The 72089-nt window shown below is 36.8% G+C and overlaps 1 protein-coding gene and 2 long non-coding RNA genes across 5 annotated transcripts; all 3 read right to left on the bottom strand.

Annotated features, from left to right (window-relative positions):
- Positions 1 to 50524: 50524 nt before the first annotated feature.
- LOC113229388 lies at positions 50525 to 52522 on the bottom strand. The gene is made up of 3 exons (XR_003310411.1): positions 52483 to 52522; positions 50706 to 50821; positions 50525 to 50617 (listed from the first exon to the last, which is right to left on the bottom strand). It is a non-coding gene; the product is annotated as an uncharacterized LOC113229388 (long non-coding RNA).
- Positions 52523 to 61366: 8844 nt separating this feature from the next.
- Positions 61367 to 63515, bottom strand: LOC113229664 (protein D2-like). 2 transcript variants are annotated; one of them, XM_026463335.1, is made up of 5 exons: positions 63181 to 63515; positions 63002 to 63094; positions 62592 to 62646; positions 62064 to 62069; positions 61367 to 61870 (listed from the first exon to the last, which is right to left on the bottom strand). In XM_026463335.1, the coding sequence occupies exons 1-5, from the start codon at positions 63418 to 63420 to the stop codon at positions 61680 to 61682; spliced, it is 585 nt and encodes a 194-aa protein (XP_026319120.1). In that variant the 5' UTR covers positions 63421 to 63515; the 3' UTR covers positions 61367 to 61679. The 2 variants fall into 2 exon arrangements, with proteins under 2 accessions (XP_026319120.1, XP_026319121.1); XM_026463336.1 differs by lacking the exon at positions 62064 to 62069 and having other exon boundaries at positions 61495 to 61870; positions 63181 to 63513.
- A 2802-nt stretch (positions 63516 to 66317) lies between these two features.
- On the bottom strand, positions 66318 to 71142 carry LOC113229834. 2 transcript variants are annotated; one of them, XR_003310439.1, is made up of 5 exons: positions 71088 to 71142; positions 67463 to 67659; positions 67254 to 67385; positions 66887 to 67025; positions 66318 to 66758 (listed from the first exon to the last, which is right to left on the bottom strand). It is a non-coding gene; the product is annotated as an uncharacterized LOC113229834 (long non-coding RNA). The 2 variants fall into 2 exon arrangements; XR_003310438.1 differs by lacking the exon at positions 71088 to 71142 and adding an exon at positions 67739 to 67912 and having other exon boundaries at positions 66319 to 66758.
- Positions 71143 to 72089: the final 947 nt, after the last annotated feature.

Raw genomic sequence — 72089 nt, 5'->3', positions numbered from 1 at the left:
CCCATACACTAAACAAGAATCAGCTTGGAAGCGCCTTTGCACTACGACATATCGAAATCCTGCCATGGACAGGCGTGTTGTCTACTACCAGGCGCAGGACTTGTTCGTTCCGTCACTTGGTAACATAAAAAACAAAACGAAAAAAATACAGTCGACTTAACCTTTATTATATTATATGTATGCTGCGTACCATTCTAATCCGAGAAAATAAGGACTGAATTCGAATGACAAATCTGACAATTATCACAATTAGGTTCTATGAATAATACACAGAAATTACACACAGAGGATCCATTCTCATGATTTTTTTTCATAACATCTTGAAAATTCGGTGTTTATTATGCTGGCCACGCTAAATGTATGAAAAAGCGCCGTTAAAGATGCGAATGGGCCCCAATAATTATAAATTATCTGCAGAGTTGCTTGTTGATTGTAACTGAATGTTCATTTGACATAGAAATTTTCTACACCCTATTTTCATGGATTGGACACAGCAATAAATTCAGATTATAAGGCATAACTATCAAATTAGATTAATTTTAATTAGACATTGAAATCATGCCGAAATCACATGTAAATGTTTACAAACATCTAACTGGTAATGTCATAAAGATAAGTCAAATGAGAATTTTGGATCCCCATGATAATAAAGAAACTATGTATATTTAAAGCTATATTTACACTAATGATCGTCGTAAAGATAACTTGGGTTATTAAAATGTTAGTAAATTGATATTTAACATAACAAATGCATTATTTACCTGTGGGTTATGCTTGGAGGTTAAGAAAAAGCCAGTGGACAGAGACACGTCGGGAGAAAGTGTCTCGCCCGAGGTTGAGTGGCCGCGTGTCGACATGAACACGGCATGATGGCTTATCTCCCAAACTCGAGGGCCATGTAAAGCACCTTCGTTTATCTGGTACGGACTCGCGACGGCCATACCGAAGCGCACCAAAACATCTTGTCCCTCGCGTAAACTCGCCATGTTTTATTCCCTCACATTCAGCGCCGATACCTTAATAAAATCCAACGAGATTGAGCAATAAAAAGTAATTTATTTGACTGTAATTTCAAAACACAAAGTGGGCCTCATTTTAAAATATACTTTGTCTTCGTGGTTTTGTTTTTCTCGGTGCTACCCGCACATATTTTTTTCATCGTACGCGTGATAGGTACGTGCGCTTCGTCATTAAATTCAATCCTATCACCGAAACAATTCAATTTCGACTTCGATTTCTAACTGTTACCTCGACGAAAATAAGTCATTAACCATTTCTAAACCACAAAAAGCTCTTAATATTATTGTTATCTTTGAAACTTCGTACTTGTTGCACGAGTATCGAATACAGTGAATCACAGCTATAAGATATATTTATCATTCCAGTTAAATATTCACAAAGATAAACACCTTCTTAAATGTATCCTTTGATAATCTTTGAACTTTTCTCCGTTACATTAAAATGTGCATATCTATTACTCGCTACTGGTTCTGACATCTTTAAATTACATCTCTAAAAGGTGTGAGAAGTAGTCCTACTTGCACGAAATCGATGGCAACGGAAGCCGCGGCGACGCGAGATTGCTGCCGTGCGCCCGCACCTTTCCATCGCGCCATTGCCCCGCCTTGTGTGTGAGTACAATACGCAACTGCGATATTATCATCAAACCAATCAATTTGATCCCTCGTAAAAAGTTCTCGGAGGCTGCTAGTCAGCATAATGCAGAGCTGTATCGCAGCGTCGATCCGAGCTTTACTGGTAGCTGGACTTTTCATATATTTTATGTGAAAAGGATATGGGCATTGTTGTTGGACGCCCTGCTGAGCGCTCGCCGGGTAAACACTTGAAATTACAAGTTAGCTCCGACATCCTTCTCCCTCCGCCACGTCTCAGAACATGCACCTGGAAAAAAGGGCTTCCAATGTTACGCTCTACGAAAATAAAAATATTGCTATGATATTTAAGACGGCCAACTAAAAACTCGGACTGAACGTGTTGGTTATTTGATACCTATGAATAGAAATATGGTAACATATGTATGTTATTATGTGAACCGTATAACTTTCCGTCATTTAAAAATTTGATTCATGCATGTTCTTTAATTCACAGCCATTGGTTGGTGCTGTTTTATAAATTCAGGACAGCACCTTGCAGTGTTAATGTTTCGCGAATGATCGTAAAGCAACAAAATATATTGAATAATTGTGTTTCAGAATTTGAACATTTCTTTATATAGCTACGTAAAATGATGTGAATGTCGCTGGTATCATAAAGTTATATCTTACTTTTGTAAAAGGTTTATATTAGGCTTATTCGTACATTGGTTGCATTATCATTCAGATTTGTACACCTGTCTCAAAAGCAAGGACTTTAAATATGTTGCAGAGGTGCATTATAATAAAGACGTGAAACACTATATTTCATAGCTTTGAAAGAAATAGAAATCACGTTGTTAAAACATCACAATTTAAAATTTGCAGTGATTGGCCTATGACATTTTATATATTTTATCCTATGGGATTTAATTGTGATTTTTATGCAGAGCATTTTTGTCCCGGGGCGGGGCGACTGGCCGGCGAGGTGTTACGGTGGATATAAATAAAAGCCGATTGTCCCCGAGTGCGTCCATAACACACGATGTGTTCCACTTGAATCTATTTGGTTTAAACTACAGTATATAGTCTCTGATTTTTCCTCTTAGAGACTTTGAAACAATGCTGATTACTATAAAATAAAAAAAATATCGTTTTTTATGGCTGTGGCGCAAATACTGTAAATGAAAGCAGAGTAAAATAAATTTTTGTTACTTGATTTCCATAATGTCTAGTTAACACTTAGATAGGAAATTACATTAGTAATATCAGGTTTAAGTAATAGTGAAAACGAAAGGATTAACTTTTACAAAAGGACACAAATACTATTGTAATATTTTGAAATAAACTGGTGAGGTTAATGAATAAATGGTACGTATAAATGAGCCAGGGAGTACTTAGATAGAGTCAAGTGACCTGTGTTGAATCTCGCACGATTAGGCTTACCCTGTTCCCCTTCTCGTCCCTTCGTGCCCCTCCTCGGCCGCACACGCGCGTCCTCAAAATAAAAGTGCTGCGTTGTCGCGCGCCAGAATTACGACGCGACCCTCTTTTATTATCTCTTTTTTTAATTCAATTTTACGATAACGTTTCATAGGCTGGCTGATGAATCTTGATCGCCGATGGAAATGGAACATCGATTTTAAATTTGAGTTGCGGACATATACGAACAGTACACTTTTAAAGATAATATACTTATTCGAGAACCGTAGTCTTACTCTAATGACATAAAATGTTATGTTCACGTCACATTTTCGAAAATGACATTTTAGGTATGTTTATCTAATATTTAATTTGTCTATTAATATTCTGTACACCCGGTAAACAACTAAAAAAGTATCAATACATGTCGCACAAGGTATCTTTTATGGGAAATTCTTCTCCATGTGGACGTTTAGTTTGACATAATTCACTTTGTTGCTGTCTAAGTAAAAAACTTCTTTCCACACGACGTATAAATTCGAGACTCAACGATATTCAAAGCGAGTTTGCATACTCATTACCATACAAGCTACGATTTGTGTATTGTTAATTAGAGCAAACAGGTTCGCCAGCTTTCTGCCATTATTGTTTCATCTGTTATTTAAATAGCAATAGATTACACGACGTCCTCACTCGCACAATCGAATATAATTAACACTGTATGCTAATTTCTTCTATATTGATTTCTGGAACCAGTTTTGAGTTCAATGGGCACATTCTTGGGTAGTCTCGTATTGAAATAGCGTCTTAGTTTTTTACCCTTTTATGATATATATGTATATATTATTTTTATGATATGAATATCATTAAAGCCGTTTACTTTTCTTTCTCAAGAGCTCTTCTTTCTTCATTCCGTTCCGTCCATTATCATTTAGAAGTTAATATCTAACAAAGCCAAACAGATCGTAAAATGAAAACAGTGCTTATAGAAAAGACTTCAACGCAATCCGCTCTATACTTTCCATGCGTCACTATTATTTTTAGTTGAAAGTTCGACTCAAAGGTTGTTGCTGTCGTTATCGAATGCAATAAATTGCAATTGATGAGCTTTAACGCTATGAACGGCCAGTTTATGATCATTTCAGAGAAGGCTATAGGAGATGAGGCGAGTGTCGCCGAGATAGCACAGAGCCGGAGCGCGTGATGCAACGGACACACACACACACACACACAAGTAAGTATGTCCACATCCACGTAGACCATAAATTCGTCCCCTAAAACCTACCGCTAAGCGCGCGGCAGGTCGCGCGCACTCCACGACGCATTTTATTGTCAAAACCCATATTGACCTGCCTTCTCTGATAACTTTATATTTATTTACATCACTGAATTATCATTCCCATACCCGTTGTTTTACATTCATATAATGGTCGTGTCTGTACTCGGTTCGTATCTAAATCGCTTAATTGGAAAGTCTCGGAGACAAACACAAAAATATACCAATAATACGTAGGGAACATCTTCTGACCTTACAATTAAGTCACCGCAACTTACGGCCTCGCATGGCTATTACACGATTTTATCTGTAATACGGAACAGTCAAATAAAATAATGTTGTTTATATTTTCTCCTTTGCATTGCAAAGTAAATCAACCGGTTGTAACTGATATGTTGGACATTAAATTTCCTCATTTCGGTCTAATACCTTCGATGTGACGACACGTAATAGCGTTTACGATTTCCTCAATATATTAAGGATGTGAATTGAGAAAGTTTACAAGAATCACGTACATTTTGCTTTTGGTTTTAAGTTGGACAATATAAAACGCAATGCCTTATAAAATTTATTAATTGCTGGGGGTGTAATTGCGACAGAGTAAATCAGCAGGCATGACTAATGAAATCCATACTCTCGTTAGTACATAATAAAGTCATTGCTGTGTCGTGCGTGGGTTGTAATACGCGCTTATATGATTAAATAAAATTATCTCAAGACTACGATGCACGTGCGACATATACGACCGGAGTATAAAAGTGTATCGAGGCGATACACCAATGGGTCAATATATTGACGTTATCAAAAAGCTATAAAACAGGGATCGATTACAAATACCCAGGAATGTGGCCTAATATGGCGATTTTAATTCTAGTGCATTTTCACACAGTGTCATATTCGTATGGTGGGCCACAACTAAAAATAGATACAGTTCATCAAAATTCTTTGTTAAAAATTGTGTCTTATGTCATTTAAATAGTGTTCAAATCTGCAGTTTAACAAAGTGAATGTGTATTTTAGCCTGTGGCTGTGTACCTAAGCGTCCGCGTCGCGTCCTTTAACACCGTATTTTATGTTACAATGATTGGATTCTGTCGTGGAAGAGAGATACGTTGCAACATGCACTTTTTGCAAACATTCTCATTTATGTCTCATTTCTGAGACGAGATCGACAGTAATTTTATCATTTTAGCACTCCGGAACTCGAGTGAGTGGGCCAAGATGCGCTGAATAAGTCTTTACGAATTTTTAAACGCAAAATAAAGTCTTAATAAACACTCCTTATGGTGGCCTTGTAATTTTATTTGCATGTGAAATAGGGTTCGCGGCGCGTGTTAGGCTAATAAGGAACGGATCGCCGCTCTTTAACGATCATACGCCGATAATATTCGCGTTCGTGTGGCAAAATGAAATCACGTTTTATTATGTTAAGCTCAAAACACGCGCATGTTCGCGACATCAACATATGTTGTCCATATCAGGCGTTTATGCGTCAATATGACTTTGGTGTTTATTGAATTTCTTGAAGTTAAAACCGATTTGGAATTTCTATATGCGCGATACCATGGGGGGAAATGCAGCTGTAAATTGTGGAATGACTCTATTCCGAGAGTTCGCGTACTGAGGTATAAACATGATATCGGGACATCAGGGCGTCCAATAAAAATCCTGAATGCATGGAGGCTTGCAAATGCGCTCTATTTAGACTTGAGTCGCGAGAATAATGTTATCCAGGCGCGCCTGAGCCATGTCGTCGGCAGGGGCGTGTCGCAGATAAGTTTACATATTCTGTATGCATTATTCAAATTGAAGTTTTATGTTAAGCTGGGACTTGAAGAGGGACACGTGTCACGCGACATTTCACTCTCGACTGGTGTGCGATTTGTTGGTTTTGCTCTTGAGTGACTCGGAATACAATGAAGCATAAGCTTTTGATTTATTTGACAAAAAATTGCATGACTTACGTTGAATTAGTTTTGTTTAATTTTATACGCACATATGAATCAGTCGTAATTAATAAATTATGTTAAGAAAACATTGCAATAACATCGACCAAGCCCCTTTATGGAATATGGTACGGTATGACTGGAAACTTGTATAGAAAGCGAGAAATTATGGTTAAGACAAAAAATAAAGTTTTTTATAGAGTTAAGTATCGTGTAGAAAAACCGAATTAAGGATAGACGATGTTAGTACTAGATGTGAAACAAACTCAGAATTTCCGGCGGAAATAAGAGCAATTTTTTTTTGCTTCGTTCCACGTTATAACAGTTAGTATGCACTGCCACTGATTGTTTTACATAACAGTTATGCAAATGTGCGTTAACGTAGAAATACAGCCGTTTGAAAATTTCGTTTACATTACTTTCGATATCTCGTACCCTTGATTTTGGTTTTTTTTATGTAAAGAATGAGGCAAATGAGCAGATGACCCACTTGATGGGAGGTGGTCTTCGTCGCCCATGGACATTTGCAACATCAGATGAGCTGCCCTTGCGTTGAAAGCCGTTAAGGGCCTCATAAACACGCTTTTTGAAGAACACCATGTCATAGCCCAAAGGAAATACTTCAGGAGGAAGATCATTCCCCAATTCGCAGGTTCGAGAAAGGAACGAACGAGATGCCCGCGTGGTCTTACAATGCCAGGCATTAAAGATGTGGACTCTACTCCTTTGGCGGGAAGTGCGATAGTAGTAACGAGACGGTGGTACCAGTTCGAAAAGTTCCTCAGAGCATTCCCCATTATAAATACGGTAGAAACAGCGAGCCAACGTCTCTCCGTAGGCTAAGGGGCTCCACACCGTCTGCGAGATCGTCGACAATACGAATAGTCCTACGTTGGATGGAATTAAGTGGATCAAGCGGGTATTTGAGAGCTCCTGCCCAGAGATGCGAGCAATACTCCATATGGGGCTGTACTTGTGTTTTATATAACAAAAGTCGGTGACATAACAAATAACTCCGGAACTGGACTTCGTTCGTGGTGTCGACTCCAAGTATCCCAATACTCTTTTCAAGGAATTTTGGCGAACAGGGTTGGTGATAGCACAAATCCTTGCGGAACGTCGGCGTTGGTAAGCATGGTGTCCGAGTACAATCCGTCGACAGCTTTTATGCTCCGCCTAAACTTACCGGCGATTCAAGTGCACAGCCTTTTTGGAAGCCCGTAAACTGGTAGCTTCAATAGAAGTGCCTTGTGCCAGACTCAATCAAAAGCCTGAGCGATGTCTAAGCTCATGACCATTGATTTCCCTTTGCTCTCGATGGCAGCTGCCCATTGGTGCGTGTGATATATAAAAAGATCACCAGTACCACGACCGCGGCGCAAGCCGTACAGGGGGTCGTTAATAAGCTGGCAATCCTAGAGGTGATCCAAGAGCTGGTTGTTTACTACACGTTCCATCACTTTGGAGAGCAAGGAGGTTATCGCTATAGGCCCATAGTTGGACGGGTTGGTACTGTCACCTTCTTGGGTTTGGGGTGAATGCAGGCTATCTTTCACGAAGACGGGACTTTACCTATGTGGTACGAAAGCGAGAAGAGGCACGTTAAGGCCTGAGTCAACTTGGGAGCGCACGTCCTGAGCACAATAGCGGGAATCCCATTGAGCCCTCTGGACTTCTTGACGTCCAGGGCAAAAAGAGCATGCCGTACGCATTTTGTGAGCGGATTTCGGGCATTGTGAACTTACACCGCGGAATAGTAGGTGGTGAGTTATCCTCGTCGTCACGAGTTGATTTCGACGCAAAAAGAGCGCACAGAAGATCATCTTTCTCTTTAGCGGAATGAGCCAGTGAACCATCAGTCTTGCGCAATGGTGATCACGATACTCGACAGAAGTTTTCCTAAACAGCCTTGGCAAGGGACCAGAAGGCACAGCTACCCGATGGGTGGCCAACTAGTTTTTCGCCAATTTTGCAAGCGTGCTCAAACTTTGTAGCGGCAATTACCCTTTTGCAGAACCTAGAGGCAGCGATAAATTTCTGCTCCAACTTGGAAGTTTGTGCGTTTTTGGCGCCTGACGCAACATTCCAAGCCCGGTAGGCCATGCACTTAGTGCTGCAAGCTTCAGCGCAAGACCTACCAAACCAAAACTGAAAGCGACCACTGACGCGCACTGCAGAATTTGGAATAAAACATTCCATGACAAACAGTATCACCTCTGGATGATACTGTTTGGACGCTGCGCATATGTCAGGATCGTCCGAATAGAAGCTCAATAGCTTCCATGGGAAGTAGATTTAGAACTCACGCCATCCATCCCAATCAGCTGACCTATAATGCCAAACACAACGTCTACCAGGTGGTCACGGGCGTCCGGCCCGGGTAACACTCGACCATTTGGTTGGACCATCGACTAATTGTGTGAGGTCATATGCAGCGGCAAAGTGGCGCACAGCTCTCCCTGTATAATTAGTATGTGCTGATCCTAACCACTCCATATGGTGGGCGTTAAAGTCGCCGAGAATCAACACCTCCACAGTTGCAGGATTCCGTCAAGTCCCTTTTGGACGCACCTTAGAAGTCGGTTAGTTTCCGAGTCTCCGCTAAAAGACCTGTAAAGGCACGCGTGGCCTTCGTAATCAACACGCACTCAAAGTCCTTATCTTCGAAACTGCCAAGACGGTGGCAGCAGATATCATCCCGAACATACATGACACCCCAGCCCGAGAAACAAACTTGTGTTCCAGACTATATCCAGGGTACATGAGTTACGATACGTAGGGCGGGGTAGATATCTGCGTCTCCGTCAGGAAAAATAAGGCCGGCTTCGACGTCTCGAGATAGTGATGTACAGCAGTCATAAATTAAAACATGCAAAGGGAGGGTGAAGCGGATTGACACAATCTCAACAATTAATTGGGTAAAGAATAGACCATATTCCACCCTGAAGCACCAAGTGCAGCGCCTCCCTCGCATGGGGGACAGAAGGGCCCCTGGTCAAACCTAAGTTTGGCCAACGGGTTCCACTCCGTTTTTTTCCTATTTAAATATTGATTATATTTTATATCTATGGTGCCACTCCCGGGTCTCGGACGAAGTCCAACGCATAGGCTTTTATCATTGGCAGCAGGACAGACTCCCTGGCTGGGACAAGCCCGGGTTCGGGTCCTCTACGTACCAGCGGGCGGCAAGCAGACAACCGTTTCACCGGGTCTCCCTGGCCCCTACGCCAAAGCGGCACGCTCAGCGCAACGCACAGCAGGGCTACAGGACCTGTGAGCTAAGAACTGGTGAGACTGTTACCATCGAGAGGGAGGAGCTGGTACTGGCGTGCACAGTCGGAACACACCCAAAGGTGCTATGCGACAGACTCCGACGCGAGGGTGGTCGCTAACACGTCGATTCCTATGAGGAGCTCCGCCACCACGATATTTGGATATTACGTGAGACCATAGTAAATCCTCACAACCTGAGATCTTAAGGAATCATCATTATGGTGTAATAAAGTCACATGTGATCTTACGTTCAAAATGCTTTATGATATGAAAGTCATAAAAATAATCCGAACGACGTCCTCGGAGGCCGGTTTACATTGTGGGTGCTGGATGCGGTTTCTCGGATTCGATTCCGGGTAGGATCAATTTAGGAAATGAGTCTTTCCGAATTGGTTCTGATGTAGGTGTGCTAGGAATTGTGCCCCAGAATTCCATTTCTCTGATACTCATAGTTCAGGAATTTGCCTAGTTTAGGACCAGGCAATTGGTGTGATTGTCCGGCTCTTAACAAAACTATATAACATAAATTATGCATATGTGCAATTTTATGACTCTCCCGCTAAAGCTTAAAAGAGGTGTCAAATAATTTATTTCGTAGAATCTTTACATTTCTCTTCAGAAAATTTGTCATTTTGAAGATGTGACTTTATGACACGAAGGGTGCGATCTGTGCCAGTAATTAGAAAAGAGATATATACCTATTACCAAGTAAATTTACTGTGCCATTTGAAGACTAACACGTTTCTTGGTAACGGGTCAGTGTTAGGGTTAGAACGCTAGGTGCGGTTAGGTTAACAAAAGGGCAGATTTTACGATCCACAATGACCTAACGGATAGGAAAATCCATTTACCATTCATTTTTACGGCTCGCTAGCTACATTGATAATAATTACTCATAAAAGTTTTAAAAGCATTTGTTAACTATCGAATGTCGTCTATCAAATTTGAAAAACTGATGATATTTTCGTAATGTCCTCATGCACAAGACATTTGTATACTTGGTTTGAAAAAATACGTTTGGTTTGAGGGTATAAGCGTTAGTGTGGAACAACTTTTAAGTAAAAGTGTCTGTCCATAACAGTTGCAATGGCACTACAACTGTTATGTATGTAGCTTACCATCAGGCGCACGACTTGTTCGTCCCGTCACATAATATTATAAAAAAATTAATATAATATACTTGAAAGTTTGTGGATGAGATTCGCACAGGACCAATTGGGCTGGCGTGCAGAAGAGAAGGCACCCAGCAGTGGATGTCAACTTGCTGAGATGATGATGATGAATATACTTGATACGCATGCTATACTTCAAACGTATATGTTGAATATGTGCATTATTATTATATTAAAAATAAAAAAATATGTTTTTTAAAGTTATTGAATGTCACGATGTTTGACCACCATGATATTCAATTATTTTTGTGAAATTACTGCACTATTTTGTTATAATTATTAATACGAAGATGCTTTGCTGAGTGAAGAAATATATTTTTCACAAATGGCGCCACGGCAAATAAAGTCGTTAAAAACCGAAAAAAAAATCCACAAGCACATAGAAAAATTTGTAACGTCCGCTAGTTCATTCCGTGGCTTAGTTGGCATAGCGTCTGACACGGTTTGCTGGAAGACGTTGGTTCGAATCCAGACTAATCGAATAATTTTTTTCTAAATGTTCGAACTTTGTATTAATAATTATAAAAAATGTAAATTTAATTAGAATAGAAACTCTTTATATATAAGTAATAAGGCGGCAACAAATAACATAAATAACAACATTTACAATTACTGCAATCGCTGCAAATAACAATCCGCTACGGGCGATGTAATTATTGCAAATTAATATCGTAATATACGCTAATATCGCATGAGTGCTAAGTAAATTTAAGTGTCTGTAGGGTATAATGTCTATGCCTTCCTAATAAGCAGTAGAAGAAAAAATAATGTAATTATAACTTTTTTATAAAAAAAAGACCGACCTCAAAAGTTTGTGGAATTACATATATTTGCCAAGTTTTACTGAAATCGGTTAATGGAAAGTGGGTGAAAAAAACCGGATTCGTTACCGAATTTGCCACCATTAGAGGTGGAATATATGCTTCAAATTTGAACGGGACTACTACTGAGGTACTTCCATTTCAACAAAAGAAGAATCATCGAAATCGGTTCATAAATGGTAATCGCGTAAAATGCACACGTAAAACAACAGTCCAATTGAGAACCTCCTCCTTTTTTTGTAGACGGTTTAAAAACATGAAGTCTTCTTCGCCACTCATTATTAAGAACTGGTTTTATTTTTAATTGTTGTAAAGTTTTTTGCGACTGACTGGACCGAAATATACGTGGACCCAAAGTGGACCTCGTATCATCTTCTTCATGTTCCGACACCCCGTTCTCTCTCGCTCAGTAATATTGCCATTGTCACAATAATCGCCAAAATAAAAACGTCTTTCGTGAGATTTTTACATCGTTATATTTCTATTTAAATATTAAATAATACTTAGCCTTTATAGGTGTCAAAGCTGGGTACAGTTGGGCTGTTTAGTTCCATGCAGGCTCAACTTCACACACATCGTTAAATTGCTTTGCAAATGTGTGCACGTTTCCTCACGTTGTTTTCAATCAACGAAAAACTCGAAGTAAATTTCGAATTAAATTTCGCACATAAATTCCGAAAAATTTAGAGGTGCAATCCCGAATTCGAGCTCACGACCTTTCGTTTGAAAGGCGATGGGTCAATCCATTAGACAACCAAGAGAATTTTTTAAAATTTAAAATTTAAATATTATTCTTGTATATTTTTGTGTTGACCATAACAACACGTTTAGGCTGATATTTATAAAACGATCTTTGCCTAAGTTTAAGCAAAACATTTTTTCCTCGCACCAGGCAAACCCTGTATCGCGGGTGCCATGGACACATACTTAGGTAGACAAATTACACCGAAACTTACGAGAGAAAATGTAGACCGTACAAGTATTTGAAACAATTATTAAAAACATTAAATTGAATTCTGAGTTTACATTGTAATGTTTAGCTTCAACTTGGGCAAAGTTCGTTTTATGAAAAGCTTGCTTATCTCGTCATTTTTGTTTAATCTAAATCATAGTTTCTTTTATAAATCACAGAATGAGTGTATTTTTTTATACAGGTAGATAGTTATTTCGGTTGGGTTTTACATTAGAGATGAAAAAAAATTGTTAGATTATTATTCTCAGAAAAAATATACATTTTTTTTTCCATAGTCTAAGAGTTTTGCAGTCAAGAGCATATGAAGTTTGAGACTTTTGATTCTTGTTATTAATAGGTGTAGGTTTGAAATGAAATCTTAGATATCATATTTGACGTGCTCGTCAAGAGCCTGTACTAAATTAACACTAGTCAATACGATTCTGTTTCAGTCTATGTGCCAAAAGGACGTTGCGGTTGTTAATAAAGTGAACGTCTTATGAAAATTTCAAACCTATAACAATCCAATCTATAACCGGTTGACAATTTTACCATCTCAGCCGTGACCATGAGACTGTGACCATGTTGGTTAATTTGAAAAAAAAAAAAGAAATGCACGCAGTTTAGATTCGAGAAAACGAGTTTAATTTCAATCAAGTGACGGGACAAACAAGTCATGTGCCTGATGGTAAAAACTACACGCCTGTCTTTAACAGTTGCAGTACCACTCAGTGCTTTAAATCATAACAATCTGAAAGGCATTGCCACTGCGCCCGTTACCTGATACATAAGCTGACAAGTCCTCGTGTGCCTGTAATTTCACCTTTAAGCCTTCACAACCGGAACACAGTAATACTGACATTACTGCTGGGCGGCAGAAATAGACAAGGTAGCGGTACTACCCTGGCCGAACACAAGGAGCTCTATTGCTGCTAAACTCCATACAACTCCTACATCAATCCATATTTCTTTATATCAAGTGACGGGATGAAGAAGTCATGCGCCTGGTGATAAGCAATACGCCTGTCCATAACAGTTGCAATACCACTCAGTGTTTCAAATTCGGGACATAAGTTGACAAGCCTTGCCCTTCAAACACGTAATGCAATAATTTTCACATTACTGCTTGGCGGCAGAAATAGTAAGGTAAGGTGGAAGTACATCCCTGGCCAAATCTCTCACAAGGAGCTTTACTTATACACAATTCACACAGGTCCTATAACTGGCCGCAATACTCTTCTAAAGAGAGGAGTAAGACCGTAGTATATCATGGTCTAATGCTCTTTAAGTTGGTTAATTAAACTTTATATCTGTTATTTACTTGTTTATTATTACTTGCAATAAAACAAATTGCATGTGTTTACTTAACGTCCCCTTGTAACTGGTTTGCATCGAATCTTAGTAAAGACCCGTTGAGGCGGCCTAAGAACGACATAATTAAATTTATAGCTCCATAATAAGAGGCTAGATAAGTCGATTGCCACGCTAATGGTAGAGGCGGCCAGTTTTAATAATATTATTTCACAGCATTTTGTTATAGTTCCTCATAGTAACCAAAAGTTAAATACAGACGATTAAAACTTTGCCATTTAAAGTTAATTTATTGTATAATTCAGTACAATTATTTAATTTTAAATAATTTACGAGAGAAAATAGTCGATTTTTTTTTTGTATTTTTTTATGATACCAAGGGACGGTATTGACAAGTCGTGCGCCTGGTGGTAAACGTAAAAACAACGACACATCTGGCCTAGCAGTTCTAGTGTCAATAACAACTTTAAATCACAAAGATATGAGGGGTGACGGGCGCAAAGGGCACTCCCATCACCTGGAGACGGTAGGTTGACAAGTCCCATGTACCTGTAATTTCACCAGGACCCTTATCCTTCAAAAACGGAACGCAGTAATGCTCACATTACGCTTGGCGGTAGAAATGGGTGAGGTAGTAGTACTTTACAGGACGAACTTTTTCATAAGGAGATATACTGCTATATGGGAATATAATATATACTTTATAAAAATCAGTAGAGAGGCGATAGAAAAAACTATGTTCAAAAGTAGTATGTCGATTAATAGGACTTTCAATTTTGGAACAGCATGATGTGGGGGAGGTGTCGTCCAGTAGCGGGACACAAATTCGATTAATTAAAAATATTGCTGAAGTAACACTTAACGTGGCAACTAAATTTATTAAGATCTCATTATTTCCTATAACCTTCAAGACCCCTCAGGACAGATTCAAGACTATTATGAGTTTCCGGAATCCCTTATTCCAATTAAATGATCACGACACGATAATAGTATCAAGTTCTAGCCACACATGCACATAGGTTGAAAAATATCTGCTAAGGCTAGTGTAGTTAAGCCGAATTAACTAAAACCTGCAGCGTGTGTTCCGTAATAGAGTTAAACTTGTTTTACATAAACCGCAGTAGAATTGCTACTAAACAGACACAGGTGCGGGGTGTGGGAGGGCGGCGCGGGACGAAGTTCATTCATCAGACTCCATAAGGCTCTAAACCTAATTCGACACGAGCAACCTCGCAACATCCGCTCTTGCAAAACGTTATTTCATTCATAACTTAAGCAGATGCATTGGGTACACTGAGAGTAAATTTTCATTGATGTGTATATCATACCACAAATTATTACTTATCTGCTGGCGAGAGCTAAATAGTATTTAAAAATATTATGATTAATCTACATACCTGAAAAAACTTTCAATGAAAACAAACAGGAACCATGCCCAGTTAAAAAATAAATTTAGCCACTGCTTATTCAGTTGTATTGGCATAATAAATCTTTAGTCATCGTGTTCTTAGGTTTTCGCGATTGTTAGACTTAGGAAATGAAACTATTTTTCTAGATTAAAACTTTACTTGTGTAATGAAACTCCCGCATCCTCGCTTTCGTACCATGAAACCTGTACTTCAAATACATACATACATTTAACAACTACTGCTATTTGAATTCTGGTTTAGAAATAAAATTGTTTGAACAAGAAAACTAAAGCCCTTGCACTCGGTGCAGCTCAAGCCGAAAGCCTTAGCCGCACCCACGCGGTTACAACGACGGAAAATAACATTTAAGCTCGCCGATGACATCAGCGCCGCGCCCGCTACCGCGCAGCTGCACACCAATCTGCGTCTGCACATAGCTGCGATTTCATTAACAAACGTGACAGAAAACTTATGTTATGTAGTATCTGTGAAGATCAAGGCTGATTTGATGAATGTCAATTTATAAAAACTATGTCGAATGAAGTTGGTAAAACGAACATTAATAAAGCTCGGTCGATAACCGACAAGATTAGACCTTAAGACATCCCTTTGAAATTGAGAATTAACCTCTTTTGAATTGATGGTTCGTACATGTAATGAGTAGGACATTATAAAAAGGCTTTAGAAGGGCAGTCAGTCACCGGGACAAAACGCGTCGTTCCGGGGTAAGACAATCCGGGCGATGAAAGCAACTCGCTCTCTCTAAATCAACGTCAAATTACCACCTCTTAATCTTTTGTAGGCGATATGGTTTCACGCCACGTGTTCCCACCGGCTAAACAGCCGCACTGACTGAAACACTGTCTCCTAAACAACTCCACCGTATAAATCTGACGTTTGAGAAATTTTACACGTCGGTGCCAGTAATATATGTTTCGTCGGCGCAATAATATTATTTTACTATTAGACCGTGAATGGGCTGCGATGTCGTAAATGAGCTATTCTTTCGTTTTGGGTTTTCAATTTATTGTGGTTTGTTTCTTTTGAAACAAGAGACTTTGAATTGAGTTGAGATTATAGTGTAGCTGGTTGTTACGTAATAAGGGCTGGCTGGTGTGTCCCCGAGATCGCGCACTTAAGGCTTTATAGTCGATAAAGCTGGCGAGTGTAATGGGATCTCCAGCCGGCCGGACTACGAGGTCGAGGGTCGCCCGTTAGGACTATGTGAACTCACAATTGAAGAAAATGAGTCTGTCGTATGTTGTGAAGTTGGGTGAAAGAAACAATTTAAATTTTCATAGAGCTATAACAAAATAATTATACGACGTGCTTTTCATAAGCAAATGTTGAATAGTAGAAGTAGTAAAGTAATCGAACTGATTGAATAATAATATTGTTATGCTGGGTGTATAAACAAATACGAGTAAAATTTCAATAAGTCACATTACTCATAGTTGTGCACAATTTGCCATATAAAACGTATACCTCCGATTTGCAAAGATATTTAGCTGGCAAGTTAGTTTGATCAGCTGATTGCGTAATATGTGGGAAGCTGATAATCTTTTTTTAGTACCGGATACGGGTTATACAGGGAAAGTTGTTTAGTATCTCATAATACTGAACTATTGTCGTACTAAATGTACGAAAATAGTTTTTTTAATTTTTAATTTCCGTACGAAAACAACGCACACACTCAACATAGCCCCGCACTAGGGAAAGCCTGTGTCACGGGTGCCATGGACACACACGTAGACAACCACAAATTACACACAAACTCACGAGAGAAATAAATGTAGGCCATACAAATATTTCTCCCGGCTCGGGAACCGAACCTGGAACCTCTGCGTGGCAGTCAGGCAAGGTAACTGTTCGGCCACAGAGGCAGTTATATTTTAGTATTATGAATAAATAAATAAATAAATCAATAGTTCATTGTCACGATACATCACGAGTGAAATTTCAAGAAGTGTGAGTAGTTACAATTACACTCCTTGAAATTTCACTCGTGATTTAAATGTTTCCTGGCGCCTCGAGCACTTCTTCTGAATGAGAAGGTAAAGTTTTGTTGCTTGAACAGTCCTTATAACTTCGTCTGACCCGTGCAAGTGAAGTTCCTAAGAACTGCTTACTAAACACAATGTAACTTTAGAATGGTATTACACGTCTCCATGATTCTGAATATGTATTATATTATGAATATTATGGACAGTGTTTTCAGATTCTATGGACATTCAATGTCTACAATCCAACTATACGATTGGCTTGCAAAGTATTCCATAAGTTTCATGTGTTTATGCTAACACTTTGAAACTTGTACTTATTGGTTTCATTCTTAGAAAGAAATATTTTTATTATGGTTCATTGTCATATGGAGTAAGCAAAGACAAAATGCATATTCAACAAATATGATAAGTACAGTTTGAAATTACTAACATTTGTTAATATATACTGAGTGGTGTTATTATATATTTTTATGATTTGAAGAGACGGGACGAACAAATCGTGCGTGTGATAGTAAGCGACACGCCTGTTCATAACAGTTGCATTGCCATTCAGAGCTTTAAATTACAAAGATTTGAAGAGCACTGCGCTAGTCACCCTGAGACATAAGTTGACAACTAATGTGCCTTTATATTTACCACTACCCTTTTAAACCGAAACGCAGTAATGCTCTACTCACTGCTGGCAGCTGAAATAAGGTGGTAGTAGTTTCTTGGACGAACTCTTCCACAAGGAGCTCTTTTACTACTGAATCAACACATACAGGTAAAATTGTTTTTAATTTTTTTGGGTGTGAATTTAGAATTGTAATCGATAAGTTTTTTAAGTTTCACACATTTTTACCCTCACATCGCCTGAGCACTTTTTTCTATTTTGCTATTGAGGCTGCATCGTGCTTTCTTCAGGGTGATTACTAAGAACCAGTGCATTTTGGCAAAACACACTGATCTATGATTTGACTTTCTGGCTTGCTGTGGCACACACGTTGTTGTTATTTAGGTATAAGTTGTTTGTTATATACAAATATTCATTCAGTTTTATCAGCAGTAGACCTACTTGTGAAAGAGTTCGTCCAGGGAAGTACGGCCACCGTACCTATTTCTGTCGCCAAGCGATAATGTCACCATTACTGTGTTCCGGTTTAAAAGGGTAAGGGTGCTGGTGAAATTACAGACACATGGAATTTGTCAACAAATGTAATAGGATGACGGGCGCAGTGGCAATGGCAGTGTCCGTCAGATCTGTGCGATTTAAAGTTCTGAGTGGCACTGCAACTGTTATGGACAGGCGTGTAGCTTGCTGATAGTAAGCATGAATTGTTCGTCCCGTTACTTGATATTATAAAAAAAAATTAAAAATCTTGTGTTTTTGTTAGGTATCACTTGTAAGTCAATGGGTATCACTGTCAATTTTAATTTTTGTTTTGTGTCTGTTTCTTCTTATTTCAAGTATTTCATTTTTGTTGTGTGCGCTTGAGCACATTAAACGTTCTATCTATCAAAATCACAAATTCACAAACATTTCGCATATGTATTATGATTATGAACTGTTTTTTAACTGTCCTTAGTAATGTTATTAAGTTTGTTTGTTTCTTGAATTTATTTTCTTTGTCGGGATTGTACTTTAAAAAAAAATCTATAGCATAATGCTTCATTTGTAGTCATGGATAATGTGGTTGATTGTAGTTAGTTATAATGATATTCTTATTCTATATAACTCACCATGTACAAATGTTGGTAATTCCTCAATAAATAATTTACATAAATAGATAAATAGAAATGTACAAAGCGAAACCTGATTAACCTCTTGGGCAATAGCAAGAACTGCAATCTAGAAAGCCTGATTACGATTCGGTACAAAATGTTGGCGAAATATTTTGACCATTCTGAACACTAGGCCGTTGAGAATAGAGTTCCATATTTTTCAATGGTAAGACGGCATTTTGCACCCGCCTTTATTTCAGAATGGTCAAGATATTGGCCACGATATGTGGGCAAGATTGTTATTAAAGTCGCATATCATAAGATATCTAGTGGGGATAATTGCGTAGAGTTAAATGTTGGCTAAACAAAGCGCAAGAGTGATTGCGCCCGAGGGTCTCAATGTATGCGAGTGACGCGTGGATGGGTGGAGCACCCTACGGAATCTCTAATAAAATTTGTTTGATAGGAGATTATGGAAGCGTTTTATGTGAGGACGAATAAGTGAAAAATTTGCATGGTTTTAAGTAAAAAAAATGTAATAAGTACTATTTCCTTGTAACATAAAAGTTTTGATGTTGCAACATTTTCTGTCTTTCATCACGTTATTATTCATCTTGCTAATGTTAGGTGGTAGTAACCACTCTATTGTCTATATATGTATGTGCTATAATTAAATTCTGATGCAGTCAATACTTAGAACATAATCCTGGATGTATAATCATTTATAATCCTTGACAAACTTTACCAATCTTCAAAAATTATAGACTACAAACAGTCATTTTGTTTGTCAACTTTTATTTTGTCGCATTGTTTATTGTTGTTGTCTCGGACAACAATAAATGAAGGTGGCATCGGAGCCTATACTTTAGCGAGATAAATTTTAGTAATCCAAAGCTAAAAATAAATGAATGGTGTTATGGCCGGCCAGGGTTGATATCTGGCAACACAATGGCCCGCACACACGTGCGCGTCCATTAGACGGGATAAGTGCAGCTAATTCTCGCTCTTCAAGATGCGTTTGCGCATTAGACAACTAACACGCAGATGTGTAACTTAGTACAATTGGTAGTTATTTTACGAAGCGTTGCATGCCACATACTTGTTTAAAGGCTAAGTGACTATATTAATTTCCATCATTGTGTTAATTATTATGTAATGATAGCTTCTTAGGGTTATTATATCAAACAATAGTTGCCTGTTTTGGTTTCATTGTCATTAGAGAATTATAATAGTCCATCGACTACTAAAACAATTGAGCCCATGCTTTCATCCTATGCCGTTAAAGTAAGAATTACTGCCTTGACATTGAAATGTAGAGTTATTGCAATACGAAACTAGATTGAGTTACTCTGTGGCCGAGGTGCTTATTCATTTGCGCGTCGCAGTCGGCTCGTTAGCAATTGGATATGCCCGTTGCACGAAATATTTCAGCGATTGAAGCGGCGGTAAATTGCGTGCAACAATAGCAACGCGTCTGCCTGCGCCAGCGCTGCGCCCGCGTCGGCCGTCGCCTGACAACCCAACGAGCCCTATTTACCACGGCTTTACGATTCACTCGTTAACTTTAAATTATGTTTACCTCCTAACCTTCAACGCGTATAAACTCTGTAGTACCCTACACTATCTCATTTTCTTCATTTCCTGCCACAAATTAGAAACATATATTTAATTGTTTCTCAGACCGGATTTAAAGCTTGTAACAAATAACCAGCCTTTGACAGAACACTATTTGGTATTACCTTACAGAGTGGAAAACGACATGGAGTGACAGTGATTCCCATAGTCCGGACCGCTCGTATTAATTACAGCTCAATGATCCGAGGGCAGCCACGGCCGGCGCGCGAGCATCCATCACGCGTGCCAGATAGCGCGTTATGAATGACGCACAGATTTGTACTCGTAATTTGTACCACTGTCATCACATTTCAAAGACAAATATAAAGGATTGAGGACCGAAATGACAAGTGTCAGCGGTTGCATTTAGATGGTATTTTAAGAGACGTTTTTATTTAACACGAGCAACAAGATGTGGATTGATCGAGACAGGTTTCAAGTGCGAGGCAGGTAACGTCGCGACTGCTGCGCGCCGTCTCGCACGACATTCCGAGAAATGTCCTTATGAACTCTTCACATTTTACCAACAACAATCTCACAGCCTTATTCATGTTTCTCATTTTCTGTCTGTATATTTTTCTTTTATCACTAGTCATTGTTGAATTGGACTATAAACTTGATGTTGAAGTTATATTTAAAGTATTTGATGATTCTTGTTTAGTGTAAGCGGGTCAAACGAGAGTTTTTGAACATAATGGATCAATAAAGTGTTTGAAATATTAATTATCCAGTGTTAACGGTCGTCAAATTCCAATTACAAGCCCGATGGTATCGTATCTGCTGCCGGAGGCTGCGTGCGCGTGTGTCAGAATTTAATTACCCGCGAATTTGCCACTCATTCATGCACCCCTGATAGCGATCTTTGACTTCCAGCGCCGTCCACAACAGTATTTGGTTCATAACTAAAGTAATTTTGAGTTTTATGTGTAATGTTTAGCATCGTGATATTGTTGCCTGTAGGTATAAATAATTTAAAAAAAAAACTATGAAATAGATTTTGAGCTCCTCAATATTTAATAGCTATCGTAATGATAGGTCTAATCTTGTGGTTTTTCAACTTTACTGTTAATAATATGGTATTAATTAAAATTCTTATTTTTTATCAACATCCTCAGACGATTATTCTAAGAATGTAGAGTAAAAAAGACAGCGATTTTATATTGATCCAAATTTGTAAACACCTTTGGTTTGTTATTGAGTAATCGACGTTTCGCCTAGTCACTGAATATTAATTAAGTGTGAATGCTCACGGATAACAGACGATCGCTGTCTCTGTTGTTTATCATAAACATTGTCCGGTGGACTAGCACGAGCTTCGTTTGCATTGTAGCTCGTGAATGTTGATAGTCATGCCTGTCCTGCAAGCCTCATGGTGAGATATCGAGATTAAATCTTCTTCGCAAGTGAGTTGTCAGGGGTGTGGCGCGTGATTCACCCGCGATATTAATTTCTTAGAACTAAACACAATGTTGTGATTTTTAATAATCTGTAAGAATAGCTTTAATTGACATGCTTCGTGATTCATTGAAACGGGCGATGTGGTCGCTACGATTTGTTAGTTGTCGATGTTTGAGTTTTTAATTACATGTAACTAAAGATGCGTTATTAGAGAGGCGGGGCGGTGTTCGTCACGGTAATCTCGCGGCACACGTGAGACATCAGAGTTTGGCTTTTTTGCCCAAACTGTTCCTTGGATTTGTAGCAATGGAACCTCTCCATCTCTGACAATTTGAGACGCTACAACATTTCGTTTTGTGTGTTTCGGTGATTTACAATGCATTATCCATTCATGGACGTTAAAACACTTAGAAGAACAAAAACATGGGACGATCTTGAATAAATATTAAATTTACTGTTGACAATACGAAAGCTCATCAATCAAAGTGAGGTCCGATATGAACACGTATCCGTAACCTACTTGTTGCGGCTAAAGTACGTTTCAACAAATTGAAGTGTCACTCTTCTGAGATGTAATGAGGTGCTTATTAATATTGTGATGGCAAAAATGATTTCCACATTGTCTTCACGCGCTGACATTTATTCAATTCCTTTCCAAAAATTACGACTCCTGCTGCGTAAACCATATGGTCAATGTTGTGATCATTGCACTTACGTATATTATTCACGTGTGTTAGTAGTCGTAATAGAGTATAATCTGTGCAGGCTTCATTGCAAGCCTCTAGATCGCGTACGCACCCTGCCCAGGTCGCATCGTCTGCGCCCCGCTGCGCAGTGACATGTCAGCGAGCGAGTGCCCGCCGACTTGAGACAAAAGACAAATTAATTTTGTACACAAGGCATTTAATTTGAATGTGAATAGCATGAAGTGCGACGAATGGCTGCAGAGAACAATGGCCGGCGCCGACGGTCCGCCTTTTTGTTTTACACTCAATGAGAGTAAAAAGTACAAAATCTAAGCGCTGAACAGACAATTCCGTATTATGATATGGACACAGTAATGGAGGGCCGGCGAGGCGCCTAATAGCTTATAATATTAAATGTACGTGATAGACCAGAGCAGGGCGAGGCCGAGCTTGCAGGTCAGCGCGGCGCGGCCGGAATATATTCAAGTACATTTTCGTAGTATAAACGTTTTGGTTCCACTAATTTGTTTCCCTATTTTGATTCATATAATTTTGGTATTGCGATAGCACAAAGGCAATTTTTAAATATTAGCACTTTATTTATAACCTTGCTAGCGAGAACAGAATAGTTACATTACTATTAATCAGTGAAACATGTTATTACTAACTCTATTACACTGTTTGATTGCTTGTTTGAAATATGGGGCGTAATGGTTGAAGCAATCCTGTCTGCGACGGGCTGGAGTGATGGAAATGGAGAGCTCGGGGCGACGGATAGCGCTCACCTACCGGCGCGACCTCGTGTTTGCTTTATATCATTACTCCATCAATCAAGATCAAATTTTGTTTTGAATCGTTGCTGTTAGTGTTTCACTAACAATCGGCCGATGTGCTGCGACCAGCCCATCAATCAGCGCTATGTTGACGCGAGCATCGGCCGTCCGCGGGCCTCCAATCTCCCGCCCCCTAATGACAGCCTCGCGCCACACCGACACATCCAATTCACATGTTAAATGGAATTCCCTTTGCGCCTTAAAATTACGAACGCCCGTATTATTAAAGTGTTTGTTTCTTAGACGTTTTTTCTCCAGATGTTTTATCCAATTAGTGCTACCGTGTCGAAAGGATAATGCTGTGATGAACGCATAAAACGTTTAACGCGTTAAAAGCGGAGCCTTGTCGGCGGCATTAACAAAGTATCAATAGGGACATCAGCCCTTCGAATCAATAAACCCCAAACAATTGTTTCCAATACTTATGCGAGCTCAGATTTGACACAAAAGTGTTAACAATTTATTGCTTTTGTAAAACCTGACTAGTAGAATACCTGCTTATTTCCTTTGTTGCTGAAATGCATAACATTAATCAATCAAAATATCAAATGTTTGCTTATCCGTTTTCGTTGTGTTTTATTTTCATTGGAATTTAAATTTATGTACCAAGTTTTATTGAAATTGATTAACGAACAGGGAGTGTCATTCAATAAACCGAATTTACGCTCTAATCTGCCATCCTTAGAGGTGGGATATTTTCTACAAATTAAATGGGACGGAGGTCGAAGGACGGAGGAAATCGGTCCACAAATGTCGGAGTAATAGCGAAACATACAAAATAATACTGATTATTTGAACACTTCTTCCTTTTTTGAAATCTGCTAAAAAACTATTTCTGAATCAACTCGATGTCCAAATACATATAACTATACTCTTATAATACGTAATAACTAGTTAATAAGCATTGAGCAACTCGGGTATATGAAACAGTGTGCGCGCGCATGGTGAGTAAACGGTCGCAAGGAGGAAGTGTTGCGACGTCAGATGATCGATGTTTGTCATCTAAATATAACTGACACAATCTTATTGATGTTACGTTCGTCCATTACGTAGCATTCTCTGGCATTTTTCCTTTTAGAAGACTTATGTACTTCAAATTAAAACTATTTTAGTGTCTACATATTTTATTCTAAAGCAGTTATAATTTTCGAAGTAATAGCTCAAGGGAAGTGCCGTCAGACATTACTAATCTCAATCTGTTGGTTAATACACGTAAATAAGTGCATTATTACACATTACAAATTAGACTACAATTAATATTGTTTATTTATTGGTAATTTTCGTATCTGTGGTGAGCTATCATCGATGGTTCGGTTTAATTTAATTGACCGAACCGTCGATGATAAATGTGAGCGGGGTTAAGCACACGCAGGGCTCATGAATAAATCGCTCCTTGATGAGATGGGCTGATTTGCGATAAGCGGGTATTTATTGCGTTATTTGTGCTGTGTTCGCCACCTGACGGGTTGCCCGCTCTATCTTCGTGGCTAGTCCCTTCTGGTAGTAGCGTACATACATACCGCTACAGGGCCCTTGGCAGATAATACTTTGGCCCACGAAAAATGACAATAGTTTTTGCGTTGTTGTCAGTTGGCACGGGTCAGTTGTTACGCTCATGATAAATACAAGATAATCGAATTTTGAATTTGATTTTGAGTTTTGATGGGTTTACCATGTGGCTGGTAAGTATGAAGTAACTCGCCTGACGAGCACACCAATTACCAAGTCTCCAACTAGAGAATTTCCTATATTATAGGTACGAACAAAATGAACTCCTGAATGCCCGGACCTGAACAAATTTAAAAAAGCACGTTTCTCAAATTGATTCAACCTGAGATAGAAACTGGAACCTCCTCATCCTCATAACTGTGCAAAATTAACCGATGAACCACAAAGGGTATTATAATCTCTTCTTTAATGTGGCGTAAATTCATTTTGATTGTTATAGGTTGACGTTGAGTGATCAAATTCCTTAGGGTCCTTTTAAGAAGAGGGCCCTAGCATTTATTACTCCCGTTCCCGTATAACTTCACCACTGGTACTCACCTCGACGGGAGGCACTCTATCGCCTCAGTTCGCATCCCTACAAGACTAAGGAACGCGCCCATCAGCACATAAATCACAGGAGATACAACATTACTTGCTGGTAGATCTAGTTCTTTTATCATACCAGAAGTTGATACTAATCGATACTTTGCACAGTGTGATTGTTAACTTTTGACAATTAGTCATGGAAGTGAATTGTTGTAAAAAATACGAATATTAGTATTTACTCTTCTTTAAAACATACTAAGTACTTATCATATATCATAAGGCTATCGTGTCTATATATCTTTTGCATCTATAAGACAGATTGATATTAGACACAAAAGCGGACAAGATTGCAAATTAGGATAGAAGCAGCAAGGCTATTGATCAAAACAGTGAATGAGAGTAGAGCGGCTCTTGACGCAGTGACATTTAGAGCTGGCAGCCTAATTATATTAGATGATAATTCGCTTGCGCAACGGTGACTGGCCGAGACATGTTTTATGTGCAGACAGATGCTGGAGGACAACACGAGTAATTGGGCGCATGCCGTACCACTACACCATCAACATCGGCATACTAATAAGAGAACAGTATCGTATCTCTATGCCAACGCACAGGTTTTGGCCAAATAATCACATCAAGGATTGGTATATCTATACACAACCACTGATATTTATTGTCTAGAGAGATTAGCGAGAAACTACGTAGTAACAGTATATGGACGGAGCACTTATGTAAATGTAAATTAGTCGTAACACTATTATCTTTTTTACTGTACCGTCACCATACACATGTACGATCTGTGATAAATAACTGTAATTGACGACCGGTGCAATAGCGTCACATGACTATATGCAACACTTACGTTACTAATTATAAAGAACATACGTCAAAAACGATTAATGAACAATTAATATTGAGCTCTTAGGGTATGCGATTGTTACAAATTGACGTCACGAGGCGTGTTTATAGCGCACACATTCCACCATGCATCGCAGGTGCTATGTACATACACATAGACAACCACAAATTACAACCAAACTCACAAGAGAAATAAATGTAGGCCATACAAATATTTCTCCCTGTCTGGGAATCGAACCCGGGACTTCTGTACGGTCACGTTCAGCCACGGAGGCAGTTAAATATCAGAAATTAAACTATTTTTACGAATCTAAATCGCGTATACTTGTATCTTCAAACGTTTCGGGATCTTAACAAGTCCCTTGGTCAAGTCTTACTGAAGAGGTAAAGTAATCAACCAGTTATACCTAATATTAACTATGTAAAGAGCCTGAATGTAGTAGAAGTATACGCGATTGGATCCGAAAAAATAGTTTCATTTCGAATTAATCTTAAATTATACATGTAAGAATTTTCCACTCGACTTTATTCCTGTAAATTAATAATCTCATAGTACGTAAACAGCAAATACTTTACGACTTTTAAAATCAACTGTAGCACACTACAATAGTCGAATTCAATATACAGAGTAAACAAGCATAACTTATGTTGTGGCCGTCGAAAACAAATTTATACCCGTGTAATGATATTCCGTAAGGTACAAGAGAGTACAAGATTGGAGCGAAGTGAGCGTCGGCACGTACCCCCGGGCGCCGCTACACGTCGCAAACTAAAAATGTGTATAAATTATGAAGATTACATGAAAAAGAGAAATGTGTTACATTTAATTTTATTACATACGATAACTTATGGCCTAGACACGGCACTCGCTTGAAAAACATGTTACTCGTTCTACCCAGATACAAAATGTTGTATCTTCGGTAACTTGTACAAGAAAACTCATACAAATATAGTTCTAAGATCGATGTTACTACAGTTCATTTATTGATGATAAAGCACTTTATAAAAGTAAATATTTTATAGCGACATACAGATCATTTGTGACATTAAAATATTGATTATTTAAAGTATCGAGATAGGAAAGGGTTCTTCGGCAAAACTTTGTTATAAATGCACTGAGACTTTTTATTGCTTTTAAATATAACGTGTCCCTTAAAACTATGAAAAGAGGTTATCTCTGTTTTATTTATATAGTAGAACACTTGTTGGATGAGATAATAGTTAAAGTATTATTTACCAATATTAAATGCTGCAATTTGCAATATTTAGTAACAGTATTTCGTGTTTATTACAATGATAGTTAGTGTCCTCGTTTGTTTATTGCGTCGTTTCCACTTCTATTATCAATATTGCAACTAATAGATGGCGACATGCTTTTATCGAGAAGACATAAAATTGGTAAATAACCGTACGAATAAAATAGAACCTATTTTCTATCAAGGTTTGGAATCATATTTAAGTAATTACATTTTGGTGGTTAATTCGTCGTTTGAAATAGCCGCAGACGATCATATCAAGCGTATAATTTGTAGCGACGGACTAATCAAAACATTCGTTTATCGGTGTGCCGAATGATTTTGATGGTATCGATCCCATAATGTCATCGGCTGTCTGCTGATGCCTTATCTCTGATGCTGCAACTCTTTACTTCGGTATTTACAGCCATTTCTACCCAGGAGTCATCAACGAGTCATGCCAAGAATTCGATCAAAGCCTCGCCGCCAACATAAACGCGAGAAATTTGACATCCATTTCTGAACAATTCCTACTGATCACGTTAAGAATTGGTCGGAGTTCATTCCTCACCCGATTCAGATAAAAATCTACCGAACGTGGCGACGCGTGGTACAAACTAAACGACTCTAACGTTGGAATGTCATAACAAACATTCTGAATATGTCAAACTCGAGTCTACCGACTAATGGTGATCATGGGAGAACAAAAAAATATTTGTTAGACCAGTCTGCACTAATGTGTAACCAAGCGGGGCTGTGAGTGACACGGAAACTCTCTTCACACACGTCTGACCTCCAACAAAGGAGTTGTGTTTGTCTTGTGTCGCTACTAAAATATTGAACGAAAGCCGAGTGCTTGTCGTTGCGACGATGCTTGGACAATTGTGACGTTGTGCTCCACCTAATGCTAGAAGCGCAGCTAATAACTAAGCTACTAGCCCGTTTGTAAATCCACTATCTAGTTTCCTTCATCTTTTATTGGTATTTTTTAATTTCATATATTATTTTACATATCTTACATTTAAGCTACAATGAACAGTTCTCGAATTAACATAATAAGTAGAATATAGCTTCTCAAACGGTGTGCCCAAACTTATGTGTGACAAGCGTCTCGCGTGCATATTTGCTCTCCTCGAGCGGCTCGGTTCACCGCACGCAGCATGGTAAAGATCTACGTCCACTGCGAAACGCTTCAACACTTGCTTGACCAGTTTTTGTTGATTTCCGTGCAGTAGATATATCGTTGCAGTTAAGAAACAATTGTAATTAGTCTATGCTCACTTAGAAATACTATTGATGGTATTGAATATGTTACAGATAAATTTCCAAATTGCAAATGGCGGGTTTGTGTATATTCCACCTAATGCTCAATAATATACTTATAATATCCGGTGCTGGGTCTACTTGTAAGTAAACATTACTTGTATTAAATTAAATAAAGAAATGAAAATTAATAAAGAAAGAATAAAAACTTCATATGCAGAGGAAAATAAAACTAATATAATGAATTAGTTGTGGTGAGTGCATGTGGGTGTCTGTTCATGCGTGCGTGCATGCGTACGTGCGTGTGCGTTTGTGTGTGTATTGTGTGTGTGTGTGTGTAGACGCGTGTGTATGCGTATGTGGTGCAAAACAAACAGTATTTATGTTTGAAGATTTGATACTCCGATGAGTTTTGACCTTGAAGCTGTTACACTGATAGCCGTGACACTGCTATATCGTTCCAAATTTATCTCCAGAGCAAATTTCGTATCTATTACAAAAAATGTTTTTGGTGTTCTGTTTGTTACTGGATATTCTGATAAAAACATGTACAATAATTTGATTTGTTGTTTCCATACTGAAGCCATATTGATACTGCGATCAGAGTAAAGATGACGTAACAACCGTCACCTTCGGAAGTGAGCGAGTGACGAGCAAACATCCTTGCCTGTGACAGATGAATGGACACTATTGTTAAGCAATTACCTGTACTGACTTAAAACTAAACCAGACCTCCATAGTATTTTCATTTATGTTTATGCATATTTCGTCCGGTCAATGTCACATGACGTTCAATAATTTTATGTTGGTAACTACTGACAATAGAGCATCGTTATGTTAATTGTGATTGGTATTGTTCGTACAAATAGTTTTGATGGATGATGTTTGTGTGTCAAAGTAATAAACGGGTAAGATTCACAGATCGCTGGGCATTAAATTAAATAAAGAAATTAAATTAAATTATTTATTTAATCACATTACAGCGACGTTTTGGGTTAATAGGATTTCTTAAATCTTATTATATTCTGATTAAATAAAACCATAAAACTAATTACAAAGTAGCCTTTTCACAAGACTAACAAAGAATTTTAATTTAACATAATTTCCTAAAATAAAGTAATTAAAAAGAAGTGATCCATCGACAAAATGTCTTTTAATATTGGCTAAGAATATTTAGTTCATGTATTCACAGTTTAATTCATACTGGCACTAATATTTATTTTATTCGCTGTAACTTAACTACACTAACTCAAAATGTTTTTTTCCTATTTACAAGATCCTCATTTCGTTTAACATCAAGGAGCAGATACAACAGGATTGACGATGAACTGTCGAGAAAAGACGCGTGTTTAAATATATATCTTATACCTATATTTAATACTAACACCAATTGCTTGCTTGTTCAAAAACCGATGCTTGTTCAAAACAGATAAACGTATAACGAAGCCATGAGTTGTGCATGGTGCGAGCGCACGCGCGTCAGCTGCGGGCATGTTGTACTCAATATTGGTCGATTTTGTCTCAATAATTCCCGTATTTCCCGCATAGGTCTGTACCGGTGTCACGCGAAGCTCGCCGCGACCAATTAGCCGGCGCCTGCGCCTGCGCAGCGCAATGGACAATAAATCAATAATTAAACCGTCCATCTACCGGCAAATGCTGATTTATTCGCGCCTTCTGGCCACGCTCGCCTCTGAATGTCGCGCACACCCAGCATTATTATTACCCTCTGTTGATTGCTGTAATAAACTACGTATAAAGTAAAATGGCGGACTATTTTCTAAATATTATTATCCAATAAATTTAAAGGTAGATGCAAAAGATTTCTATTAAACGATAAATAGAATGGAATATAACCCTTGCAGATAAAGCAACTATCTGCCTAACATTGTAAGTGAGATATTGATATCGCTTTTGATACTTAAAGTTCTGTATAAGTATCCCATTTCATTTAGTATTATGCTCAAATACATGTTTTACATGCATGCAATTATAGTCTTCATTTTGAAACACCTGTGATAAGTAATGCCACATAAAACAAGAGCTTGTTTCTGCTACTACACTGACACACCTTGAAGATTAGCACAATATCGGTGTGAGAAGTTGGCATTTCAAATCGGTGTCTACGATCATTTGCATTATTGGACTAGGCCTTTGCTAATCGTCCTACTTACAGTGCAGTCAAACTGATTAAACAGTAAACTATACATAACAATAACGACATCTTATGTTGACTTGGAACATTGCATTACTTACACTGCTAAGTTCCCATGACACATTGACACAAATCAAACACTCAACGGAAGCTGATGTATTCCCGCGATCAGCAAAGGCAACCGCTAATATGTTGAGTATTGGCCAATGTTTGTGCAGCATTTCTTCGTTAATTTCTCTCTAAGCGGCACAAAGTGAAAGATTAAGTGTGGTTTGCGCAGTGCATTAACGAGTGTGTCCGATCTGGTCTGAGGTTCACACACAGACGCGTATTTGCTGAGGGCATTAGTGCCGGAACGTAACTGTCGCGACTCCGCCTCGTTCTTGCACCAAACAAAAATGCATACAATATAACAGTTGTAACATTCCACGTTTTGTAATAACTCAGAACCACTTCATTTTCCATCTAACAATGATTGTAGACACGTCGCAGCTCCTCTGTAGAGATCAATAAACAACGGCTGGCGTCTCCGGCTAGCAATCAGCATTTAAGGGCCCTCGAACTCGCGTCGATAGCGAGGAGTATTTGAAATTAAAGTAAATTAAAGACTCAAGACAACTAACTTACGCACAAACTCGGGTGTAGTGGCGTCAGCGCGGGCGCGGTCACGTTGTGGCGACAGCTCTCCGTCAATACGAGGGCCCTCTGCGGGGCCACCGAGTGTTTTCATATACACACAACGCGCGGACGTGTTAATTCGTAGACACATGGTTTTTTTACTGCGGTGATCGACGACTGTGGGAACGTTTTTGGGTGCCTTCGTTAGAAGTACTCATACTCCACGCGGTAACGAGCAAACAGCCGAAATAACTCCGAGTATAGCTCCCGCGTTAAGTGGCCGTTAGCCAACGGAATTTATGACAGTTCTCTATGTCGAGGAACCTATCTAATGGGCGTTCGCGATTGAGCTATCCAACAACCGATTGTTATGGCAATAGCGAGTAGAGACGTGTTATAAAAATTATTTTGGTTTCCAATTTGACCGTCATTGTCTGCGCGACGAGAAAGTTGTCTGTGGCGCCGACACCAATAAAACGGTCGGCATCTGCGGGCACGCGCGAGGCGCGCCGGTCGCCCTGCACCCGGCGATAACTCACGCGTCTTTTCACTCATACATAGCGAGGCGGTTATCATTTTGTGCTGATATTTTCTGAGGTCGGCAACAGGAGATGATATCGGCGGCGCCTGCACATACATTACTCTGACAGGATTACAATAAGCAGGATATCTGTTAGCGGCGCACTGCGGGTGTAGAGTTGCAGGACAAATGGAAGCCGGGACGAACCTTGACCCGACCTCACCACCCGCTAACAGCCTATAATAAGAAAGGAACTTTTATCACTTGCATTCACCAATCATCCGACGAGTTGTAATATTTTACTTCGAGAAAAGGCCTGATAAATAGGATCTATTCAAAACCGATATGATATTAATGTAAACGCGACTTGTTTCACAAATCTGGTTTGTAGAATGTGCAAAGATACATAGAGATAAATAAATCAGGTCTCCTTGTGACAGGTACTGAATTACCTGCGACTGTGTTTATGACAAAACTCATTAGACAAAGCGACAACAAACGCTCGTTCGTTGACAAGGTAGTGCGGGAACCCTTGTGTAACGTATACTAATATCGGTCCATGAATACATTACAATAGACAAATTGAATACTAAAATGCATTTGCATAAATAGTATGCAATGGCAGTACTATTATAATGCTATAACGCGTTGTAAGACAATAGCTGAGCAGGGTCCTCCCACCTCCCACATGGGTCGCGCCGGTAGACGCCGTGCGCGCAACGCGGCGCGGGCGCATGCTAATCGTCTCTAATCACTTGATCGAGAGCTGATTCACCTCGGCCTTAGATTATATTCTCTGTTTATTTACCGATCAGTATGCCAGTCGTGACCATAAAAGGCGATATATTTGTCTAGTGTCTCTCTCAATTAGTAGGTGACGGCGAATCCACACCATATGTGGTCGGGTGTTAGCGTCGACTTTTAAAGAATATTTTTTGTTAATGTGAAACGTAAATGAAACATATATCATTAATGTTGGCCTCCCTAATTCTATTGGTAGCCTTTTATGACAAAGCCGAGCATTGTGACTTGTATTGATGTAAGTTTCACCCTGTCTTATACTCTAATCCAGAAATCGTACCCACTCCTGTCCTTGGTATAATGAAGCCACATGTGATCATACGTCAAAAGTTTTTCGTTTTATCACATGAAAGTTATACAAATAATACGAATTATTTGAAACAAATTATGTATATATGTGAAATTTTACGACTCGCCTAATCAAGCATAAAATGTTGTCGACTAATTTCATTCGTAAGTAGAAACTTTTGGGGTGGTGCCTTTTTACACAGTAAGTCGGCTATCAGGGAGCTGGTCCCGTTTCCTCGACATCATTAATTCCATACAACACTATTTCAGTCTGAGTGTGTTCGAAACATCCCCAAACACCCTGAAAAGTCGTCATTTTGCAGGAGTGGTCTTATTAGACTAAGGGTGCGAAATATTGTTTAGATAAGTCAAGAAATTGCATACAACGATAAACAAATCAGCATGCTGTTCCCGTTCTGCTTTACGCGTGCAGAGATATGTTTTTTTACAGACAAATAGCGTTAGTAAATTACCAATTTTTTTTATCCAATATCGCAATCATGTTATGTTTACATAAGAATGTTTTCATCTTGGTTGTGCAACTTTATCACTGGCGCCAAGCGTGACGGCAACAGTTGAATTCGGAAAGCGAGCTGGTTGCGAAAAAAAGTGCAGGTGACAAGGGTGCAGCAGGGGGAAGGGGTAAGGTACCGCGAGCGCGGGGAGGGGAGGTAGGTGGTGCCCGGTGGCAGGTCCGCCCAACTCTTTGTTTACGTAACGCCCCCACTCATTACTGCGTGACGAAATATGCCGACGACATGCAACTGATTTGCACATTTATCTACTTTAATTGCTCTGTTGATAGAACATAGGAAAGGTTGGTTGATTTGCCCGAGTAGCAAGTACGACAGCAATATTTAAAATAGAGTAATGGATATTGCAACATAAATGACGCTTCAAATGTGTGGAGGTTGCTTGATGCTACTGTATAATCCATCGAAGGCTCCGAATATTATTTATAAGTAGGTACTTACTTGGAAAATAAAATATTTATGTAGTATTTATATTGTATGGTACATGGTACAGGTACATGTATGATTTAATTTTCATTTCATAAAATATACCTAAAACGTATGTGATATAATGATCGAAGAAAAATTCCTTCGATCTGACAGGATTCGAACCTGCGTCTGTAATGCCAATATAGAGCGTCAGGACATCTTTTGTCAACCTCTTAAAGGTACCTGGTTGAGTGAAGTAAAACTTTCATAGATTTCTCACAGTCGCCAACTACGGCAAGACTCTGATAAAACCAAAATCAAAGATCTGAAGCAGAAGTAAACAAACGCATAAGAAAATTCATAAGGTTCGCCGACTCAATCAGTAGGTCAGTTGGTAGAGCGGTTGCTTAAGACTGGCATTACAGACGCAGATTCTCAGAAGTCTTGTCCATCAAAGGGTTTTTTCTCAAATTTTGTAAATTAGAGGAGTAATTCCACAAAAAATAAATTACTATCAACGTAGCAAAACATCATGGTATTCAATAAAATCAATTATATATGTGATATTTTACGGCTAAAGGAAAGAAAAAACCTTTTCATTTCACTATTTAGCACAGAAATGCTTTCTTTCTCATTAGAAATCTGGGCGCAGAAGCGTTTTTATCCACGCTAGCGTCGAAAAGGTTTTTGAAATTTGAGCTTAACGATGGACTGTGGTGCAGCTAACTTTTACTTTCGATGAAAAAAAACATAATGACACATTCAACTACGGGATTTTTGTACATTATTTATGTAATATAAATCCGTTGGTATATTTTATTATTGTTATTGCGGGCATTAAATTGACAACGATAACTAATTTTGTTTATTAAAACTGATTTGTTATAGTTCAACTGGTTTTCTTTCATCTACCATTTTCCTCGCCATAGTGAGGTGAAAAGTTGTGTATTTCGCTCGGCAGCAAAATTGTTGGGCGTTTCGTGTCTTGAAATCCTCGGTACGCTCAGGATTCTATTTTTCAATATTAAGCATCTTCGCTTCCTCAGGTTTCAACACAAGCACTCGCTTCAAACAACAACTTTGCATCCTTGCATAACAAATAATTATTATTCGCCGTAGCTGCTGTGTACCGATCAATCGTCCTCTACTTATAGGAAAATGGTTAGAAGGTAGTGTACTCTAATATATTAATTTATGAATGTTGTGTACTCCTTAATGAGATATATATAGAAATTAAAGTAATTATTTAAGTTTTTTTGGAAAGTGCAATACGTATTCTGTGGATGTTTAAAAACAATATAAGAAATGCCTTTCGTCGTATATTATTCAACTTACATTTCATAGAGACTATAAAAGAAAATACATTAAATTAAAATTTAATTACACAAAGAAATCTAATACCCATATCGTTAAAAGTTGTTGTGATCGCTCCACTCATTTGAATTTTAACCTTGAAACGGAATGAAATGGAAGAGCCAGCAAATTATTTCATAAAAATTAATAGGCGCTGTGAAAGCTTTAAATGTAAAGTAGGTAGTAGTAATATAAATTTCAACTGTTTGTATAGCTTTCGTAAAGAATATTCCACAACTGTACTAAACACTCGTATAAATATATACTTGAAACAAAGTTACTCGTATAGTTATCTCTATCTCCCAGATTTTAGAGGTTGGCTCTATCTTGCTAGTGTAGATTACTTACTACGAAGCAGTAAATTTAATTAAAAGCAGTCACAGTACAATTTTAGCATGCTGGGCTTAATTTCAAAGCGTCCGTATGTCGATATTAGCTGACAGAAGCAGCGGGCACCAGTACCGCACAGGGCCACGCCGGCGCCGTGGTCCGTTAGTCGCCCACGGCGCACAAGTAGCATCTATCGAGACTAGTTTTCGCCAATATATTTTGTTTGTTTTGGATTTTGATTCAAGTAGAAAAATGACTTGTCAACTTATGTTTTGTTTGTTTTGGATATTGATTTATTTTATGACCTTTAATGTTACTTGTAAATGTTACAAGTAACATTAAAGGTCATCAAATGTCAAAAAATTCGACCAATGTGACCCAGTAAAATCAATATATAGTGTAGTAAAATGACTTGTCAACTTATGTTTTGTTTGTTTTGGATTTTAATTCAATTTTATAACCTTCAATGTTACTTGTGTTCAGACAAATGCGACATAGTAAAATTAATTCCAAATAAAGCTCTTTGACTACATTTATTGCAGAAGGGTAAATGAAATCAATGAGTTAGATACATGAGACACTAAAGTATAACCCATTCATGAGTAATCTTTAAAAAAATTTAGTAGCAATAGCTTTTTGTGGAAGAGTTCGTCCAGGGAAGTACTGCCACCTATTTCCACCGCCTAGCAGAAATGTGAGCATAATTGCGTTCCAGTTTTGAAGGGTAAGGGTGCTAGTGAAATTCTAAAATAACGGCACATGAAACTTGTGAACTTATGCCTCATGGTGACGGGCGCAATAGCAGTGCCTGATCTTTGGGATTTAAAGCTCTGAGTGGCACTGCAACTGCCATGGGCAAGCATGTCGCTCGCCACCGTACGACTTGTTCGTCCCCTGGTACCATAATAAAATCGATCTTTGTATCAGTAACAATAATAACAATAGTGGAGTATTTTAACAAAAAATATATCATTGTATTAAAAACATCACGATATTCAATAAAATAGATATATAGGTACAATTTGAGAATTAATAAACTTGGATATAACAGACACTGTTATAGTAATGGAATATATGAGGGTAATAAATTTATGACAATAGCCTATTTCTCAAACATAGCGAGAAAATAAACGATTATGTGAGGTGTAATCTACAGTTTGCATAAATTTTATAGCAATTGGATGAAATCAAAACATATCGGACACAATCTTCTATTCATAATGGAAAACTGGGATGGTTTTCTCATTTTGAATGGCGTCAGTCTCGTGAAATCAATTTTTTAATGGTTTGAGGTTTGTCTCTGACACAAGTAACACACATTCGGTAAAAGGTGCCTTGACGCCTATTATTATTAAAAAACATTTTAGTTTTTTTTAAATAGCCCCGCATCCGCGAAATCTTGTATCGCGGGTGCCATGGATACACACATAGATTTGTAGTTAGGTCGAGGATAAAACCCTGCAGTTAGGCATAAGCTTCTGAAGGAAGTCTCCAGTAGCATCTCAAGCCAAGGTACTTGCTCACATAGGCGCCATATGATCAACAACTTACGCCTAGGAACCTTCAGCTGCCAATTGCCATATATGTTAAAAAAAGCGGATTATAAACGCAACGACGCAGTTTTTAAATCCCAAAGATCTGATGGCCACTGTCTATCTTCACCACACTGAGTCATAATATGTTGGCACGTCTCATGTGCGTATAATTTCACTTTACCTTTCCATACATGCAGTAATGCTCAAATTACTGCTTGGCGGCAGAAATAGGTACGGTAGAAATAGAATCAAGTAATACGACGGCATTATTTTTTCATTCTTAACATGGTCGCAATAGCATTTGCGAGTTAAGGAAAAAACAGTGCTAATACTTTTTACTGTACTAGTTAATTTTTCATAACTAAACTTGGCACTCGGTGTTTAAATTATTAGACATTAGCCTCCGCACGCAAACGCTAAGCTTGTGCAAACAAATCCAAAAAAGTTGGCGCCATGTAATTATCACTTCGGTTTCAGTTATCCGAGATGAGGACGTTTGCGCAACTAAATATTACGTCAATTTAAATCCGCCAACACGAAACCTTGTTTTGTTTCTGCGTGAGTCAGTGTTTATGAAAGTGACGATTATAAATTAGCTGCAATTCTTCTTGCAAAGCTTACTATTACTCCGGGCAAGGAAGAACTCTGACTCTTTTCCCCCTCTCTATAGATAAACTTTCTGGAAACAGCAATTTTAAATTAAATCAAAGTTCTAGTTATATTGGTCTATAGTATTACAAAACCAGCTGGTAAGTGAAGGCGCCAGTGCACCGGAAATGACTCGTGCTCATCCGAAGGCCCTTGTGTTGCGCACGCGATCGCATCTATTGAGCTACACCTACACATCCCGCAGATCTAACAATGAGCGCGCAAATAAGCCTTCTAATGTCACAATTACTGCACTTTAGATTGTATTGATGTACTATATATATACAGAAGGAAGTGGCAAAATGGATCCCCTCTTTGTTTTTCAGTTTTCAGCAGGGTTCAAAGTAATAACTACCTTGATAAATAATTACCTTCATATTTATAAAATTAATTGGAACAAGAAAATGCTACCTCTTGCAATCTCGTACCATGAGTTTCTATCAGAGACGTATCCAAACATGTTAAATGTGAATGTAAACAAACACCTGTCAAATCGATTTTTTTACATGTATGTATATTTGGTTTTTTACTGTTTGTCATTTTTAGTAAAAAAATAAAGAGACATTACTGGAATCCGATGTATATCGGATAATTATCCAATATTTCTATACAATTACCAAAGAAAATTAACATATAGATATTTTTTTCTAAGAAATTTGGAACACTAAATTTCAGCCCAATATAATAATACAAATAGATAACTTACGAGACTGTTCCAAATATATTTTTAATAATACAAATTTCCAAGAGTAAATTAAGTAAAATCATAGAGTTCCAAAGTAACGTGTATTTCGAAAATAGGCAAAATTTTAATTTATAAAAATCGGCCTCGTTAAAACAGATTTTATCGACAAGTGCTTAAACAATTCATAAAAATATGAAAAAGAAACAAAATTTGCCGTTAAGGCAAAAATGGGTCTCCATATGCGCCCATAAAGTGCAACTTTGGCACTGTATTAGTGCCTAAATTAATTAAATTAAACATTATAAGCTATTTTTCTCACTTTGACAGTTTGCTCACTTTTCATGTCTGATCTCCAGACCTTGCCATATTCTATTATACTGATAGTATCTCCGAACTTTGCTATTCGTTTTTCCAATGCTAATTACGTACTATTTCATCACTCATCATCATACGTATTATTCATTATAATAACATATTTATTTCGTATTTAATATTTTGATATGTTGACATTGATAGACAGATTGTTCCTCTACAGTCTTCCATAGATTATCCTATAAATTACTCCTTCCTTTGATATGCAATCTTGGCAGTAGAAGTGTTTCCGATCCTGGCAGCACACATTTTGGCTCCTCATTTCAAATTGAAAATTCGCTATTCGAATTTCGATGCTCTTTATCGCTCTACTAATCGTTCGTCATTCCTATACCGACCTTCGAGTTATCTGGTCTTCAGATCGAAATATGCGCAGCCTCATCTTTCTTACGCCTGGAGTTCCGCTCCGCAGTTACGCTCTGCCTATCTGAACTGGGCCCCTCGCCCTGCGAGCGTAGAGTACCTACCTTGAGTAACTACAAACTCCACCTCGCCACTCCACACTCCATAACCACCGCTGTTTCTACGACAACCTCACCGCTCTCCGAAGTCAGTGCAGCATAACCACCGCTGTTTCTACGACAACCTCTCCACTCTCCGCCACCGCTCAGGCGTCGCGAACCCGGGGCAACGCATCATGTGGCATCACTCTAAATTAGAACTACATGCCACATGGTGCGTTGAATCGGCGCGTGGGGCAGAACGCATGCATATCGGACAAGCGGCCAGGAGACGAAGCGAAGAGAAAGAAAGAACTTTATTCACTGAATTTCAAACACTACACACACTTATATCTAAAATTACAACTAAAAAGAAAACAACAAGTGACTTATTAATTTAAGTTAGTAAGTGTGCGTAGTGGCTCAAGCGAGGAAAAGGATACGACTCAGCAATATGTCTATCTCGGTCGAAACAGACGCTGATTTTCAGTCGTTCCTGTATCGGCGTCGACTGAGTCCCGAGGAAATGGTACATGTATATCCTTCCTTTTAAGCCACACTACACATTTACGACACACGTATACATTTAAATAAAAGTTATAAATATATGTAAATATCATTAATAAGTTGAGAACATCCGGCATCAGAGCATACGCTGATTTTCTATTAACACTTTCTTTATATAAGAGGGATGCTGCGATGCTTAAGTAATTGGCGTATTGTTAGTGTGGCACTCGGTGCGTTGAAATTATAACGCTGCGCAATAACGACGCAACGCATCGGTACGCAGCGCTTGTGTGGCATCGCTCATACCTACCTTCTCCTGTTTTAAAATGCATTAAATATTACAAAATCAATTAGTAGGTTACTATATTTTGTTGTCAATAAAATATGTTCTGGGGCCTTAGTGTATCAAATCAAATATGTAAACTTAACTATTGCGTTTGCGTTAACATTTCAATTTAAACCTTTAAATATATAATTAAGATCTAAATGAAAGTGTTAACCCAAACGCGGTATTTAAATTTGAATGATTACAAATTTACACTCAGGTCTCTGTTGTATGCTGGCATATTTGGAATCCGATTTCTCAATAGCCAATTTGATCGATAAAAGTAAAAATTTACACAATGCACAAATGAATAAAGTTACAATATTGTAACCCACTTCATCCGTATAAGGTGTTAGTTACTGCTTTGTTTTCAATTAAATGCAGACTCTACAAAAATCATAATCAAAGTAGGAGTGCTTGTAACGCACCTAAAGGGTTTGTCCTTTTGCTGATCAATTAGTATGATGAATAATTTGTAAGTATAGCAATTTCCCCTATAATGACATACTATTATTAGATAGTATCTGTATTTTTCTCTATCCCAAGTTTGTTACTACTGTTACTTGCACCTACTGGAAACTTGCAGTAAACAACTTAGTTAATATAATAATTATATTAACTAAGTTGTTAATATAGGGTGTTACAACATTATCCATTTTGTGTCACGACGCGAAATGTTGGATAAATATGGCCATAATTTAAATCGCGAAAAAAACCTTTCAAATTAACCGTTCCTTAGTAAATATTAGTATTTTAACAACATATGAAAGAAGTTTTATTTTTCGTAATATCTGAGATATTCCCACTGTAAAATTTGTTTACTTTCATCTTCTGAACACTTTACTAATAAATTAGGACTCTTTATTGTATGTGCATCGGAACAATAAAGTTTTCCCAAATTGTAAGTAACTAAATTCGCCGTACGTGTTAACGTATACGTAATAATACCTAGCTTTTAGACTACAGGTTGTGAGTGCATTAAGTGTAATATAAATATTGACTTTCAAATAATACGATTTAAAATTAAAATTAACTTCTCGAATATTGAGGAGTCGGTTGTTTAAAATGAAGGCTATGCTGGCACGTGTTTCGAGCAAGTATGCAAATTTATTTGCATGTGTGCACCTGACGACGTAGCACGCACTCACACGGCTGCAGTCAGCGTCCATTCATAAAAGCGAGGTACTATCTAGCTATGAATTAATCGCAACATTTGAATAATGTTTACTCTCACAAAGGAAGCAGCCATTGAGAAAAACTTGTCCGGAACAGGTTTGGCACGTGTCAATGAACGTTGAGGAATATTTTGGACGCCATCGCCGGTCCAAGTTGTCGGGATGGATGATTTAAACGGTTTAATAGACGCTCGTTTGATTAGACTTTGCATCAATTATAATTTAACGATAACGCTTGCGACATCCGGTGTCTGCTTTTTTACAATAAAGAGATAGAAAATTTCATTCTTTGTCATATATTTTTTAAGACAGTGGTCTTTCAGTCTGTTGTATAACCATTCATTCAAATCAAATACATCTTTTTTCTTCTCAGATGCGTCGAAGATTAGAAATAAATATGCATTTGTTGAAAACTAACACCAAGAAATTCTCAAATACAACATTATACGTGTTGTCAAAGCTTTATTTGTTGGTCTAATTATTATGTACATAATAGACGTGGTAAACATTCTATTGCATTGCAATTATCCACAAACCTATAAAAATGTAGTCTGTCTAAGTAAATTTTGAACATAAAGACAAACAAATGAACAGGAAAGACAAAGTTAAACAAAAAACAAGTGCTAAATTAATATACAAGCAGCTATTCAAAAATCCTCGTTAGCATTCATTCATTGGTTTGTGCAGATGAAACATTAATAAGAGAAAAGAAATCATATATGTATAAATACGTCTTTGTTATATTCAATAAATGTGAGATAAGTATAGTTCCTATAGAAAGGTTTTCGGAAATCGATAAAAACATCGCGAGATCATGCATGGCGTATTGTATGTATTAAATTTACTAGCGAATTCTCCAAGCTCCTGGTATTCACCTATAATTATATTAACTAAAATGATTATTCTTTCTGTCATTTTTAGAGCAAGACTGAAACAAAAGACCGTTTCAAAAATCTAAAGAAGCTATATAAATTCTTATTTATCGAGTTCTTAGGTTTTTGCGCTCGGGCTAAATCGGTACAAAAAAGAAATACAGTCGAATTGACAACATGTTCCTTTTTTAGAAGTTGGTTAAAAAACAAATATACCGTACTTAGATCTAAAAAAAATATTTAATTTCCAATTTCTTTTTACTTATGTAAATAAATAGTTAACAGACATTTTCATACTAAACATCTAAATCAGCTTATCAAGTTTATGAATGAAAGTTGGCGACCTCCGCTCCGACAAGTACGTAGGCGAGCGCGGGCTGTTGCAGGCTGCACTCCATTCACAAATCCGCACGGCTGCGTGGGCTCACGCAATAGGCTGTTTTATAACGATTCATGCAATAACTAACACACTTTTCATTCACAGACACTCACAAATTCACTGTTTATACGATCTTTACGTTTATAAGTTGCCTGACTTTAGCGGGCAGCCTTTTTAAAAATTTTGTTCCTAAAATGTTGTATGTACTTTTTTCTCATGCTCGTTTTTCAAATTAACATGTGTTAAAGGAATAAGGATTGGTGTGCCCCTAGTCTAAATTGAACATTTAGAATACAATTTATACGACAACAATGCACGAGATACTTTAAGGAATTTTTATGTCAACACAGAAACATAACGATAAGCAATACGAATAACTCGAAAATACACACTGATTATACACCCTTACATTAATAAAAAAGTAAATAATGCCTACTACATTTAGTTCTTTCACTATTTGGCACATGGATAAATTAAAATCGGGACAAGATTTAATTTCATGGAGTCAAGTTGAAATCTGCATTAATCTGTGCAGATTTATTTTTACTTTTTTATAACTTTATAAATTAAAGATAAGTATCAAAGTTAGATGAAAACTCGTAAAATCGAACGGAAATAGAGATTCCACCGGCCTACTTCGATGACACTCGGAACGACATCTAGTTAGCGGATAACTATCTCCTCGAGAAGTTGCTTTACTGGCTGCCCATTTTTGCTAACACCAGCAATGAGTCTTACAAAGGTACAAAATGATAAAGTGAATTTTACGGTGCAATTAATATAAAAGCAGCGTTATGTAATTAGACCTTAGCGAGCAATAAAAATAGGACGATGGAAACTAAACTTAAAAGCGAAAGTGCTGTCTATTATAAAGTAGACTATTCTAGTATTCATTAATTTCGCTAAGCAAAAAAATGTACTTACAATTTTGAGATACACTTGATTATAGTGGATTATTAATTATATAGATCAGTATTACATTGAATGTTTCAATGCTTTTTATAAAACGATCAAGTCAAAATCTACAATGTAAACTGCTTTCGTACGCTTATCAAAACACTGTTGTTAAAACTATTAAATTAATTCGGTACATAATATTAACCTCGAGTTACTGAATGGAGCAGCTCAATACAATTACATCATAATGTTTATCCATTTATTAGCAAGTTAGCCTTCGTTCGATGATTGTGACCGAAAACAGATATGAACGTGGCCGACAGTTGGTTTTTAAGTTTTGATTTTATGATCCATTCTGTATAAGAACTGTAGGTACGCCGTAATACCTTTCGGAGGCATAATTTTTTTATACCCAATATTTACAGATCTACAGATTCTAAATCACATGCATATTTGCTGTTATGAAATATGAATATTGGGTCTAAAAACAGGTGCTAATAAATAAAGCTAGATAATCCTTGAACAGATCTAATCGGATCTTGTTTACACTGGGAAGGGCCAGCGCTGCGCCTGCGTCGCCGACGGCCACTGTTTATCTGCTCTATTTAAACTGTTAACATATTGAAACGCTTTGTAACACTATTTATTGTTTACCTATCGCTTATCTAACGCGCTCCGTTTATATACGACGCTCCTTGTTAGGCTGATTTCTGCACATTTTCCGTTTGTGCAACGCATGATTGTTTTTCCATGCAAATGAACGGTTGTAAACATATCAACAGCAACCCGATTACGTATCTACTGTGGTTTCCATTTATATCTCCGCAAGACCAATATGGAATCAATTTTAATGTACTTTACATGTTTCATCGACGTCTATAAAGTCTGCTACCATAACGTTTGCAACTTAAATATACGAGATATTCATGTCTACAATAAAACTAGCATGTTCTATAAATTCATCATACTGGTGGTGTTATAAAAACTTATACGAGAACTGGATAGTAAATTATAACAATAACTTATCCGAATTTTATTTGCGGATGTTTTATTTTAAGTTATGGATGGCGTTTGAGTTCCGCGATCATAATGTTTGTTAGGAAACACAAATGTGGATGGGGCGCCGTTGTAAGAAATTAATGTGCGCTCACCAAACAATTAAGGGGCCGGTTATAAGCTATCAGCAAATCTATGGGTTGAAATCTCTTAACCTTTTGCCTTCCAGTGAAACACAATGTACTGTGGTTCGGACTATAAGTTGACCGCCCGGAGAGCCTTTTATACAACCCGAGAGAACCTCAACGACTATTAATTAAACTTTTAGGGGGTGTACTAGTTCCTGTGATCGCATAATTTATGTGGGACTTTGTTCAAAAACCCATTCCTTTATAGGAATATAGAGGAATGGGTTTTTGAACCAAGTCCCAGATAAATTATGCGAAATTATTATAGAAACTATATTTTACAGAACAAAAAATGTACAAAAACAATACGGTGTGGGTAGATCACATGACATGTCGTCGCGTGTAACACTTTAACAGGAGTTGTCAAATTTCCTCATTGCGTCCATGAATGGCAATTCAGTGATTGCAGCACGGTATAAGTGGAATAAATGATGCTCAATGCTGCGCGCGCGCTGGGTATGAATGGGCGCGCTGAATCACAGCTGTCCATTCATACGACGCACGCCCCCGCTCGCGCACGCGACGAACAAACGCTGTATTTGCCAATACAAAGCAGTTTCGATATATTAACAATGGTCTTACAATTACAATACACTTTAAACAATTTTAAAATTGTTTTGTAACATGTGGTAAAATTAACTTTTTCACGATTCTGCTATTCGTTACGAAGCATATCCTTATTACTCAAATGCGTTAGTCATGACAGTAACTAACGCATTTACAATTTGATAACTTTCGAGATATTGGTACTTAAAGTTTTATTTTTTGACAAATATCAATACGGTTGATTTTGCTTAATAAAAATATAACTGAAACTAAATAAGATTTAAAAAAACGCCTCATAGGGGTTAAAGATTTCGTTTCGCTTATTCCATGTCGTCGGGCATAGTGCAATTACGCGTAACTAGCAATTGATTATGAGTTTTCGGATAGTGGCCAAATCAAATCCGTGTAAATGTCGTGGCAACCAAATTAGCGTGAATTACGGGAATATATTGTTATAAGTCCGTAGGTAACATAAATTAATGCTTACTGTGCAAAAATGAAAATCATAGCCATTGAAATAACAAAGTAATAACGTTAAATCCCTATTCTGTGAAATTTGGTTTGGTGCATAAACGCGCCTTTTACCAATACCACATACGCGGATTTGCACTATCCCCGACGATATGTTAATAATTCAATTTCGCTAAAAACGTCATTAACGTTAGATATGATAAGGAGGCAAGAAATTTATTGTTGAAGGAATTAGGAGACGGTAAACTTAGCTCACATTGGTTTATTGACCCAATTACATATTTATTTTAAATTATAAAAGAAAAGATGAATAAAGAAAGTGCTGAATTCAATCGTTATTCTCTTAAACATTGGCAGTCATTAATTTTACCTGTTGAAACCTCTCGACGTTTGATTTAGAGCTATTTGTTCATGTCGACCTATTGTTTGGCACATTTGAAAACTATGCTGTTCACTTCCTGCGTTCGGTCACGACATACTTCTAATTTGTTACGAAGCATGCATAATGAGTGCTGTCGAGGCCTGGTAATTATGTGTTAAAAATTAAATTTTTCAATATCGTTGCTTAACTTGTATCCAATATTTGAAACCATGCAATGATCGCATTTACTAGCGTTTTACTCCAATCCACCAAAACTCATTTTTGAACGTCTTAAGTCGTATTTACCTTGTTCTTGTTATGTTCTACACAAAACAAAATGAAAACTTCATATTTTGTAAATAATACCTATGCATACCTTACCTATACTTTTTTTGCTGGCCGATTCACATTATCTTAGTAAATTATGTGATAAAATTTAACAATCACCACTTGGATCTCTCCACAAGTTCAGTTTGAAACTAGAACTTTTACAAGAAGTAAATAATGCGTAAAATTTTTAATTGAAAACCTAAAGATATTACAAATGAAACCTATTTAAAATGCCTAACGTTGATTAGATGGAAAAAATACTCGAACAGATGAAATAAAACACAACAAAAACAGGCAAGTCAATATAAATAAGTAACACTCATACTTAGTAGAGTTAAACAATCTACACAAATTTGTCGAATAAGATTTTTTTACAAACTATCTGGCAATTTGTAAGACTCCGGTGGAAACGTTGACGTACTCGTAGAAGATAACGTCAACGTTTCATTCCATATCAATTTCTTAGATCTCTCCTTCTTTCCAAATATTAAATAATACTTTGTTGTTACTAAATCAGGTGTAACAAGAGGAAAGACGAGTCTAAAAATAACAGTTACCTTTCTAAACAAGGAGGCCTTGCTGCCAGTTAGTTACCTCGTACCTTGCATTTACTGTTAACAGCTGTGTTTCCTGTGCGAGTCGTGAAATTTAAAATGACAGGGTAATGTTGCTCTAACGACAGGCTTACAGAATTAAAGGTCAGCAATTCCCTGACCACCCGGATTGACAACAGTGGACTCGATTGGACGTCTGTAACGACGTATTTTATGATTAGAACGCGACGCGTTTTATGACTATATGCTTATGACAGAATTGTTTTTGACAAGATTTAGGAGCTTATTCAATAAATCAATTACGTCATTTAATTTCTAGCTTTGTGATAGGTTATATTTGTCAATACAATTTTTAGATCTAGATGTTTGTGGAATGTAAAAGGTGCAATTGTGCAATTATAAATTGTCTCAAATTCATAACAGATGACGTCATCAAACTGATACCCTTTTAATGACGTTAATAATACGCTATTAGCTTCAATAACGGCTACATAAGCAAATCATTATTTATCCTTTTAATGCAAATACAATAGGAAAAGCGCTCAATAAATATTATTACATGCTTCCCGGCCTAAGCAAGCATGCGCCTAGTTTTGTATGAAAAACGTGTTTAGATATATGGTCATATAGATATATAACGCTAAATTTGATTTTGTTATTTTCATTACAATGTATACTGGGCGTTTACTTAATCATAGGAATAATATTTTCTGGGTCTGAATCACTTCACAATTATTATGTACATTTTGATGTACACGGGGCCTTAGGAGTTTATAAAGTGTTGTTACATGAAGAAAAGACAAATGTGTAAAGGTTCAGCTCTACTGCTAATATAATGTCCTGTAATTAGGAAATATAATATATCAATAATTTATTTACTTTAAATAGGTACGTTGTAAATGTTGGTGTTAAAATTAAAATGAAAAATTTTATCCTTACAAATATTCACAATTAGCTGAAATAAGATACATTGTAATTTAAAGATTGATGTATATGGAACTAGCTGGGGCACGCAACTATGGCTGCGTAGAATATGTACTTCGAGTAGCCTACTATACTGTACTAATTTTCAAAGTTTTATCGGTTCTCCATATAAACTTTTATTCCTTATTTCACCCTCTTTAAGATTTATTTTTGTGACAAGACGTCCCATATATCTCTGTTCTGTAATTTTACTGTAATATTTCAATTTTTAGTTTTTAAGGTTAATTTTTTTCAATTTTATCAAGTTTTAATTTTGAATGTATTTTATTTTATTACATTTTTAAATATTGAATTGTAAACTGACATAGTACCTAAGGTTTCTGTAAAACTAACAAGTGGACCTATATTGTCTTAAATAAAAAAACTATTATTATTATACCAAAATTCATCCAAATTAATGCAGCGGCTTAGGCGTGAAAACATAAGACAGGCTGGTTTCGCATTTATATTAATTTGGATAATGCACAAAGATAATGGAAAACATTCCTAGTGGTCTAGTGCCAAATAATACTAATAACGCCAATAATGTTCAGGAATTATGTTTTGTAACCGCAGTAGTGCATGCATTCATAACATTGCAAAAAAATACAACCAAAAGCCAAATTTTGTATATTACAGCTTTCGAAACTTCGCTCATCATGTTCAAACTTCGAAACTGGCTGTGTCACTAGTTCATTAATATGTATAATGGATAAAAAATTACTTAACAGGAGCAATTATTTTTTTCAGTTTTAATTTTTTCCCCACAGCTATGCTTTTTATAACTTAGTAGGATACCGTTACTTTGCAATTACTTAAGAAGTACCACTGTTTAGAGAACTTCATCTTTATTTTGAGTTCAGTTTAAAACAAGTTTTCTAAAATCAACGATGCCGCTCTTTAACTTACCTGTAGATTGTACTAAATTTGTCACCGGCTCATGGAAAGTTTCGATTTAAAAGCCTTTTTAATTATCAAACTGGTTCAAGTGCCTCAGCTCAAACGCACTGATATTATACATTAACGAGAAACTCATAAAATAACTGAATATGGACAACAATAACGGTAAAACTAAAAATATTGCTTGTAACCCAAAAAGGTTGATTGGTTCCTTTTTCACTCTTTTTAAATGTCTTTAAAAGTCCAAAAATGTCAATCAATACCAGCTTTATACAATTAGCTTAATTTCTTAAGATCTGACTCTTTAGTGGAAATGGTTAAGTAATTGATGTCGACACCAAACAATTTTGTATTTGTCTGTTGCAAAAGATTTTATTATATAACATGAAATATCGTCTTTGTATTACAAAATGCAATTACAATATCGAGATGTTGCAAATTTGTATAAATTTCGCATCAATTAATTCGATTCCTCTCAACTCTTTGACATTAACGTGATAGCGAACTAACTTCTATATATCGTGTAAACCGATAGAGTCGATTGAGATTCCCTTCACCCTTTTATGGAGTACTTAATGTTTGCGGCGTAGAAGATTGTTTTACATTCACCGTAAATTTATTAGATTTGTTATACTCTTCGTTGGGGAATGCTATCTATTTGGTTAACATGTACGAAGTTATTGCTTCCAAGACATTAACTTTCCAGGTTGCATTCCTGGTTTTGAATTACTATTATATTTCAATATTGAACTTCTAATATAGAACGTAAGTTTGTAGAGAATTTCCCAAGATTACGACAAAATTGCGTTTATTTACGTATTTAACACAATCAGTCAGTAAGCACAGGTGTTAAACGGTAGCCAACTGACACAGTAACCTAGCAAAAGTTTTTTTTTTAATGACGAAACAAAAGTTTGTTTTGTATGATGAATGCAAGAACTGTATTCACGGTCATTGGCACATTGAGAGCAAAATTTTGGAAAGTTTAGCGTAGGTTGCTATAATTGCTGTTTATTTTTGTAATTTAATTTTATATTTTACAAGCGTTTCTTTGAAACCTAAATACATAAATACTTATGCGTATACATATTGCAAATATGACATGCGTTTATTTTACATTTGTGAGATGTTGGTTTTTTAATGAAGAAGTCTTTCACTTTTGACGGTAAGATGTTTGTAATGTTTACTAACTTCCACTTTATAAAAATAATAATGCGTGATTAGGGCCTCCACTGGGATAATTCCAATTGTTTAGTCCACGAACTGGTTAATTCCAATCAGACTTGCTAACACAAGACTTAGCGTGTCGCTTCCATCACAAATGTAGAAAGGTTTAATAGGGCAGGTATCGTTCGCCAGTTCTTCAAATTGATCCTGACCGACAGCACCATTAAAAACAAAATCTTTTAGGCTATGGAAGAGATGAAAATCTAAAACAGAGACCAAAATTTAAAATATTAATATTTACCATTTTACATCAAATTAGCCTCTAACCTACTACTATTAAGTTGAAGGGCCACGTACGTTCATTGTGCAATTCGTGGCGCCTGTGAATGGAGGCTTCGGCGGGTGCGTGGGCGGCTTTTTATCAATGAACGAATTTCTGGCGTACGCACGCCGCACGCCTCGCGCGTCGCCGTGTCACGGCCGAGCTCCCGATCTCTCGCACTAATGGAAAATGTCACTAAACAGTTTGAATATGCAATCAAGATACGTGAACATACATATGTATGCAAAACACAAGTTGCGAGGCTACCGGTTAGACGAGGTTGCAGTTAGTGCTGTTTGTTTTTACTGTGCTGACCAACGTTCTGTTTTCGTTTGGAATGGACCCGAAATTCTTCTAAGAAGGCATCGGGGTAGAGCTGAAATCTTTTTTAAAGCGATTAGAGTTTCATGTATTTTCGGAAATGTACCCAGTGCTAATTAACTACTTGCTTCCATGTGGTTCAGAAAGATTCAGAGCACATATGTCCCATCAAGGATGGCACATGTAACCCTGGTATTACAGGGCTATCTCTGCTCTCAATAACATAGCTAACAGTGTATAAACTAATATGCAAAATACATTTTACGAGTCTGGTTGTTAGATGAGGTAGCGGTTATTGCAATTTAATCTAGGATTCAAGGCTTGTCACATTCTAAGCAACAAATTAGGTGAATGGTCATTATAGTTATACGTAGCTAGAACTTAATTGCGCCGCGCAAGTTATTTTGACGACCTTCTATGATGTTTCAATGCTGTGTAGTTACCTGCAATAAAATATTTTGCATAAGTAAAATTACACAAAACCGTTAATATATATGAACTACGTTTGCATTAACATGTGTGAATTTGTAATTTAGGTACCCAATTTTACCCATTTAATTTAGACCTGGTTCCAATTTTTCACCTGTTCATAAATTAATGAAATTATTCCTATGAACGTTCCGTCAATAAAATTTTATTGCTATTATAAAAATACTTAGATCTGAAATGATTAATGTAAAATCATTTTGAAACTAAATAATTAATATAATACGTAATTGCTTTAGCAGTAAAGTCTACAGACAGCCTTCGTTCAAATTTAACAGTAACGATTATTGAATCGATCGCTCTTGTAGCGATCGGGAACTTTCTTCATCAAGAAAGAAAATTCCACGTACGTCTTCAAGAAAGGACACAGCGTGTCGGTATAATATTATCAGAAATTTGTTGATCTTGATAGCAAGGCAATTAAAGGAAGTATTACAAATAACTTTAAAGTTTGAAGTGATAGTGAACATCGTAAGTGACGGGACAAACAAGTCGTGTACCTCGTGGTGGGCGACACGCCTATCCATAATAGTTGCTGTGCCATTCAGAGTTTTAAATCGCAAAGATCTTAGGGGTACTGTCATTGCTCCCGTCATCCTGAGACATAGTCGACAAGGCCTGTGCTTGTAAATTCACCAGCACCCTTCTTACACTTTTAAACCGGAACGTAGTAATACTCACATTACTGCTTGGCGGCAGAAATAGTTAAGATGGCAGAATTTCCCTGGACGAACACTTTCACAAGGAAGGGAAGGAACTCTACTTGCTAGTAAACAATTAATGTGCTTATAAATATACGTAATAATTTATTAAAACTATCGAAAAGTTATCCAAAAATATCAAAATTTAAAAGTTTTTAAAACGAAATTTCCGTTCATGTGTATTATAAATGACAATAAAAGGAAACTCCAAGTATAGTAATCTCAATACTATAAATTTTTTCAATGCAAACTGTAATAAGTAATAATAACTAATGATTTAGAAATAGGCCTCAGTTTTGAAACAACTACTCGTAGCTTTATTTGGCTCTAACTGCATTAGAAACTCTCTTAATGTAACTTTATCGCACTTGACCTTATTAACTTGACAATAAGATATAAATTGTCCGTAATAGCAGGTTTAGTTTTATATAATATCGTGAGACGTAAAATGAACTTATGTCCATTGTATAGAGTATTGAACACCAATTGAAACAATTGCACAGAAAATTTTATTTAGTTTGAAATTAGGTAGTTACATTGGATTTATACTCGTAGCACCTAGGTTGTATGGCGGGCTGTTGTCGTAATCTTCTTAGAGGAGACCGGTGCCCAGAAATGTAACGTATATGGGGTGATAATAAGGTCAACTTTACATGGCGAAATCCAACCAAGTATGTTCAATTACAATACCAGCAACGAAAAAATCATTACACTTATGTCAGTCCCAGGGCAAAGGTACCTTACGGTCACTCTAAAGTTGCCTATACTTAAGGCAGACAAAATATACCCGTAATCTATTTAATAATGCAAGAATTACTCACTCTAAAAATTGCATTATAAAGTCCTTTACCTTTGAGTTGACACACTTTTGATAATGTATGTGTAATTTTAATTATAATAATATGAAATCTCGTACACGTACGTGGCGTGTACATTTTTAATACTTAGAAACCAAATTTCCACGCAAGGCTTTGCAATCAATGAGTGCAATTCTATCTGATTGTGTTTAGAATGGCCCATTACCATAGGAATGGTTAGGTTAATCTAATGATTTATACATTGCGGGGGCGCAGAGGGCACGTGTGGGTGGTGTGGGCGGCCGGAAGGAAAACCAGACTTGGCTTTCCACATCCGGTGCAATCAAAACTTGTTGCTAAATTCAATAAAACAGAATATCAGTTCTGAAAGAGTACGTAGTTGATTTCGTTATGCTGAATAAACTTTATAGGCATTAGTACCAACTGATATGGTATTACATAGAGGCACTATAAGTTTCCGAAAACTGGACACTTACATAAACAATATTTAAAAAGTAATTACAACTTTGAAAATGGAACTCTTTGGGTGTAGAATACAGTTTATTTCATCTGACTGTCACTTGTTTTTACATTGTGGCGTCATTTTAAATTCGTTGTCTACATCACCATGGATGTAACTCGTGAAAATTTTCGTAGTATGATTTTCTACGACTTTAAGAGTAATTTGACCATTTGTTTGTCGGAAGTTATTGACGAACTCCGTAAAAATAACCATAAACGCCGTATCACCACGCACCACGATAATGCCAGTTCTCACACGGCCAGACAGACAAATTAATTTTTGAAGGTGAACAACATTGACATTATGAGCCATCCCGCGTACAGACTCGACCTGGCACCTTGTGACTTTTATTTATTTCCAAAAATTAAGAATCAGTTACGCGGTCAACAAATTTCGTCACCTGAAGAGGCTATCGAAGAGGATCAAAAATATGTTTCAGAGATTGTCACGGAGGAGTGGCATAAATGTTTTCAAAATTGGTTCATTCGCATGAAAAAAGGACGCTAACGGGAGGATATTTTGAGAAACAATAAATTCATTTCTGGCCATTTAAAGTATTTTTTTCTTATTAATTCCGGAAACTTATAGTACGCCACACGTAATTGATTGAAATTATAACTTCGTTTTCATCACAGACATATGTCTCGATAGACGCCGCAAGTGTACGTACTTCGCGTGCCCAAAGGAAGTGAAATTCACTTACTTGCCGCTGCTACACTTCAGAACGCGCTCGACGGTTATCGTAGATAAACACCAGTCGAAAACGCGGAAAATGTATAATTCTGCCTTTGTAAAAAGCAAAAGCACCATAACTGTGGGTAAACGGGTAAACACAGACGTTTCCTTCCACGGTAAGAGATTTTGTAATCAGAAGATGCATAATTTATTTTAAAAACAATTATTTTGGTTTTGTATGAACTTCGAGAAACCAAATATGCAACCCAGTGTATGCCTCATTTGGGATACATTGCGGCTTTCACTTGGTGCGATATATTTGTGATCCCTTGTTAATACGCCATGAATATCGAACGAACGCACTTTTGTATAATGCATTCAGTTTCGTGGTACGGCCGCTTGTACATTCTTTTGGCCAAATTTAACATTTAATGATGTTAAGTTAGGCAACACTGTTATCGATTCTGATCGATTTTAAAAACAAAGGGACTATAATTACGACCTTAGCAATATTATAAAAATATTCTATAACTCCTTTGTTATAACGTTTAGTAACGTTTCGTTTTTTTTCAGTTTTGTAGTATCTATTATTAGTAGTATCCGTAATTTCATTAATTTTTGCAGCATGTTGCCTTGAATGTCCGAATATAGTGAGCAAATAATTACATATATCGCCAGATATGTAGTACGAGTAATACAAAAAAATACAAAACGCGAAGAATGTAACAGTGCGCTGTCTTTACAAAAACCTGGAGTTGGTCATACGTATGATTTCGTTGCTTTTAAGGACGAAGGTGGTCTAGTTTATTACATCTGCTATCCAAATATGCAGAATAGCAGAGTTAGAAATCCGAGAATCATGATCAAATCACAAAAACTTTACACGAGGCCGATATTAAGTAAACCTCTTCTGATTAGTAAGATTTTACGATATTTTGTCAGCAGTAACATTTTCAGTTGTCTTGCCATTCACCAGTTTGATCAATGACCGACGGAAAACCATCTAGTAAATTTAATTAAGGCAGTTAAAAGTTCAATATTGACGCGCGTTTTCATTATTTAAGTCAATCGATATGATCTTCTATTACAAAAAGACGGTTATATAATAAGCTTATTTTATTTCAAGGACAATAATTTTAATATTTGGAGTTGATTAAAAATTAAAGTTTAATTTTTTAAGTAACCAAATTTTTATCTTGTTTTGGTGTTTTTCTACTATTTTGATTTTTCACGTCTACTTGTAATCAATGAATACTTGATTTGATTAATTGAATGGAATACGTGTATTCCCATCACTAAATAGTACTTGTGACGTCATGGTGGATACATAAAAAGTGGTACGCTCGGTTTTCATACAAATTGTTGTACTTGCGGCGTCTATCTAGTTATATGTCTGTGGTTTTCATACAATTTTACCTAAGAGTCGATAGTACCTTTGCTCGAATTCAAATTTTTCCCCTACTCAATCAGTTCCATTGCGCGAGTCGAGCGGCAGGGACACTCGCTTTCGTTCAGAATTTATTTTTTTACAAACTGAAGCCATTTAAAAAATGTATATCGTATACTACACGTGTTCTATTTAGTTCACTTAATATAAAATAAATCATTATTGGTATATGTAAAGTACCTATTGAATACAGCGGTTTTCTTGTAAAATTTCTAGATAAGTTTGTGTTTTTTCTATTGTGAAAATTTTTAAGAATCGCCATTTTCGCACCGTCTACTAATCAGTGTACTCGTATATCCTCAATTTTACTATAATATTTTTTTCCAAAATGATTGATTCAAGAATTTGACTGTTATGGGGAACCAACCAAAGCCATTTGAGGTTGTATCGACTCTTAATGAGTAATGAGTACTCGAAAATGAACTGTAGTTCAGAGAGAGAAATAATTAATTACAATTGTAAACTGCTCGCATATATGTAGCCGTGGTAGCCTAATTGTTTAACCTACCGCCTCTGAAGCAGAGGTTGTGGGTTCGAATCTGGGCTCGCACCTCTTAGTTTCAAAATTTACGTACGAAATTTAATTTTAAATTTATCATGAGCTTTACGATGAAGGAAAACATCGTGATGAAACCTGCACGTTGAAGAAGGTTCACAACCTTCGGAAAACGTGTGAAGTCCCCAACCCGCATTGGGCCAGCGTGGGACTATGGCCTAAGCCCTCGCCTGAGACTCGTGCCCAGCAGCGGGACGTACCTATAAATAAATGGGTTGATGATGGTGTAAACTGTCCGACTATTCAACTTATAAGGTTCCTGTGCGCGCACAGGTTATAGTGCCCTTCTCGTATACCCTAAGGGTCGGTAGGGAGTGTCACTATAATCAAGACTAATGTAGAAAGATATGGGGATGCTCGACTATTCAACATTAGGTGGTGATCAACTTGATAGACTACATAAAGTGGTTAATTCGAAAATATGAATTCATTGAATTGTACTTTTATTAGAGTACCTCTTATTTAGGCACCAATGACATTAATACGAATCGTACCATTTAATGATTGTTTTGAATTGCCAAGATTTTTAGCTAAATGCTATTCTAGACATCATCATCCAGAAATCTAAAGAGAAAATAATATACACAACAGTGTTGCGTATAGATAGCGGGCGAAGCGAAGTATTTCCGGACGGTGACCGGTCGCGGGCCGCGGGGCGTCGCCTGCGCAGCACACGCCAAACCGGTCCCGTAATTTGGTGTTTCTGAAGACCCGTGTCGATTAATTTACGATTATGGACAGGTCAAAGTAAAAAACCATTCGAGGACTCCAAAGAAATTCCACAACAAAGACTTCTGAATATGTGGTGTCAAAATTAACACATTGAAGAGATCGATGTGTATTGGTTTCGTGTTTGTTTTATTTGCTCGCAAAGAAATTATTTAAATGACGCTCTTTGCTGGTTTTAACTTAAATTTCTGAATGTACACATGGTATTTACACAAACACCTCTTATCGACAATGTCTAATACCTATCTACTCTGCTGGACATAACATAGTACATAAGATCGTTTCATGATAAATTTTCTCGATTTTGCAATTTTCATTGACTTAAAAATTTTTAAGCATATTTTCCTCTACCTTACTTACTCTACCTCAGATTTGAGAACACGATATATGCTTTACAATAAAAAAAGCGACGTCTCAAATCTGTAATATGACGTGCGCCATTACCGAGGCATGCGATACCAGCAGACATGTTAATTAGCCGATGACATGGCGACACGTATCGTTCCACTCAGGTGCAGTGATTGAGCAACTGTTTATCAAGCTATTGCTCAAAAATTTACCAGTAGCGCAGGTAGGCCATCGAATCTTCATTTAAAGTGATCAACTAACCTTTAGCTAATCTACGGGATTACGGGAGATTGTCATGGTGAGAATGATACTGATGCCCTAAAGTGGTAGCTACGTCATCAAATGGGAAAACCCGAAATTAAACGGTCGTTACTTTATTATATGTATATTTGTGAACATGGTGTGAGGACAAATATATCTGTTTAAATTTTCGTTGTGAATAACTAGACTCGTATTGTCTCCTTGTGGCACTACCGTTGTCATATCTTCTCAATCTATCAATTTTTCATTTATTAATCTCTATCTATCAATTTTTTTTCGGACATACGAAAATTACTGTATCCTATTTCTGTATTTGTTTTTGTTTTTCTGTTGTAGGTACTAAATACCGCATTTCGCGTAATGGACAGCTTAAGCTTTTCTTCACAATTAAATTTATTGGAATTTATTAACCTCGATAACTTTTCATTACAAATGAACTTAGTAACGTTCCATTGATAGTACCCACATACTTGGGGTTTTATAATTTCATCCAGTGGTTAATGTCAATTTGAGTCAGGTGTTCTGCTTTGACTGTCTATTGCGAGTCACTGGTTTTTATAGCTTGGATGTGTTCCTTCCTACAGTGGACGATGGTCTACTTGGTCTGACCGATGTGCGAGTTATGTGTGTAACACATTTTAATTTACTTTGCTGGTGGGCAATTAGGAGGTATAGAGTGTCATTTTCTAAGTCTTTCGAAGTTATACTATCTCAGTTTTAAAATTATAGAAATTATAAAAATTATAGATTTAAAATTATAAACTATATATATTATTTAAAAGATAGTGCGAATAAAATATTAGTGATATAATATGTTGTGTGTTGAGGTTAAAGTTACTTCGAGTTTCGACAGTGTTATCAGCATCGTGTCACACGGTAATTGAATGCTATCTCATTAGAGAAGTCCAGTGACAAGCAGTTATACTTAAGTTAGATAAAAAAACTCAAGTCAGATAAAAAAAAAAATAGGTTCCTGTCCAAGTTCACTAGGGATATTAAACTACTTAACTATTTTTTTAAATATTAAACAGTTGCGGTTAACCTTAATTACTCATCAAACCAATGAATGGCATAATGTCGTGTTCGTCTAGTTTTCTTACAATAAGTTCTCAGAACAACATTAAATTTATCGTAAGCTTTGAATTTCTGAACAAAATTAGTCATTTAGTCATAACAATATTTATCTGCCAACGTAATTTTTATATAAGACATAAGATCTGTTGTTGTTGTTGCATAAAAATAATTTTCTATTTTTCTTCTTTTATCATTCGCTTTTGTCAAGTTTTTCTGCCATACATCTTCTGTTAGACCTCTTGGTACAGGCGCTCTCTTTTGCTATATCTACAAATAGATAGTAACCACCAGTCTGTTTAGGTTAACTATATTTAAATACCTTCCTATTTGAAGGTATCTGTTTTTCTCTTTATCTGATTAAAATGTCCTTGGTTTTATTCGTTAATATTTGCCCTATTTACCTTCTGCAGTTTATTTTCAATCAGATTTTAGAATAGTTGTCAACTCTTTTCTAATGGTCCATCTTACGGTTTATCTGGTGTTAAAGGTGTTAAAAATTAGAATAGCTGAAAATACAGCTATTCTAATCTTTTTTATTATTCCAATTCCACTATGTTGGTCACCTTGTGTGATCAGCTTCTACCTTCCGTCCTCTTATAATACCATGTTCCCGAACGCCAAAAACAAAACTAATTTTGGAAAAATCCTTTCTTAATAGGTTCAGCTGGGATTTAAACATGGGACCACCTCGTATAAAACCGACATAACTTAACAGCTGAAGCATGTCGTTGAGCAGTGATAAAGATTTCAGTTTGTGTGTATATAGTGTAAGTTGTTCGTAATTCGCGTACAATATTCACAGCCACGTTTAGCGTGTTTACTTCGCAGTTGCTCTTGCAACTGCGAAGTAAAACGGTGTCCGAAAACAACGGCTATAACACTTTATTAAGTGCCTCTATAAAACTTGGACCACCCGAACCAGCTCGCATTCCGAGAACTGTCCACCTAACTGACACAGACGATATTTTGGTCACCCTAAGTGACAATAAATTGCAAAAGCACCACCCAAGGCTTCAATAAAACTGAAATAAAATATTTGTATATTTGTTTTTTATTCTTATTTTGGTCAATAAATCTGGTGATATAATACCAGAAGTTAGCGCGATGGGAAAATAATTTGTTTATACAAATGAGGCTTGTTGGTGCGCGTGGGCCAGAGGTGAGAGGGAAGTGTCGCGTGCGCAGCCTACGTCGATTGTGCCGCCGCCATTATTTTTCCACTTGAGCGTTAAAATGAAATTAATCTGTATTTTTAATTGTCTAGTTAGGTATGTGTAGGTCCGTCGTTGGTATAAGCTTTGTGCCTTAAATTAAAAAAAAAAAATATTTCTCAATTTGGTTCAACAATAGTAGATCAGGTTCTCCCATGATTGTGTTGGGAAAACCTTGCAACTTATCTAAGCTTAAAACTGAGAATGTAGAAAAATGAGTGGGTTAATTGAATAGAAAATGGAATGATATATGGAAAGATAGATAAAATAAAAAATAACAATACATGTTCAGTATGTAATGAGTGTGCGCGTGTGTGTGTGTGTGTGTGTGTGTGTGTGTGTGTGTGTGTGCGTACATGTGTGCGTGTTATATGTTTCAGGTGATTTGTAGTGTTGCTAATTATGGTGCGTTCTAAGAGATTTTCCACTTCCTCATAAGCAAGGGTTTTCAACCATTGACTTAACGCCTTCTTTTCGTCAGGTTATGGTGATGGAGTTGTAAACATAAGATGCTTGCGAGATGTACTGTCGACTGGCAAATATTGTTCGGACAGTGCGTGAATATGCTACAATATCATTTCTTCGTTTATTTTGTTTATTGTGGGCAAACGGCAGCGATTTATGTAATCTTAGGGTCATATTCAGAATGTATAGCTTTCTGACACTCAAGAGTTTGCCGATCTTATAGAGAGCATTTGTAGAAAATCTGTATGGTTTGAAATACATCCTTTGTTGCCCGTGGAAATACCAGCAGAACTACTAGTAGTTCCACGGGCAATAATAATCTCCCGTAGAAGAAAAAAAAGTAGAAGAAAAACATGACGCGCCGCGACGCTTCGACTCTGCGCCAGTGTGAGTTGAACCTTAGTGTTAAGTATATATAATTGGTGGTCTTTTACGTGTTGAAGTCCATAATGTAGATAGAAATGTTAACCGACTAAGTTACTTGTGTAAGTCGGTGATAGTAGTGCTAAGAGTGGAAAAACATTAAGTTCCAGCATTAGAGTAAAATAAATGCTAATCAATAATACCAACAAACATGAAAACATCGATATAATGGTAGAAAATTGACGTTCTAGCTTACTAGATAAGCATTTCGAATAATAAGCATTGTAAATTGGGAGTACTGATGAAGAAAACCAATATTTGTCAAATTATCTCGAATACGTGGGTAATTTCGACCTCAGTGACCTAATGGCTTACACTGCGGGCTCTGGTTGCGGAGGTTTCGGGTTCGATTTTCGGTGGGTCCAATTTGGGAAATGAACTTTTCAAAATTGGTTCCGGTCTGGGTGTTCTGGGAAGTGTCCCAGAATTCCGTTGCTCTGGAGTACCAGAGCTGTACTATGTACTATGAGCACATAGTACAGCGAATTCTCTAGGTTCCTAGTTTGACACCAGGCAATTGGTGTGGTTAGATATATTATGAGATATATTATTATGAATGAAATATTTTTTATTGCACACTAAAAATTACCATGACAACACATAACAGTAATGTAAGTATAACAGAGTAAGCTAATGTACAACAGGCGGCCTTATTGCTAAGTAGCAATTTCTTACAGGCAACCTTAGGATAGAAATTTAAGTTGGGAAGAGGGAAGGGGGGGATGCAATGGGGGTGCAAGCACAGAATATCTTGCAATGAAAGTGTTTTAAGTAAATATACTACTCATCAATAAAGTCATTATATATGTAATAATAATAGTAATAAATATATACATTGTTACAATGTATAGGTACATCAAAATAATAATTATAATTAATTTAATAATGAAAGGGTTAAGTCATTAGTAGAGTGCAGTGCGATAAGTTATGCATATGCTTTAGTGATGGTCGTCCTACATTATTTCCATTTATATCCAACTAGTATTTGAAATAAAAATGAATAAAATTGATACCTACGTATGAATAATAAAAAAAAACTATTGAAATTTGAAGTAGAGTCGCAGATCAATGGTTTTTTAATTTATGTAGTAGAATATAGGCACTGAAATAAAACATGCTATTCGTAAAAGGGTATCTCATGGTTACCGAATAAAATAAAAAAAACTTTTGTTTTTAAAATAAGAAACAAGGTTTTATAATTGGAAACGTAACACGTGGCGCCATCTAGAATTGTGTTCGGAATTGTGTAGCAGCAACTGGGCCGCAAAGGTTCTTGCCGTGGAGCCAGTTTGCCAACACAAACCGACTTCTGGGTGGCACAGCTGGCAGGAAATTGTTGCCTTCTCCTTGCTCGTACAGCATGATAATGTAGCGGTGTGGGCCCGTACCACGAGGTGGCAGTGGCGCCTTATACCCTACATTTACAACGGACAATGCAATGAACAGTATATCAATGGTTTCAAGCTCGTTTCAGTAAAAAATGGAATGTTGCCTTCTATACTTAGTTGATTGAAGCAATAACAACGTCATTTCTATTAGCAAAAATCAATCGTAAGCACTTATTTAAATCTGAGTTTTCAAAGTAAGCCGTGATTACACTATACTTACTAAAAGCTGAAACAAAAATAAAATCTTTTTATAAAATTGCATAATTACGTAAAAAATCGTAAGTGAGACAAAAACTGATTGCTATTTTTCATAACAGATATGACGTTGAGTTTAGTTAACCCGTGTAAATTAAGGTAAAATTAATTAATCCGATTAAATTGTATGCAATAAAAAAGTACGAAGCGATACGATAAGTTTTCGATATTTTAATCTATAACTTTACGTACTTTGTAACTAATAGGTATTCAAAATTAAATTTAGTAGCAGTAGAGCTCCTTGTGAAAGAGTTCGTCCTGGGAAGTACTGTGACCATACCTATTTCTGCCGCCAAGCAGCAATGTCAGCATTACTGTGTTCCGGTTTTGAAGGGTACAGGCACATGAGACTTGTCAACTCATGTCTCGGGGCGACGGGTGCAGTGGCAGTGCCCCTCAGATCTTTGCGATGTAAATCTCTAAGTGGCATTGCAACTGTTATGGACAGGCGTGTAGCTTATAACTTGATATTATAAAAACATATATATATTACCTCGATAGTCTATACCGACGGTCTTGCTACTTTCTTTTGATTTCAATGCTAATCCCTGAAAAAAGTACATGAACATTTACGGCTGCTTGCAGTAAACGACCAATTAGCTAATGCTTGATAAAACGATTAACTGGTGCATTGTTTCAAAACAAGAGCATAACAATCGTTCAAAGTTTTAACTTTGGTTGCACGTGTTATTCCATATAAACGCGTGACTTTTGGTAGGTAAAAATTACGAAAGTATTGCACTTAAAATTATGCAATGATGGGTGCATATCAAGCTACACATTGACGGATCTTGTTCCGTTGCACTAGAGGCGATATTCGAACAAAAGTGTGTAGATTGATATCCATGTTAACAGTACAAACATTCCCAAGAAATTGGTCAAGGAAAAGAATATTTTACTCACCGGTATATTTGATTTCAGCAAGTGCATGAAAAATTCCCCTTCAATTTGTGGCGGAGCGTCGGGATCTGCCATTATCAACGTGTAAAACTTTTTCTGTTGAGAGAAAAACACGTTCGTGTCTTTGTAAAAACTACGTACCTAATTATTTCACGTTAATTAGCATCGCCATATGCACTTACCGAATCAGCCAGTTCAAATTGAAATAAAGGTTCTTCAGCGAAGACTTGTTTGGGTAAAAGCACGTCACAGTTGTGGTCATTAACGATGGTACCCCCAACGCTTGTCACGTTCATGCCCATCAGTCGATCACAGCCTTCCAGAAGACTCTTTACATCGGTCACTTGACATGCCTGTGACAGTGCCGCACTGCCATACACAGGCCCGTAAATAAGACTCAACAATACAAGCGAACGAAACATATTTACGGAAAAAGAAATCAAACCAACTGCACTGTAAGCAAAGGATTGTAGAAGTGTGCTGCCAACGTGTAAGGGTTGTGTATAGGCCGTATGTTATGAAAACATCATTAGCAGCATAACAAGCGTGAAATGTTCGAGGACCGTTCCAATTTTCCTGTGAAGGTCGTAGAGATTTTGATGATGATTTAGTAGCAGTAGAGCTCCTTATGAAAGAGTTCGTCCAGGGAAATACTACACCCTTTCCTATTTTTGAGGTAAAGCAGTAATGTGAGCACTATTGCGTTCCAGTTTTGAAGGGTGAGGGTACTATTGAAATTACAGGAACATGGGACTCGTCAACTTATTTCTCAGGGTGACAAGCGCAGTGGTAGAGTCCCTCAGATCTTTGTGATTTCTCTAAGTGACACTGCAACTGCTATGGACAGGCGTATCGCGTAAGAATCGATACAACCTCAAATGGCTTTGGTTGATTCCGCAAAAGAGTGAAAGTGTTGAATCAATCACACAAAAATTGAGGATACACACTGATTAGTATACGGTGTGAAAACACGATTCCTAAAAATTTTCACGTTAGAAAAGTAACACAAACATACCTCGAAATTTTACAAGAAAACCGCTGTGTTCAAAAGGTACTTTACATTATACCAATGATTTTTTTCTATATCAAGAGAACTAAATAGAACACGCATAGTATACCATACACATTTTTCAAGTGGCTTTAATTTCGTTTGTAAAAAAAATAAATTCTGAATTGAAGCTAGTGTCCCTGCCGCTCGACTCGCGCAATAGAATCGATTAAGTGCGGGAAAAATTTTGGAATAAAAGGCAGGATATCAGACACAGTATTTTAAAATTTTTTTGTCTACAAACATTTTTTATCGGGGCTCGTACCCAATGTATGTAAATGTACAATGTTCCTAGTAATGTATGTTTGATGGTATTTGTATGTTTCCCAGAGATTTCGGTTGAGGTACATTGATTTAAAATATGTAAGGTAAAAACCGTATAGTAGTACGGTCCGAAGGTAAGCGTGACAATGTGCGCGATCAGCGACATATTTAGATTAAATTATGAGATACCTAATATATACCTGTATAGCTCGTACATTTTGTTTAAATATTGTTTTAAAATAAATTTTTGACCGACTCCAAAATAAGGGGAGGTTCTCAATTCGACTGCATGTTTTTTGTTTGTGTGTGTTACGCGATAACTCCAGCGAGTGAACCGATTGTGATGATACTTTTTTGTTGGAAAAAGGGTACTTCAGTAGTGGTCCCATTTAATTTTAATATTTCACCTCTAAGGGTGGCTGTTCACGCGTGAAGACATAATTGTATAAAAAGCGCTTAAATTTTCTGAGGAGTAATTATTTTAATGGTTGATTTTGTTGTGCTCCAATTTCTATATCTATGGCTCCAATTGAAGGCGTTTTCCTGTCAATATACTTTAAGCTTGCTTTAAGCAGTGAGCACCGTTTTTTATTATCTCCTGTGTTAAGTCCAGTATATGGTCCTAGACCGAAGTAGGGTTTTGTCTACCTAGGTTCAAGGATATATAAGCTTTCAATCAAGAAAATAAATAAACTTAATTGCTTGGTCGTCGATGCAGACTGGTGAAAGTGTACATAATCCTGTTTATATGTTTCACGACAAAAGCTATCCACATTGAACTAGTTGGAGACTTGACAAGCAATAATTATTTATCAGCATTGTGCAGATTCATTGCACAGAGGGAAACCCAAAAACATAATATTCCGACAATGGTCCATCATTTGTTGGTGCTTACGACCTTTCAAATTTAAAAAAAAGTAATGGTGATTCGCTGTCGTTGGAGGCCGCCAATGAAGAATTTTTCAAACATGTTCAAATGGGTTCACACGTCAATACGTTCCCATACCCATCAACATGTTTGTAAATCATTAACTTGCTTGTTTTCTTTATACAGAATTATAGTTAAGATATAGGGTTATTGATAGATTACCATTGTTCTTGGACGGTGAATCAAGCAAGCGCAGAACATGACCAAGTTGGCAATCAGCACTGTCTGTCTATCTGTGGTATAATAAAACAATATCATTTGTGATGTACAAAGTAAACAATTCAGTAGGAAACATTTTAATTTTTTGATTTTTTTACAGGAATCGTCACCGAGCAATTCATCGTCGGTACCGATTGTTATGGTTGTAGACCCTGAGCCTGACGTACAAGACAGCATAGGTGTACTTATCGACGACGCCAGGGTCGGAGACGGCCCGTCACCGCTTGTTAGAGAACTCTGATAGAAGAGCCAATATAGAAGAAGCTAATAGTCGCCTATTTTTACAACTTTTAGATGTCCTCAAGAGGAATCCAAGATATGTTAGGAAGAATTGAGAGACGGTAAAAATATGATTCCGTTTCTGTATTATTTTTGTCAGTCAGAATACGAACACACAAATATTAAGCTCACCACTTTACCACTCTTTCTTTCTATTATTCAGCCTTTCACCTGCCGACAGTTGAAACATCGACCATCACCACCACTCGCACTTCGTGCTTGTGCGCGCAGTTGCAAGAGTAATTTTGTTTTTGTTTATTTTTTATTCTAGTATGTATAATTTTGTATAATAATAATTAAAGTTTGAATTGAATTACACAATCTTTTTATTTACATAGTTTTTTTTTCCTTATTAAAGCGACTTTGGACCTTCAATTGATTTAGTGGAGACGGCTGTCAATTCATATTTGTTCGTTATTAAGTAGTTTTCTATATAAAATAAACACACTTAGCCACGATCTCACCAGATGTTAACTAGGATAGGACGCATTTGTCCAAAATGCCTATACATTTATTAATATTATAGGTGTGAGTGCTTCAATTGATTAAATATTGGTAGATAATAATAATAAAGATATTTAAATCATTTTAATTCAACTGTTACTAATCGTGATGCCTGAGTTCTCCTATGCGTCGCACAAGATTACTTCATGTTGCAATGCCTGCTTGCAAGTCGCTGTTTGCAACACCAACTGCATCCCGATACGCAATGATGTTAGGTTGCATTCCAGCTTCATTATTTGTGTCCTCTCGTGTCAGTTCTTCAACAGGAACATTGGTTTCATTACAAATGTTATGTAATATTGCACATGCGTTTGTAATTAAACCTGCAGCTTGTGGCTCATAGTGAAATGTTCTGTGTACGAGTAGGCAATGGAAACGGGTCTTCAGAAGACCAATCGTTCTCTCGATCACATTCCGGGTCTTCACGTGCCGATCTGTATAAAATGCTTCTTCTAAACCTTCTGGTGCATTCAATATTGGTGTCATTACAGTTCTCCTAAGAGGATATCCAGAATCACCTGTAAATATATTCTGATAAAAAAATAACCTTGCCAAATTGAAACAGAGTAAATTTTCAAATATTAAATAAAATATGAATGAAATAGAATATGAAATAATATGTAATTTAAAATAAATTATTACTTACCTAGAAGCCATAGACCTTCATTACTGCTGAGGTTATTTAGGTAAGCACATAGGGGATGATGGGACCAAATAAACGAATCATGAGTAGCTCCTCCGTGTCTCGCATCAATGCTAATTATTTGCATGTTTGCATTACATATCTGTAATGAATAAAATAATCACAACATGTCACAGTCACATTTGATTCACAATAACTTATTGCTATTCGTACCCTAACCTTTCTTTTTTTTTACGGGGGGGAAATCTTTATGGATACCCCTGAGCCCAGGGAGACTCAGGGGTTATGTGGGGACTCTTCCTCCAGACTATTCGTACCCTAACCTGTGACTGGATTAGCATATGTTAAATTTGAAAATAACTCAACTTACTAGTTGTACATTCAACGAGCGATAATTTTTACGACAAAAAACTTTTCCTCATGGTCTTTTGGACGTACAATGGCAATGTGAGTACCGTTTTTACAGCCGATAACACCGGGCATTCCAAATTTGCTGTAAAATCTGAAATTATAAAACAACTATTATTTTCCTCGTATTTTCTTAAATAAAATAATGTTATAATAAATAATAATACGAACTGCAATTTATTGCGTCTGCGTTGTTCGGCCGACAATGGGAATTTAATGTTCTTATTTCGCATATAAGAAGTATTTATTGCAGATGTTACTTGACCAAGAACATTTGATACAGTTGACTGTGCTATACACAAGTCACGTACCTCGCCCGTAGGCCTCTGGTACGAACCATGAGCGTAAAAGGATAAAGCTGTTAAAACCTAAAGACAGAGCAATCAGATAAATGAACAAATCAATATCAACAGTTCTTAAATAAATCTTAGGTAAATACTTAGGTACCTTAGTCTCTACCGACAAATCTGACGACTTTGTTGGCTGCGTTAAAAATGTCTTAAGCTCTTCACACAGAGAACCTGTCATGTCTGGGGTCAGTCGATATTATTTAATGAACTCGTCATCGTCTAAATTAAATGGATTATTTAATTCCCGTGTGCAGCGTCGACGATTCAGAATTAAATTATTATTGAAATTGGCACCTAATTAAAAAAAATAAAGAGTTCATACTGCCATTACTTGTTAGAGAAATGTTCAATAAAATGATTAAAATGCAATTTAAAACTGCAATTACATTCATACAACTATGATTACCTAATTTATATCAATTATTAAATGTATCAATAATACTTACTTTAAAGATTGCAAACTCGGACTAAACTATTCAAAAAACATTTAATTATTGAACATTGGCAATATAGCCCAAACAGATAACAATTAATAATGAAAATAAAAAATATAATGAAAATTAAACGAAATTTCTTCAAAAAATGTGATAAAACCCCGCTTTAAAAAAAAAAGTTGGTCACAGAGTAACTATGTTTGATTTGCTTATTTTGACAGCTGAGCCCGCCATTTGCAAGGCAAATAGCACGTCATGATACGATATTACCTTAGAGGATGGAAAAAAATTAAAAGAAAGGAGCTGCCCTAAGTACAGAATCAACGTGCATATAACCAAAATTTGAAAGTTACAAATGGCGATTTCTTTAGTGTTGTACCATAATCTATCGATAAGTCATTATCGATATGCAAATGTATGGCTTGAATGTTGAAACTGTTTTTTTTTGTTTCTTTAGTTTACAGCAACCAAAGTACATAAACAAACACAAGTCTAATAATTTATTCTCGAGTGGTATATTATTATAAATGTCAACACACATTTTTAAACTTTTTTAAAATTTATTTTCAAGATTACAACTGCTAACTTATATAGTAAAAGTCACCAAACTGCTGTGCAGTTTGTTGGCGACATGCGCATTATTACTTAATTACACCTACTTTAATGATATATAACATTACATAGTGTTAATTGTACTTTCTAAATAAAACATAAAAATTACTTTAAGAGGTACGCCTTTAACCTACATTTTAGTACATATCGTCTTTTAACTAACTGTCAAGTACAAGTCTATTCAGGTCTCTGCGGATTCTAGTATTCACGTTACTGGCTTTCTTAAACGAATCTATCTCTTAACCAATTTTAACTGGTAAATTTTTAGTAATAGCTTAGACTATGGAAACTAAAGGACATGTTACGTTGACATATATAAATCAGATGTTATATGTATATGATGCATTTCGACGTCGAAAACATAAACATGTTTATTGTCTTTGTTTAACTATTACGTGTCGTCTTAAGCTAAAAGAGATAGCATTACATTGGTATGTGTCAAACACGGGAATCGAAAATACGTAACGTCATCTTAAGAGCTCTCATGCCAAAAAAGTTTTGACGTTGGTTCCGCCCAAATTTGTGAAACAAATATATGCCTGAAGTTCGCGTGACATGCGACAGAAGATGTTGAATTTTGCGCATTAAAAGTCCCAAATTCGTTTTAGCGGAATAACTCTAAAACTAAAGGGATTTAAAAAAATCCGTAGGGACAGTTGTCGATCATGCATAAATATAATTAATTATCTAATTTTTGTCCTAATAACCTGTAGCATTTCGAGGATAAATCGAAAAAATGTGAAAATTAGAGGTCATTTCGTGATTTTTATCTATCGAGTAAACTTTATTGTTTTATGTTTCTGATTAATGTCTATGCTTGAATATATCGTGTAGTTACTCATACAATATTTTATTTTTAACTTTAAAGTGGATATACCCCTCTAAAATCAAAGCGAAGATTCAGCATTTTTCCTCTGCTCCCTCTTAAATGCCAACCGTGTCCATTTCGCAGTACATGAGGGACATGATACCGTTGTCAAAGGGAAGTACATCAAATGTCAAAACAAATGTTTTTCCAAATGTATTATTGAATTATTCGCATGTATTATAATTAAATTGGACAAAAATATTGACAGTGAGCATTGACTTACAATTATATGGAGGTCGGGTCCGCGCTAAAATGTGTCCGCACTTGTAAGGCGCTAAAATCGTATACAGAGCGCCAAACTCCGCTTTAGTCTTCATTTGTTCGACTGACAGCGCGATACTGCGATGACATTACAATTTAAATTTCGAATAGGTTGACTTGGGACATTTTTTTCGTGGTTTTTGTATTAGACCCGTCGTCCATTTATTTGTAAGTCAATGTAATTCCTGAAGCAAGTATTACTGGTTGAAAGGCAAGCTTTCAACGGCCGGCGGCATGTTCAAGCATGAAGACTGTCTTATTTTTTATAAATAGTGCCTAAATTTTAAAATAAGCAATTATTTAATGGTTGATTTTACTATACTCCAATTGAAGGCATTTTCTTTCAATATACTTTAAGCAGTGAGCACCGATTTTTATTATCTCCTGTGTTAAGTCCCGTATAGTGGCGAACTAGGGGTGAATCCGGTTTTGTGCGCTTTCCGGTAACCCATTTCAATAACTCTTGGCAAATAGATGTAATTCCACGAACTTTTGAGGTCGATTTTTTAAATATTCTGTACTGAGATTATTCAGCTGTCGTCACTATTGATCGACAAATAGAATTCAAATACCTTAAAGGATGGAAAAAAAGTCAAATACCTACCTACTAATTTTAACTTCTGTCCATTGCTTAAAGGATGGAAAAAAATAAAGGAAATAGTCTAAGGTCCATTGACATAATATGACATTACGTACATTTCTTTTGTCACTGGAATAACTCCATGAAATCGGTGACTTAAACTTTTCCTCACATGGTACTCTCAGAATACGCGTTGAAGCTGCAGAAGCTTTAAAATTAATAAGCTGAAAACTCTATATTGGCGAAATTCAAAAAGGGCACCGCCAATAAATTATAAGAAGAAGAATAATTCAAAAAACAACAAACAAGTATTGCGATGAAAGATGAGGCCAGAGCTTTGGCCAGATTAGGGATACCTCGACTTAATGCCTCGCAAATGACCCAGGAGGTAGCGTGTCGTATCCGATGTGCTCGGTTATGGTGTCAACGGCACTGGCATGTGCTTACCGATTCAAATCTCAATAGTATAGGCAAGTTTCAACTCTACGTGTTACTGGTTAGGCCAATACTGGCATATGGTTGTGAAGTGTGGCCTTATGGTGGATGCGCTCTCAAAAAACTTTTACAATTCGAAGCTGCAATTCTCATAGAGATATACAAATCGAAGTATCACTCCAAAGATCCAAAAAGGTTAAAAGTAAAAAAAGTAATGGTGTACTCTCTATATAAATATTCAGATATTGCAACTCACATAGAAAATGAACGCTTGCGATGGAATGAATTATTGCCATACGAGGAAACAGCTTTAAGAGGGCCAGATCCAAATAAAAAGAGAGTACGGTTCAAGGGGTCAACTGAAACATATAAGAAGGCAAGATCTAGCTTCTTCAAACCAGATTATCATCAGTTTTATATTTCGAAATTGAGAAGCCGTACCAAAATAAAAACAAATCTACGAATTAATGATATTGAAAATCATCCTGGATGAGCAAACAAATAAAACTTTGGATCAAGTTTTGTTTGAACAGAGAAATGCTAATTTCTCGAGGAATTACGACCTGTGTAAACAAATATTGGACTATGTAAATAATACATTGATAGTTTCGGGAAAGAATTTTATTCGTCTAAATAAGTACATTTTTGTTAATTGTATTTCAAGCCAGCTCTGTTTTTGTTTTTTTTTTTTGTAATTGTTAGGTAAATACACAAATTAAGTGTTCTTCGGTATAAATACAAGGTGTAATTAAATAGGTACATCAGAGAAAAAAATGAAAATTCTAATTAACACTTTAGTCTGCCTAGATAAAATCTATATCATTGCACACATATTTCTAATATTGTATTCCTCGACATTGCGCTCGAGTTCCATTTTTTCATGCACTACCTACTTACAGGAAGCTATAGCTGTTTCATTATCTAGATGTGTAGGTAGTTATTTCAAGATAAAATCTCAAACATAAATTAGTAAATATACGATAAACTCTAATACCAAATAAATACCTAAACCGAATTTAATTATAAATATAATTTCTTAACGGAATTTGCGGTTTTTATTGGCTAATCTCAAACTTCTTCGAGGCCCCACTTGGTTAACAGTATCTACAGATATTGCAGATGATAGCCTTATGCTCCGTTCTGAATGAAATGTGGATTCGATTAATGAATCGACAAATGACTGAGAATCTAACGTTTCATCTGAAACAGGACATGGCAAGCCAGAAGGCCGAGGAGAACGTCGACGTGGGACTCGATT

The sequence above is a fragment of the Hyposmocoma kahamanoa genome, unplaced genomic scaffold (genome assembly GCF_003589595.1).
Source record: "Hyposmocoma kahamanoa isolate Upper Pololo Valley unplaced genomic scaffold, ASM358959v1 62, whole genome shotgun sequence".
In the NCBI taxonomy this organism is placed as follows: Eukaryota; Metazoa; Arthropoda; class Insecta; order Lepidoptera; family Cosmopterigidae; genus Hyposmocoma; species Hyposmocoma kahamanoa.
The sequence above is the reverse complement of the archived record's forward strand: the minus strand, read 5'-3'. Positions and strand labels throughout refer to the sequence as shown.

What these genes read in the sequence shown, in the direction of transcription:
- LOC113229664 (XM_026463335.1), bottom strand. Translation starts at nt 63,420, where the DNA reads ATGTTTCGTTCGCTTGTATTGTTGAGTCTTATTTACGGGCCTGTGTAT. An exon ending in AATTTGAACTGGCTGATTCG is followed by an intron (nt 63,095 to 63,180) that starts GTAAGTGCATAT and finishes TTCTCTCAACAG; the next exon opens with AAAAAGTTTTACACGTTGAT. An exon ending in TGCTGAAATCAAATATACCG is followed by an intron (nt 62,647 to 63,001) that starts GTGAGTAAAATA and finishes TACTTTTTTCAG; the next exon opens with GGATTAGCATTGAAATCAAA.